General features: G+C 39.1%; 2 protein-coding genes across 2 annotated transcripts; one reads left to right on the top strand and one right to left on the bottom strand.

Annotated features, from left to right (window-relative positions):
• Window positions 1–4,231: 4,231 nt before the first annotated feature.
• LOC139726995 (F-box only protein 6-like) lies at window positions 4,232–10,087 on the bottom strand. Its single transcript, XM_071637979.1, has 6 exons — window positions 9,844–10,087; window positions 9,457–9,547; window positions 8,397–8,830; window positions 7,560–7,812; window positions 6,918–7,137; window positions 4,232–4,390 (listed from the first exon to the last, which is right to left on the bottom strand). Exons 3-6 carry the CDS (start codon window positions 8,767–8,769, stop codon window positions 4,232–4,234), a joined length of 1,005 nt encoding a protein of 334 aa, XP_071494080.1. The 5' UTR covers window positions 8,770–8,830; window positions 9,457–9,547; window positions 9,844–10,087.
• Window positions 10,088–17,439: 7,352 nt separating this feature from the next.
• LOC139726994 (ubiquitin conjugation factor E4 B-like) lies at window positions 17,440–64,326 on the top strand. Its single transcript, XM_071637978.1, is given in 27 exon segments — window positions 17,440–17,463; window positions 22,857–23,031; window positions 23,977–24,175; window positions 24,865–24,952; window positions 26,316–26,454; window positions 27,506–27,632; window positions 28,196–28,322; window positions 30,995–31,098; window positions 33,161–33,275; window positions 34,236–34,319; window positions 36,802–36,858; window positions 37,524–37,640; window positions 38,915–39,004; window positions 41,295–41,408; window positions 43,439–43,634; window positions 47,133–47,365; window positions 49,216–49,343; window positions 51,281–51,377; window positions 52,767–52,883; window positions 53,694–53,811; window positions 54,807–54,933; window positions 56,688–56,835; window positions 58,179–58,313; window positions 58,911–59,102; window positions 60,933–61,107; window positions 62,947–63,093; window positions 64,271–64,326. Coding segments are annotated over 27 exon segments (3,429 nt in total).
• The last annotated feature ends 7,763 nt before the right edge of the window (window positions 64,327–72,089 follow it).

The raw sequence follows: 72,089 nt of genomic DNA, 5'->3' as shown, positions 1-72,089 counted from the left end.
TGCGAGCATTTTAATGTCGCAAATTTGGCAAGAGCCAAGATTCATGAAATTACAATGCACATGAGAGTTCTTGTCTGCACTTAACACACTGAATGCCAGTGGCAAGTCACATAAATTTCATGCCGCGAAAAATGCCGTCGGCTCCAATTCGCAAAAATTTCATGCTGCTAAAATACTGTGTTTTAGTGCAGTACTAGCTGGGATGACAATGTCATGTCACAGGTGTCAATATAATTTGTGCACAAAAAAAAAAAATCTGAATCTTCGATGACCCCTAACATTCTCATGCACTCAGCTTAAAGGTGCATGGTCCCAGTGTTTTAGTCGAATGCGTACGCGGGCGCACGGCGCAAGTTTCCTATAGAGACTTACGCTATCGACTTTTCTTTGGCGCTTACGCTTTGGCCCACTTTCCCGAGTCCGAAGAAGTCCGATTCACTGTAGTCAGTGGTCCAATCATAGTTCGGCTCGTGATTCGGCTGAGGGGGACGACAGCTTTAGCAAACTTCTTTGTGATGTCATAATAACAAGCACATATTCACGCATCCTAGCATTACTACAGACTGCGCGATGCGCAAAGAAGACAACGAAGGCAACGTTACTTAGCAACACCTACGCACTTTACTTTTGATGACAGCTCAACTTCGGTAATCTTTGTATCAATGCTAACAGTGATCGGCAGTTTTATCAACAGCGCCATCTACACTACCGCGACTATGCCCCTTTAACATGCCATGCTTTTTCATCACAATTTAGTAATCCATCTATTATGAACTTGTTGTTAAGTTAGTAAGCCAACTTATGAGTGACAGTGTGCCTTGCAAGTCCAACTGGAAGGCCAGGGTGACACAACAGGAATTTGGGGGGTTGGAAAACTGCTTTTCCTTGACAAGTAGTTCCCAGACACATGTGCCAATTGGCAAAGAAAACATTCCAATAGCCGAACAAAGCACAGCAAGGCTTAAACCAGTTTCAGGATGACTGCACGACACTACCAAAAGTAAGAAGAAAAAAAATGTCATTAGAACACTTTGATTCTGATCAATAAATCTGCCAATTCCATCCCCATCCAGCTAAAATATTGTTCAGTTATTGCAACATTCTAAAAGTTTGATGTGCAGGATACAAATTTTTCTCTTCCTTTCTTGTTTTCATTTCAAAAAGGAAATTACAGTGTACAGAGGAATTTGCATCATAACCTTATTTTCTTTTCATAAATGTCTAGTGCTACAGTCAATACCTTCTCAAAACATTAGAAAATGTAAAATTCTACCACTTCCTCATTGTGACACTCAATTTCTAATGAAGCCTCTACCATATTGTTTGTTCTATCTTACTCATTATCACAACTATCAAAACTTGCTGGAACAGGGTGTGGAATAATCCTTTGAAATTTGTGATTGGTCAAACTTTTATTTCTTTATTATAAGGGAGCTATAGATTTGCGTCACTGACGTTTGAAACAACTGCATTGGCCACTCTCCTTTCTTCCTGCATCGTGTTGCAAAGGAGCTTCAGAGTATGTGAGAAAGCAACCTATAAAAAACAAAATAGCCCCTCCATACGATCAGTGCATCAAATAGCTCTCTGCCTCTTGAATTGAGTGGATGCAAAAATAAACCAGAATGGACAGTGAAAACTCAGACAACGCGAGATATAAATAGATTGACTTGAATAAACGATTTTGCGCATGAGCAGAACAGGGTTTTTCCTCTGAACATCAACATCGCAAAATTCTAAAGCTCCCTGTTGCCCGACTATAAAGTCAGTATAAACACAGGATTGTTTACTTACCACCTTAGCTCTTTCATGAAGCAAGTTTTAAACCATGAAATCTATTCTCTTCGTCATATTGTCACATGAACAAATATTCTTTCCTCGACAAAATGTCATGAACAATATAATGTGGTCTATTCCTATACAAGTAAAGAGAATTTTCCCTGCAATTAAAGGGATGGTATTGTTTTGGTTAAGACGGAGGATTCAGATTTTAACTCACTGCGAGAAAATTCGAAACTACTTATGAAATATTACAGATCCCACAATTCTAGGAGGTATTCAAGGTTTAGTTGAGGAAAATCAGCTTTGAAATAGCTGAGATATCCCACCGTATATTAGAACTTCTTTGTTTCTGAATATCTCAGCCATTTCTACACCAGTTTTCATTAAATAAACTTTGAATTCCTCTTAGAGTTGTATGTTCTTTCATCTTTCATAAGAGTTTTTCCATTATCTCACAAAAAGTTGGAAACCTGAAAACCTGAATCCCCATCTAAACCAAAACTATACCAGCATTTTAATGTCAAAGTCACATGAAAGACAAAGTAATATCTGGTAAATTCTTTAATATTGGAATAAAAAGTCAGTTGGTATTTCAACAACATCAGCAACAATAATGATAATAATGATAATACAAATAAATAACAGTTATATAGCATTTCATTTGAGAGTCTCTAAGCCCATTGATACAGAACAAAAAGTTTAATTTAATGTACAGAATATAATTTGAGCATTGTGGTCAATTCCACGGAAAAGGTTGCATTTTATAACAATCAAACTATTGAGTATAGATGATTAATGAAGCTTAATTAGATGATCTGGTATTGTTTACTCAAAGCAGCCTTTCACAACGGATATTTTGATACCTCATTTGTGAACATCGGTGAACGTGGAGTGGAGTTATGTCTGAAAAACCTTCATTTTTCATGAAAATTGCTAATTTTTGCAGAATTTATGTATCATTTCTGATACACTATTATGAACATAATACAGCTTGTGTAATTCTCAGATGGCTTATTTTCTGAATGTTCTTTTGTCATAGATTGGTTTTATGATGTTCTAAAACTTGTTCCGGCATCAGTAAATATTATTCTCTCAATCTCAAAATGTGGTAGTTGATAGCGTCCCATAAGTCACGTTTTTGTGTCCCATCAGTCACACTGGTTTTCCCTATCCTGCTACTGTACCAATGAGTAGATACTCATACCACTTGGCTCAGGGTAAGCACCAACCCTTTGCTACATTCAGGAAAGAAAATATCTTTCCAAAGACTCTGTGTGTAAGAATATTTCAGAACTTACTTTCCCATGTGAAAAACGGTGGTCCTCAAATGTCCCATAAGTCACGACAGCAATTTTTCGTTGCTGTACGTAATGCAATGATACTTTCAAACAAAGTATGGTGTTTTCATAAACTGTGATATGATGGATCTAACCATGAACTGAGAAAAATGCATTTGACGCAACTATTTTCTCATAATACTGCTTTGAAATTGCCGAAAATTGTCACTTTGTCCCATAAGTCACAATGGAATTGACCTTGTGATATTTACGTAGCAAATATTAAAAAAAAAAGAAAGATTGATTGAAAAAGTTAAGAGCATTGATTTAGAATAGTCTACACTTTGAGTGTTTTGAACATGAAAGGGGAGTTTGTTCAAAAGAATTAAAGTAATGACAGAAATGTTCCATCACCATAATGGAACTAGTGTAAAGACCATAAATTCAGCAGAGAGGAAGAGCAGAGAGACCAGGTTGAAGTAGAGGAGCAGAGAAAGAATTCTAGTCTTTGATGGGACATTGTTGTTTTATACCCCATGTCTTATAAACCACAAGAATAGCTTTAAGGTGACACGTTGATGTATGGGGAGGCAATGGATGGATTGGAGCAGTGGAGCAATGTGGTCAGATCTTTTAGTACTTAGGCTCACAAGCCCAGCATCTGTATTTCAAATTCTTTGTACAGCAGACTCCCATTATAACGAAATCCTTGGGACCGGCAGTTTTCTTTCGCTATATCAAAATTTCGTTATAACCGAACAAATAGACAATAAAAATACATAAAGTGGATAATGTTACCGCCCAAATTTTTACTTCGTTATAACCGGAATTTCGTTACAACCATGCTCGTTATAATGGGAGTGCACTGTAGTGGTGCAATCTTTGAAGAAGGGAGATCAGTGAGAAGGGAATTACAATAATTGACAGCACACAAATGCTGAAATGAAATGACATGTACAGTGAAAGACTGATCGAATGATTTGCAGAGAGTCCACGGACGCTAAATAGATGTACTGGCAAGTTGCCATCACCATCATACAAAACATGTTTTTCTCAGAGATGAACTCATACTCGGCATCATTTTACAACCTGCCAGGAAAAGATACTAAGTAGAGGAGACTGTATAAACAGACGTTCCATGTATGTTAACGCCGAAGTTGATCCACTATATTTCATGATGTCTGCTCTTCTGGTTCAGTCGTCATGAACCGCACCTCTGCTCCTGCCATTTTGCTTCCATAGTGGCCCGCCCAGAACTGAGTATCCTGGCTGTAGTCCCAAAATTGTATGAAGCGTACACCTGGCCCATAATCTTTGAACCAGTGGCAAGTCTGTGGGGGTGATAAGACACTCATTGCAGTTTTGTGTGAACTGGAATTCCAATAATCCCCAAAGAACACAAATTTTGCTTTGGAGTGTGAAAGGAACCTCATATGATGCACATGATTGAAGAAAAAGTTGTAGATAAAGGTGTTAAAATGTGAAGATATAGATGTTGGATGATGATGAATGCTCTCACGACTTTCTACATGTAGCTTTTAAAATCTTGAGGTTAAAGGGACGATACAGTTTTGGTGGAGATAAGGATTGGGCTTTTAACCTTCTGTAAGATATCAAGTAGCCATTTATGAAATATTACAGAGCATACCATTCTAAGAGGGATTCAAAGTTTACTTGATGAACATTAGTTTTGGAATGGCTGAGACATCCAAAAACAAAGTGATCGTAATAAAAGTTGGGTCCCACCTTTTATTAGGATTGCTCTCTTTTAGATATCTCAGTGATATCAAAAATAATACTCATCAAATAAATGTTGAATTCCTTTTGGAATTACATGCTCTTTCCCATTTGAAGTTAGGTCTCACCCAAAACTATACAATCCCCCTAAATCTTGTGGTATTAGAGAGGAAAACAGGGTGACATAAATATTTAACTGCTTATTAGTGGGAGCATAACACATGGCCCATGCAAAAGTGGTTAATTCATTTGTATCTGTATCTCATATGGAACATGATGTTTAACACTGAAAGACTTGGAAAAGAATAACAGAACAGATAAACCAACCCCAAAATACAATCATAAAAATTAAACAAAGCCAGTCATGAATACATAGAAAAAAAAAGGAAATCAATCTGCAGTCTGTGGATATGCCTGTATTGTGTGCGCCGTGTGTGAGGAACAGATCAACAGAGTTATCACAACGCTAGCCTTCTATCTAACTTTGCATGACATTAAAATTGGTGCAAGCATTAGCCACTTGCTTTCAAGATGCTTTCATAAATAACAATTTTGGAAAAACACATAATGTAGTATGTGAAAAAAAAAACCTGAAGAGTAGTTCTACATTCAATCAATCAACATTCTACGGTCACAGCTACTCATAAAAATTGGCAGCCTATAATGGTTCTTATAACAGTGTTGTGACCTACCATAACATGGAAAAAATATAAATAAAGTACATGTATATCGAAAATTTATCAAAATTTAATTTTTTTTTATGGAGGGTGTTCATTCCCTCAATTTTTTACTGATACATACAGTGTATAAGGGGATTTTCATTCCCCCTGCTTTTTGAAAGAAACAAGTCCAATGCTCTTTCTTGTGCTAGAAAAGTGAAAGTTATGTTTATTGTTCTTCTCCACACCATTATTGTTTTCCATATGTCACATCAAGAACTGTAGTACAGTAGGTGGTTTCTTTCACGGTGGTTTTATTTGCGCGCTTTTCGTGCTTTGAGGTTGAACCGCGAATTTAATATCACGCGAAAATGCTTTGAAAAGTCATGTGAAATTGACCACGCAAGGAAATATTTTGATCTCGCCGCTTGTTACTATGCTATTGCGCACATGCACATGCGAACATTCCACGCATTGAGTGTATTGATGGTCAACACATATCGTGCAATGTAGGTCATCTAGGCAACAATAGTTTTACAAGAATGTTATAAAGTACTCGAGAGATGGGATTTCAGGTAAGCCTGCATCTAATTTGAATTTCTATTTAATAAATAAAAGAATACTTGGATTACAGTTTTGGTTTACATGTGCAAAATAAAACACTTTTTGCCGACTGTGAATTCACAGATTTTACTGACCGCGAATTTAAACACACACGAAAAAGTCGGCATTGATGGAATCTGTGAAAGTATCTTTACGCAAAAGAAACCACTTTTACAGTAATCTTTTCATCCAGCAATGGTGGCACAAATACTTTACATGTTCATAACTTTTGAACACATAGTTCGATTTTCCTCAAACTTTCACTGGTGTCTTCTATTTATCTTTATTTGAGTTTCATTCCTCTTTTGGTAACAACTTCTGTGAAATTTATATCTGTTATGCACCGACATCTCTAAGCAACTGCAGTCAGCTAAATAACAATTGTGCTTTGATGCCTTAGCGCAGTTCGAGTTAAGGTACTTTTGACTGAGTTAGAAACTTGTGCTCAATAAAATGCTGTTTTGTTTTGTTTTTTTGGTGGCGGTGGTGGTGGGACAGGTATGTTTGCATTTTTTTTTTTAGTATTAGTATTAGTTTGTGTTTATTCTTCAGGGACAAGCTCGGAAAAAAATAAATATCAAAACAAAACAAAACAACATCAATAATTGTACACTTAGAGCAACTTGAATTTTAAATATTATTTGCTAGGTTCACTAGGATGCTTCTGCCTGTTGACGTGATTACTTTTTAAATCCCAAAATAGCTGTGGAACGGCTGTTGTTTTTGGCCAACTTTCATACTGACTGTCACACTATGTTAGAGCCTCAGCGGTATACAAACATTATTGCCTACTTATTTCTATCCTTGCTAGAGATGAACCTTGTTCTACAGTTTCGGACATAATTACATAATATCTAACCTGTTTCCATGAATTATCTGCCCATTGCTCTGTGCGCAGGGGACCAAAGGTGAAGCAGTCGACTTCGTTATCTGACTTGTCTTGTTCCACGAGTTCATCTCGTCTCTGCCTGCGTGGATGCCTTCTATCCCTCGGGGTAACCTCATGGACCTTAGGTCTGTCTCTCAGGAGCCTTACCTTGATCTCAAGCGTGTTGCCGCAGTCAAATCTGGCAGCATACCTGGATGGTTGCATACAGGGATGAGGAAAAAAGTAAAAACTGTGGCTGTCACAATTCATTTTTTTTCCTTTCCCTACACTGCCTCCTAGATGGAGAAAAATATATACCGGTATACTCATACAAAAATCTTCAATTCATATGTTATGACTATACATACCTTAGATAAAAGTTGATCTCTATCCTAACATATATACCCCCTTAAACAAGGTCATTTTGCAGTTCCCAACTAAAAAATTTATTGGTGTTTGTATCCTAATGTAGTGAGAAATGTGATACGATATGGTAATTGCCATGGTTCTTAGGTCCTTGTCTTCTTTAATTGACGGTTTGGACTTGTAACATGGCATAAAACCAATATCTAAGCCGGAGGTGAATGTGAAATCTTACATTACATCAAATTCATCCAAAATTTTATTTCTCACCATTCTGACACAAATATCGGAGGCTGAAGTTCATCCAACATCTTCTCTGTGAAACCCTCTGCCAGAAGGTCAATGACCTGCTCCCTGGCGCACTGGCCAAAGGATGTTGCAAAGCTCTTTGGGTCGCCATTACTAAGGCTCAGGAGCTCCTCTGGCATTGCACCAGATCCCGGACACTTGGTTTCAATGAGCCAATGATCTCCACCATCGCTCAACACTGTCCAACTTGCCATGTCTCTGTCATTTCCACTATCTGTGATGAAAATAAACATGAGTCACACAAAACCATTTCAGTCTACAAACTAAAAAGGTGTTGTTTATACAGTACACTGTGCACGAGTTGAAAATCTCTCGACTAGAGATAGTGCTTCGACACAGGTGATAGTCAACCCTCTTTTCAATTCTACTTTTCAACAAATGTTTAGGTAAGTTGCTGCAATGTTCACTTCACCTGCATTTAGTCCATGAATTGTCTACATAATAAAGTTGAAGGCAAGAGACTATAAAGCAGAGGGGTGAAGATACGAGGTATGAGTTTTCATCAATGGTCTGCCCTCTGTACAAATAAAATTTTTAAGATCGCAACTGCTGATTTACATTTTCAACAAACATGTCAGAAAAAGGTACCAGTGGGAATTGAACCTTTCATCTATTGCTTTCCAGGCAGTGGCACTACCACCAGGCTATCCCTAAGTACTGGTGGTGACACATTTGGAAATGTGCGATCAATGTTAGTAGATCACTCTTACAAAATGTCTAACACGGTAACCAATTAAAAACTGGGATGCGGAGGATCCTGTTAATTCTCTTCAATGCCTAAAATTTGAAAAGTTTTACCTTGGCCACTGCAGTTTTTGATGAGGTTTCTCCCAAATGGCCGTTTGAAGTAAAATTCACGCCAGTCATCAGGTGGGTAGGGTGCCACGTACTCCACGACGTACGGGTCCAGATAAAGGCACTTCGTCTTCCAGAAGGTGGGCTCAGTGATGGCTTTACACCACACAGACGAGACTGTCAAGCATTCCATCAGGTCGCATTCGGGCACAAACAGCAGGATTCTCTGCAAGACCTCAAAGGGTAGGGCATCGATCCATCCTTCCATTGTCCCCTCTCGGTCAGTGTCCACTCCGTGACTCTTCACAGCCTCGTCCACTTGCGATCCCGGAGCACTGCCCTCCTGTCTCCCATCTTGATTCTTAGTCCGAAACATTTTACGGATTGCTGCACGCAACGCTGCCACTTTCTTTATTTTTCCCCGTCCAGCAACAGGCCTGTGCAGAGTAAGGAAGTAAGGAAGTATGATTTCACAAGTTGCAAATGGATCATCATGCTGCTATCGTGCTGTTATCTCCAAAACTCCATAATTAGATCAAAGTGCCAGCAAGTTTAGTGCCCTGGACGTCTAAACACAGCTTAAATTCATCTCCACATCATCTCCACACAACGTCTATGGATTTATTGGAAGGAGTTTGGGCTCTATGTGATGGGGGTTGTGCAGCTAGACTTTTCAGTGGAACATCCTATGCAGGAACAGGCCAAAGCCTTTGGACTGGCCCATAACTGTTGCCCTTCCCCCTTTTTGTGCACCATACAAAGGAATACATAAGGTGTCATCAGAATTTGGGCCCCCCACTTTTTTTAACCCGCAAGTACATGCGTGGCACAAAGATGAGTTGAAGACCTTTTTTTTTTCTTTTTCTTATGCTTGTCTATTGAAGAAACCCGGAAGTGGCTAGGAGAAAGATCAGCTGAAGACTTTTTTTTTTTGCTTGTCTATGAAACCCGGAAGTGCCCCCCTTCTTCCCCCCCCCCCCCCCCCCCCCCCCAATTTTGAAAAGTAGGTCCGCCGGCCCCGAGTGGTATATAATATAGTACAAAACTACAACCCTATACTTACCAGCTAAAAAAAGTCAAAAGTTCCTTTTCGAAACTTCTCTCCCCTGACGTGACGTGACCGGCCCCGGCCCGGCTGACTCCGAGCTGTGTGACTGTATAAGTGTATGTAGTGTGGACAGACGTCAAACGTTACGTCAACTTTTTGTCGTTGTAACTAGAGGTCTAAACGGTTGTGTAGGTTCACATTCACAAATTCCGCTTCCGTGGTTGTTCCGCTGGGCCAGGCCGTGTAACGTTAGATCCCCTACACATCATGACCATATATATAGACAGTAATTAACCAGTTACTCAACAGTCTAATCATTGTTTACAGGTTGCTAAATAAATGTAACGACGACGTACCGCGCCTGCTAGTATTAAATGCTAAATGATGATAGGGGATTTTCACCAGCGTCAGATCAGATTGGTGGTGCAGTAGCTCGATGACCGGCCTTCACTTTACCCGGACCCTCGCCCAGCTCCCTAGCCGCTAGCCCGCCCCCGGCTCCCGTGACTGTGATCGGAGGGATCGGGAGGGCGTGACGGATTGCCTGACTGAAGTAGCTGGGACTGCGTCCCGGCGCGGCTCTCCTTGCCCTTGAACACAGTTCGGGCTGGTCGCAATTAGGACTGTGTAAGGTTGAAAACTAACGGTGCTAACGTTACAGTGCCCTAGTTAAGTAGTACTACTAACATTATTAAATACTAAATATTGTACTCCTGCATTGGTCATGATACAGACAGTTTCAATTCTTTATCGTGTATTTCCGAATATATAGAAAAGAGACGTTGAGGGCACTCTTCACGGAATCCCCTCCTGATCCTACTCTCGTGTTCACCGAATCTCATTCCTCCGGACATGCGTGGGGTTGGGGTGCATGCTCACAGCTTCAGAGCCCTCCCTCCCCCTCTCTCAGCCTTTCTCTTTTGCTTTGTTCTCTCTCCCCTTTGCCCTTCTCCTACAGCCCAGAGGATAGTCCATCATTCATATTTTGGAGTCGTCTGCTGTTTTTGTTGGTTTTATTCACAATGTACAGTCTCATAATAATTTTCCCTAGCAACCAACAGTTTCAGTTTCACTTTCAGTAAGTTTTATTTCTCCACTTGTAGGCCTATATGAAAGAAAAATAAGTATGACAATACCAAACATTATTCACAAGTCATGAAAATATAATCAATAATTCACATTTCAAGTATATAATCATGAGAAATGATACATATACCTCATGGCAAATCTTAAAATACAGGTGGAGGAGATGGTTATCAATAAGCAAATACTTTGACTTGGACAACGGCCTCTAAACTTTAAAAAACCAGTCCAAATATAAATTGTGGGAATAACAAAGAGTACAATATTACGACTTCGACAGTAAAATTTTGATTGAAATCGGATGAAAAATAAGGAAGTTATGACATTTTGAAGTTTTGCTAATTTTTGAGGAAACAGTTCTTGAACAGTCATTACGGATATGCAAATGGAAAAATGAGCATGTCATCTCCTCTCAACCTGCATGCATACAGTTTGTAGGCCCTACATAAAGTTTTGAAATTTGAGTCCAGTTTTTCATTCAAACGCAATTATGCCCGAGGCTAATATCCTGATATATCTAACTGATCACTATTCTGAAGTTATTCAGCCAGGAATAACATTTGTTCAGACTTCAGTGACAAAAAAAATGCATTTTCGCCATTTTTGGTACATGATCAATGGAAAATTGCGAGGTTATGACATGGTCAGCTCACTCATTTCGATATTCATATCCATGGACTGTACAAGAACTGTTTTGCAGAAATTAGCAAAAACTTCAAAATGTATTGTTATAATATTTTTATTTTTCATCTGATTTCAGTCAAAGTTTTACCGTTGAACTCATAAGATTTTACTCCTTTTTATCAGGAGACTACTAATATATAACTTATATTTGGACTGGATTTTCCCTTTAAGCCTTGAAACAATTTTTCTTTTGACTGAAGGAACAGAACACACACGCATATAAAACAAATAACATAAAACTTTTAAGGTATTTTAAAAGTCATTTCACCATGAAGGACAACACATGGTGGAATATGAAAGGACCAAAAAAAAAAAAACAAAACCATAATTAAGGGACAAGATTAACAAAGGGGGTACCCGAATAGGAAGAGCAGAGAGAAGAGAGGGGAAGGGAAGAAAAGCGATAGCAAAGCAGAAATCATTGTAGGTGACAATAACTATTATTATTACTTTTTTTTTTAATCTTATTTTTTTCGGGGGGGGGGGGGGGGGGGGGGGCACTGCCGGGAATGTATAACTCTTGATCCGCGTGAGTCTTATCATAAACGTGGAATTCTATAGCTGCAAAATGAAGTCAAAATTATGCGTTTTTGCACAATGTATACCACAAAAAAGAAATATATATATATATATATATATATATATATATATATATATATATATAATTATATATATATATATATATATATTATATATATATACATATATATATAATTATATATATATATATTTTTTTTTTTTTTTTGAAACAAGGAAGTTTGCGCTATATATAATGTGGGACTACACAGACGTTGATGATGACTCACAATATTATGCAGATATCTCAGCAGTGAATAAAAATAGATTTCTGATTTTTTTTTTTTATTGGCTTCATAAAATATCAATTTACAAAACTGGGTAGAAATTTGGAAAACCATCAAAGAGAGTTTGATAAATATTATAGATTTTCAGATATTTACAAAAATTTTATTTTTCAATATGAAAATTTGTGTTTGGCGAAGAATATGAAATTGATATTTGAAATTCATCGAAAGAAATGTTTTCGTTAAAATGTTCAAGCTTTACTTTTTAAATGAGGTTTAACATTACATAAACACAAGAAATGTAATGTTTTTAAATAAAATATTTGTGTCGTCCAAAATCTAGGAATGCTGAAAATACCCTCAGCAGTTAACGGGATTGATTAAAACGGAGGAAATGAAAGGAGGTAGAATTTACTCCGACAGATCACGTAATGCCCTTGATAAACCAGCTGTTTGCTTCCTAAAATGGCCACTGTTGCGCTTCTAATCTTTGGTACCGTGGACCCTTTATACTAGGGTCCATGTGTTATATACAGGCTCCATACATGAGATTTGTGGACACCATAGAGTAACGCTGAGTTGGTGACTATGAAGCACATCGATCCGTTTCCGATCAGAATGTTTCTTAGTATAGTCAAGATACTATGCCAGTGTCTGATCAAGAGGCGCATGGTATATTAAATAAGCTATGAATTGTATCGATATTAGCCTCAATTCAATGTATATGTCTACACTGTCAAGTGACGGCAGTGTTTAATATTTACCCTTCAAAAGGGAGGTCAGTGGACTGCGGCATCCCTGAGGGACACCACTTGGCGATTTCCCAAAGGAAAAAAAAATGAACTCCTCAGAAAACCGTTACCTCCTGGGATATAGCTATACTCCTAAGATTTGTTCATGTACCTTTTTCTTCGAGGCTGGGAGATTGTTATGACTCGCAATTCAAGACATGTTTCAAAACAAAGTTCAAGCAATCTAAAGTTTAATTCATCATGCTGATTTTAAGTCATTTAAACTGATCTCAGCCTTTACGTGTGTAGCTATATACTCTGCAGGTCCACCGGGAAAGTGAAGGTCAACTTCTAGGTACGTTGAAAAGTCTCGTTCCTGTAGATATTCTCCTTATAGATCCACACTCTATAAAAGTAAATAATAAGATTATCAAAACATGTCTAACATTCATAGTCTTTTGTACTCACAGTGTATCAATAACAAAGTAGACAACTTACTTCTCTCCAATCCTGAAATTGCGAGGGGAATTAAGAGGTATCTTCTCGAAGGCAGCTCAGATGTTTTACCGCTCAACAAAATGATTTAATGGTGTGATGTTTTCGTTGACACTATATACATCGAAACAAAATGTAGTCTATGTAAAAGAAGCCACAATCCAAATAAGGTGTATTTCGTAAATAGATTCACCCTTATCTGTTTTCATACCTAATTGATTTGTAATGGGTTCGTACTTCGTATGACTTGTATCGTCTATTCTTTTTCCATATTTATTTTAGTATCTAAGTTGGTAAGAAAAGTGATGAGGTTTGGGCTGGTATGAATAATCAACCATGTGTATTTCTTGAATTTTTCCCCTTTTTATCTTCTCTTCATTTTCTTTTTATTTCTTATTTGCGTTGCGTCCAAGTCTATATAGTCAGTTTCATCATTCCCCATAATAATGCAGTCATTTTTTTTTTTGTTCTTCCCTTATTATGTTAGTTAGGTAACCTAATTCTTTGTTTTCTTTCATCTTCTCTCTCGTTTTCTACGAGTCTCTAATTTTGCTTCTATCATCTCGTCCTTAAGGGATTTCTAGTACTGATCAATGTGAATCAGTGGGAATATTAGTGCACTTTACTTGAATATGAGACCATTTTAAAGCAAACAATATTATTTTCACACAACAATAGATATAATGTACTCTTAAATGAATCCCACAAGGATTGCAACAATCATCCCCCAGCATTCCCGCTGATTCACACTGATCAGTTACTAGCCATCCCCTTTAAGTAACCTAATTCTTTGTTTCTTTCATCTTCTCTCTCGTTTTCTACGAGTCTCTAATTTTGCTTCGATCATCTCTTCCTTAATGTGTTTGTTCATGTTTAATTCTTTCACATTCCATTTTTATTCTAACGAACTGGTTATCATTTTCCCAATCTTTCCTTTTATTGTTCATATCTTTATCCTATCATTATCATGCCTTCTCTACGTTAACACAAGGATGGGGACGCTGTGGCATAGTGGATACGACTCCTGACTCCCAATTGGAGATGTTTTACCCACCAGCGCTCCCCGATCAGGAAGATCCGAATATTCGGTTGTGCATGAGCCTTTCTGGTTCCCTCCTCCCCAAACTTTCCGCCGTTAATGTCTTGAACGAATACTGACGTTACACAATTTGGAAACATGATTATAGAAACTCATCTACATCTTTCAGAGTATAAGGAACCATGCAATAATCACTGCTGGTGTGACATTATGCTGTTGAGCTGATGTGACGATATATGCGCGAGAAATCTGCTGTGACATTATGCATCATGAGATGCTTTGCGTGCATGTTGGATAATACGGATAGTCAACGCATAATATTTGCAGCAATTTAGAAGAAACGTATGGAGAGGGTATGATGATTTTGAGGTTGATGCAAGACATGCTTCTTGTGCAGGATGTTTGTCGGGGAAGGCGTTGGCATGGTAACCACAATTTTACCAAAACATTGTGGAGCGAACTACTTCCACAGTACGTATCTATTTCAAGTTTGGTATGTATAATGATCTAAGGTATAGTTATGCAAGACACTCTTTGTGTTTGTACCTGACAAGGCGTTGCCATGGCAACTGAATATTTTCTTGAAAATCTTGTGGAGTGAATTACTTCCACAATTGTGACGCAAATTGAAATCAAATTTAGTGGAAATTATGGCATTGTGGTATAAATTTGGGGACTTGATTTTTTGTGTTTGCCAGACAAATCGTTGCCATGGTAACCACAAGTTTACAAACACCTTGTAACATTTTGGGATCCCTACATAAACTTGGGATGTACAAGAAAGAGCACGGCTGATCAAACTCACAAGGTACTCACAAGGTACCACACACACAAACACACACACTGACACACACATACATACACACACACATACACACACACACACGCTCACACACACACACACACACACACACACACACAATAACCTTTTATCAAACCCTAGTTCAAGTTTTTTTCATAGGACTCTGGGCTCAACTGCTGAAGCGGGGTTATTAATCACCTTCATTGATAGTTCTGGTTAAAATAGATGTTTCGTTTCGTTTATTTCATTTTCAACAAAGAGTGACAATGTACAAACATATCACGAGAAAATAACATTAATATGGAAATAAAAATACATATTCTAAATACGTCAAAATATCATATAGGCCTACCCGATGAATTAAGGAAGAAATAAAAAAACGCGTATAATGATTAATTAGGCTTACTGTGTAATGTTGTGTGGAGAAAATGCTAAAAAACAGAGCTTGTAAAATATGCTTTTCCCTCAAAACCAATGTTAACAAAGTACGAAAATGTAACCGTGTATGGGTAGACACTAGACAGAAGTCAAAAGTGACTAAAACACATCGAACACTAACAGCAGAACTAAACCCTCGCAAAGCCCTTCACAAGGTCTCCTTCTTGCAGCAAAGAATGGGGTTGGGAAGGAATCACAGTGAACTACTTCAAAACAGATCGTTTTGAAGTATTACACGACAAGAAATTGGAGATGAGAGGTAACACATTCTCTCAAAAGAAAAAAGACGAAACCCACTAAAAATTCAGAGAGAGCCAGAATGAACCCATTGCATAGCGTCAGAATTTTATACTTTAAACGAATTATATATAACAAATTAATAACAAAACAAATGATAGGTGTAGCCCTGGAGTGTTGAACCAATCATTCATTGATTAAAGGGGATGGCTAGTAACCGATCAGTGGGAATCAGTGGGAATGCTGAGGGATGATTGTTCCAATCCTTGTGGGATTCATTTAAGAGTACATTATATATCTACTGTTGTGTGAAAACTATTTGCTTCAGAACGGTCTCAAATTCAAGTAATGTGCAGATTAATGTCCCGTCACTGACCAGGGACGCTTACATAAAAGATGTTAGGATGTCTCTTGCTGGAATGACAACTTCCTATAGCAACAGGACTGCATTCATGTCGTTACCATGACAATTGACATTCCAGCAAGAGTTGTTATCATATCAACTTTTTATGAAACAAACATTAAACTGCACATTACTTGAATATGAGACCATTCTGAAGCAAATAATTTTCACACAAGAATAGATATATAATGTACTCTTAAATGAATCCCACAAGGATTGGAACAATCATCCCTCAGCATTCCCACTGATTCCCACTGATCAGTTACTAGCCATCCCCTTTAATGTAAGCAACCGATGAATTATCGAATAACAATTTGATGTGATATAACCAGGGCCCCATTTCATAAAAAGTTGATATGATAGCAACTTTTGCTGGAATGGCAATTGTCATACTAACGACAAAAATCCAGCTTCCTGATTGGCTGTTGCCATTGGAAGTTGTCATTCCAGCAAGAGTTGCCATCGTAACATCTTTTATGAAATGGGGCCCAGATGTAATGATTAATTGTATACATACATATCATTTACGACAATATAGTGAATGATGGTCATTGACCTCGAGAAGCACAACTTTGGTTTCATTAACACATGTCACTTAAATTCATAAAAAAGACGAACAACACAAACACTGAGGAGGCAATAGAATGTAGGCACTGGGTCTATTCTTTTGGTAATCAAAGAAATGAGATTCCCAAAAGTTTATAGCAGATTTGCCTACTAAAAAATCCCTTTTGGAAGACTTTTTACACTTTGATAATGCAAGTTCCACAAGACTTCGGTGAAGTAGGCCCTAGTATAGTTGTTGTCTTATCAAGAACCAGACTTTTTAGACTTTTACCCAGATCACAAACATTATCATTTTTTTATGTTTGTTGTGTATTTTCCCTTTTGTTCGAAGTGCCAAGACTATCATTCATTAGTTATACTGTGAGTAAAATACTTCAATGAGTTTTTGCGCCTGAAAGCAAGAAAGACAAGTTGCTTGTAATACTGAGTGTATGATACACGTCATTAAAACCAAAACAACAACAATTTACCTCTATGTCCGTAGAACTACCAGTACACTGTATGTACAATGTACCAGCTGTTATATGCCTGCATTGTTCGATTGCGCGTGCGCAAAGTAGGTCGTCCGGCTTCGTCTCACGAAAATAATAAAGATGGCTGAAAAGTGGTAACGTACGAAGGAATGAATGGAGTGATTCTTTAACATTTCATCGTTTCTACTTGCTCTCTTCAAAGCATTCTCCAGTGCAAATCCTTTCCAAATTCTGCAATCTACAATGAGTGAACTCACGCCCGATGAGGTATGATGACTTGCTCCTTATTTCTCATAAACTTTTTGTTTACTTTTTGTGCCGTCATCATGGATTCATAGGTGACGGCGCTTTTTTGAAGGACCGAACAATAACGAAGTCCCACTGCTTAATAACCGCGTATGGTGAACAGCTCATAGTGAATGAGTATGAAGGATTCGTCGCTTTGTCTTGATCGGCTTGGTAATTGGCATGTGATAGTGTAATTACAGAATTTCTAGAGACTCCCACATTTTACGTCACCAGATTTTCGGTAATTTACCTAAATAGAGGTCTAAATCTTTTTTAAAGGCCCACGCCCAGACAGTACACACGCACAACTCATTCACACTTAACTATACACAGCCCAGTCGCTGTACAAAAGTGTACATCAGTTCGGGAAACCCACTCACAAGGGGGGCCCCTCCTTATAAGTAACCCGTCCCCCTTATAAGTAACCCCGTCCCCCTTATAAGTAACCCCTGGGGCACCCCTTATAAGGAGTCTCCACGCTTTTTTGCAATGCAACGCGAAAATGAAAGGACTGTGGCAATTCGCTTGATTATGTCCATAAAGCTTCACAAGTTTCCTAGTTACTCACGAAATTTGAGCAAAATCGGTTTGAAGCATCATATCTAAAATCATGGATTTAAATGCTTGAGTGCAGACGTGGCGACTGAGTACGAGAGAGTCTCCGTACTCAGTCGCCACGTCTGCACTCAAGCATTGCCGCGCCGCCGCGCCTGGCGACACTCACGCCAGTAATCGCTCGCATTTCAGCATTCGCATGGGTCTTTGGACATCGCATTTAAATCCATGATTTTAGATATGATGCCTCAAACCGATTTTGCTCAAATTTCGTGAGTAACTAGGAAACTTGTGAAGCTTTATGGACATAATCAAGCGAATTGCCGCAGTCCTTTCATTTTCGCGTTGCATTGCAAAAAAGCGTGGAGACTCCTTATAAGGGGTGCCCCGGGGGTTACTTATAAGGGGGACGGGGTTACTTATAAGGGGGACGGGTTACTTATAAGGAGGGGCCCCCCTTGTGAGTGGGTTTCCCGAACTGACATGGTACGTCGCGACAGGGCTGTACGAGCGCGACCACCAACCACTAGGAGAGCGACATAATCGTATCACGATAGCTTTGACTTTTGATACTTACGTTCATTTTTGTCACCTCAAACTCATCGAGTATACTCTTCAATATTTACTCTACATCTGATGCTATCAGTATTCAAATGTACGTAATGAAACTTACCGAAATTGATCATCATATCCAGCAAGTCCACACCGTACACAATCTTTCACGCCAGGCCAAATTCAGATATCGGGTGGTCACGTGATGTGAATGCCCTTTCAAAAGGTCGCGCTGTCGACCGTGCTGCTACACTCAAGCAGCGTACGCACTGTTACTAGTATACAACTATAAACTGTACTGGGCTTATGGCGGCGGCTGGCGTCTGGTCGGGCGAGGAGCATTGAGCTCCATACCACGGTTATTGTGTAGCAGACGCCAAGGTTTGTTCGACACTTTCAACGCACACGCGCTCGCTCTGGAGCACATCCGGTCACGCATGCGCATAAGTCAAGGCGCCATTTTGAATCCTGCAACGACGAAGCCCGACGGTCAGGAATTGCGCCAGAAAGTGTCATTTTATTTGTTCCACGGACTTATCGCAAGTGGTCTCCATGGACCCAGTGTGGCGAACTATTCTTCTGTAATAGAAACATGCATTTAACGTGAGTAAAGTATTCTGTTTAAATGAGGAAAGTATACATTTTCCTAAGTTTTGTAGTTGTGTTGAGGTTCCTCACTTTGAGGCTGCATGCCGCGCTCGTCAAACGCTGTTTTCGAATAGCGTATTCAACAGCGTCTGGTCGGGCTAATTCACACTGTGCCTGTGGCACTGGAGCTTCACTAATCCTATGTTATGATGCTACAAATGTGCACTGAAGACTGTAAGAATGATGAGGCCTGCACTCTGCAGCCTGACAGTCTGAGCTGCGTCTGCATGCGTGCTGAGGCGAGTAGGCCGGAGCGGATATGTAAAAATCGGTGTTGTCAATCAAAATCATGCGTATTAGATCCTCTCCTGACCTTGTCAATGGGTCTCTGCCTGGTGGTGCTACATGTATTTACTATAATTTAGTGTACTTTTGCTTTCACACTATAATTTAGTGTACACACTACAGCACTAGCGGCAGCGCTTGGGTCTCTAGTCATTGCTACACTACAGGCCTACATAATTGTAGTTGAGACACCCAAACATAATGAATTTACTTTTATGCTTTAGGACCTACTGTACTCTACATCCTCTATAAAACTAAAAGTGGATATTTTCGTGCAACTAATTTTTCGCGTTTGGGCGAGTAATAAAAGTTTTGCATGTTTTTAATTCCGCGGAATCAAGACATCACTCACAGGAACATATGGCAAGCAAAAATAATCTTGGATTTTTATTTGAGCGCTAGTTTCTGGTTATGCGGAATGTGTGAAAGTTTCAACGCCGTGAAAAATTTCCACTTTACAGTACTCTCTAGGCTACACACCAGGGCTCACCACTGGACACTGCTTGTCAGGTTAATTACAATTGTAAATTTAGGGCCTAACCTCTTGCAGTTTTGACGGTACTGTCGGGGCATTCTCAACTTTGTACTTGCTCAAGTTTAGTGTTAATGTTACAACAAGCCCTAAAACTAAAGCCTACTAAAGTACAATGTACATGTAACCTAATTCTAGGATTTAAGGATTTATGCTTGTTGTGCAAATACATTGTATGTACTGTATGTGTAACATTGATAATTTACATGCATGTTAGTTTTTTAGCTGCACAAAGAAAATTATAGAGGATTTTTACCTGCACACTGTACACCCAGCACTTGACAAGCACAAGGTAACGCCAGCGGCGAACTGCATCAGACTGGAAGAAGAAGCATGCAGTATGGTGTTTGTTTGCTACAGTAGTGGCATACTGTAAAATGGTAAATGTTTGCATGCATTTTAATTTCGCGAATTTCACGAGCACCAAGATTTGCAAAATTAAAATGCACGCAGAAGTTCTAGTCTGCACTATATGCATTGAATGACAGTGGCAGTATGCGAAATTTTTTTTTGAAAAAGGCCATCGGCTCCAATTTGCAAAAATTTCATGCCGCGAATACAAATGTATAGCATGTTTTACAGTAGACCTGTGTTGAACACACCTGTGGTGAGCATCCTGTCCCAAATGAATATTTATGAGTATGATTCATTGCAGTGGTTTGTACAAAATGCAGTAGAACCAGGTTTATTTCAATGTTCATTTTTTTTTTTTTTAATTCATTGCTGGAAGTTGGGGAATGACAGCCAGCTTATGCATTTGGTATAAATGGTTTTTAACCAATTGCGGTACACCTGTATGCCATATATTTAGTGATTCAAATTTTTTGTGATTCTAATTTTTTGTGAATCAGGACTTCACAACAATTTTGCGAGTGGTTAACTTTGCAATTGCGGAGTCCAGCATTGAACGGAGAAATGTAGCACCTAATTTGCAAAATTCATAAATACAGTAAACCTCGGATAAGTCGACGTCGAGTGAGTCGAAAATCACTTAACTCGAAGCAAAATAAAAAGTCCCGATTTTTCCCTATGTATTTTCTCTAAGAAATATTTGGATAAGCCGAAGTACGAGAGTCGAATTTCGGCTGTGTCGAAGTAAAAGATTAAGTCCCTTTTGTACAAAATACACGTAGTATACATCAGTTGAGCCGAAGAAGATTTGTCTGGCATTCTCATGAGAAAAAAAAAATCGGCATGTCGCAGAACCCCGTCCCTGCCCTGCTGCAGGTAAGCATGCACACTCACTGTACCGCTCCGCACGCATGTCGAATACATACACATGTATACATGTATACACACAGCACATCGATCCATACTTTATCCATAAACACAGCACATCCATACTTCATCCATGTCAAGCCAGAACTCCTTGGTCAACCAATCGCTGCTTTGATATTTTAGTGACAGGCCAAGTGGGCGGAGCTTGTTTGTGCGTGCCCGGCTGGCTGTATAGTTTTGTTCAATGGAGATGGGATGGGCCTGGGAGAGTGTTTGTCTCAGGGTAGGTTGACAGAGATGGCTACCTATGTTGCACCATAGACATAGCACATGCACATTGCCACGTTAGCGCAGACATTCTCAGAACTACGTTTAACTACTAGTATTGATACAAATTCCATGTTCAATTTAGAACAAAATAAGAACGTTATCTTCAAGAACAGACAAATTTGAATTCAAACACACACACGGATGCACAAACACACACACACACACACACACACACACATGCATGCAAATGTACTGTAATACATGTACATAACTGTGAGTCGAAAAAAAATCGACTCTCGCGAGAGTCGAAGTTCACTTAAGTCGACGCATTTTTGTCAGTCCCGAGAGCTTCGACTCATGCGAGGTTTACTGTATACAAAACCTTGTGAATACAATGATGTACAGTAAGTGTAAACTTCTTCAAGAGTCATCAACCTTTATACTTATTGTGTTTTGATGAAATTGCAATTTGTGAATGTCCAAGTGTGTTTGTGTGTTAGATATTGTGGTGCTACTTGTATTGTTCTACACAATTAAATTGCACAAAGATCTTAGGATAGTATACTCTGTAGCTTTATTTCTGATCATTGTAAATTTGACCCAAATCAGTCATCCACAAGCATTAACATAGACATTGACTTTCATGTTATTGCTCAAAGCAACTTGCTGTACGCTAACAATTGTGGTGTACACTGCCTACACTTGTGCATGATCTGAAGCTGAAGTTGGCCATCTACTCTGAACACTATGCAACGACTCTTTCAAGTAACTGGAGCAAAAAATGATGTTCAATGTACATGATGATCTCTAATCATTTAAGGGAAGTTGAATGAAGTCTGATGAGACATGCAGTTCCTACATTGCACAAGACGGCACAATCAGACACTCTCTGAATTGTCAGAGAGTGCGTGCACCGAAGACGTTGCCCCTCGTTTCGAGCTGTGTTAAATTGTACGATTTAGGGGAGTCACTTGGTTAGATTGATAAATGTATGATTTCATGTATAATTTCTCAATATGTTTATTGTAAACACCTTATTATTTGTGAAGTACTGTAATTTTTATCTATATACTGTACAGCTGTACATGTACTTTGTAAACTAAATGTACTTCAGCCTCTGGGCTGCCAATTTCAGGAACAATAAACCTCATCAATTCAAAAAAACACAGACACACTGACACCGACGCATGACCCAGGTCTTCAATGTAGATTCGTAGTGTCTTTCTACCTCAATCTTTCCATCTCTTTCTGCTTTGAAAATTGGAGATATTGAAAAATGTTAATAATTCAAATTCTCTTCATGTACATGTAGATCCGCCGCCGCCGTCTGGTGCGACTAGACAGAAACCCTGGGCTCAGCCCACTGACTTCACCGGGCCAAGAGTCCAGAACATCTAAATCAAGCACACCTGCCTCTCCCACTTCACCCAGTGGGAGTTTGAGCCCCAGCCACACTGCCAGGACTACACCGAGTAGAGATTTTTCAGGTGAGAAACACAATGCATGGCAAATAAGACTGTACAGGTAGATCTATTTGTCAATAATACACATGTAGTATGTACACCATGTACGGTTGTATCATGTGGCATGTTTGTGCTATGAGTACCATGTACAAAATTGGTTTGTAAAAGATTTTTTGTTTAGGCTGGAAGAAGTGGCATGCCAAGTCAGCCAGATTCTTTCAGAAACATTTCATTGTTTTCTTTTCTGATTTCTAGTTGTCATTTAAAAGCAATACCACATTATTACAATGTATAACAAAAATTTCCTTAATGAAAATTCGGTGTTCGTGGAGTATCACAAATAATTAGATTATTCACTTTGGCGTACACTACATGTATAAATATATTTTGTACAAGGTTACAATTTAAGATGATTGTTTGAATACTGCAATGCCATTCTTGAAATCTGATAAACTTACACAGGTGTGTAACAAACCTTGCTGTGAAGTAATCTTTTATCCACGGATGATTCATGGTTATTGATTGCATGATTGATACATTCAAGTGCATAATGGTATTATACACCATATGGCAATGTTTCTTTTGAAAGAACAAGCAAAATGTGATAGGCAGGCAAATAAGTGAACTAAAAAGTTGGAACCTGTCCCAAGTTTCTGGAAATATATACAGTACATACATGTATTGTATGCAATGGTCAGTAGAGACATACATACAACGTAGGAACTTGCTGTCAGGTACAGTGTAAGTGATATACAGTGTACGTACAGTAGGAGGGCACTGGGCATTTGCTCGTTTGCCAATTTGGGGAAGTTGTAAACAGACTATTTCACTTAAATCTCCTGTCATGCCCATAAGTGATGTACAATGTGCATTTCTGTGTATGTGTACAAGTGTACATGTGTGTGTGTGAGAGAATGAGAGAACGGAAACAGCACTATGGCTGTACTCCTTTTTGAAATGCCTGCCCAGATTCTGCTGGTACGTCATCCCGGGATCTAGGCAGGGCTACCTCAGCGGAAGGAGGAGAGCATGGCCCCACTGCCCACTGTCAGTCCCCAGTGACTGAAGAGCCCGGTATGCCCAGTCAGGCCAGTAGCGGTGTGGGAAGCTTGGACTCTGAGGCCCCGCAGAGCATGGAGGTGGACTTCCAGTCCACCTGTGACTCAGGGTAAGTGCATGGGATCAGTGGGAGTGTACATGTGTGTGTTTGTGTGTGTGTGTGTGTGTGTGTGTGTGTGTGTGTGTGTGTGTTTTTATCCTATAGGGATTTTTGGTGTTGTTGTTGTTGGGGTTTTTTTTCTAAGAGATATCATTCATATATGTTTGCTTGTGCATGTGTATACAGTGGACTCCCCTTATAATGAAGTCCTTGGGAGTGGCAGTTTTCTTTCGTTATATCAAAATTTTGTTAAAACCGAACAATTTAACAATAAAAATACATAACAGTGGATAACGTTGTGGCCAGAATTTCTACTTCCTTGTTACTGTACTGTGTTCGTTATAATGGGTGTGCACTGTATGTGTCAAATTTGTGTAGCACTCTGACCGAGGACATATCTTACTGAAAGAGAAATTCTGGTGACTCTGACTAGAGTTGGTGTGTCTGTGTGTATGTGTGTGTGTGTGTGTGTAATTGCGACCAGGGACAAACATATGTACTTAAAAAACAACAATTAGCTAACCTTAGTTAATCTTATTTTCACTCTTGGCCATAAATACCAAAATGCCTTCCCTGAGAGTAATTGAAAAGGCACAGTTTGACTCTGAATGGTATGAAATACAATATGTACATCAGTTGTTGTATCGATGTGAAACTGTATTTTCCTAAGACCTTTCAAAATGTTCTGACATCTGCAGATCACTGTCACAGATGGACGTTGATTCTGGAATTGAGACCACAGAAGTAGAAGAGGTTCCAGCCAACAAGAAAAAGTCACCTCCTCGCGTGAGTTTATGACACATTGTCATTAAGAATTAATGTCCATATTTGTTTATTAATTCATTTAATTATTCATAATATTTTTTTCTTCTTGTTCATTTTTTTTTTTGGGGGGGGGGGGGGGGTAGCAGAGTCCCAACTACATGTATATATTGGTGCCAGACTAGATTTATGTAGCATGATCTGGGTTTAAATCTGTGCATGCATCATAATTTCTCATTTCCATTGTAACTGAAGCACTTGAAAAGCCCACTCAAACATGTGAGTGGCATGCAATGGCTTTGGTTTTGTTTTAAGATACAATTGCATTTGTAGCCTACCACTTACTTCATAATTGATGGTCATCTCAGCATTATTAGTAACAATTTAGAATCCATCTTAGATAAAGGTCATGAGGGTGAGGTGCAGGGATACATAAGGTCTAATGCTGCAATTACCATTTCACAAAATACAAATATGTATTCAGGAATCATCATGTTGGGAAGCACTGTACACTGACTCTAAAACTTCAAACAAGTACAATGTATGAAGCGCATGCCTGACTTGTCATGCATTTCTGTCTAACTTTCATTGAAAAACATATGACTGCAGTGATATACTACCCAGTACAGTGACCTACTGCAGTTCCTACACTAGAAGTTCACAAGGGTATTTAAATGGGCATTTATGTTGCTCATTGCTGCGCTGCAAGTTAAGAATCCTCTCTCATATGACTCGATAAAGAGTAGGCAGACAAAAAAGTGGTGTCAGCTCTGAACACTCGACATATTCCCACATAAAGTACATTGTATGTGATGCTCTTTCTTCGTTGGTGAGATATTCTTCCTCGTTTTGTCTTTCCTACACATCTGTGTCATGGCATTACCACAAATCAATACTCAGACCAGTCTTGACAAAAGGCTGCCTTTAAATGTTGCATGTTGACCAAACTATAGACAAAAGGCTGCCTTTAGATATTGTACACCAACCAAAATATTAACATGGAAAAGTGGATACTGGTGAATTGTCATTATCATTGAAAACCAGAGTAGGGCAAATGCTTTCCAATGTCTTTAAGAGATAACACTTGTTTTAGTTCGTAGTGTGTGACATGGATTATGATTAGTATTTAAAGAAGAAGAAAGAAGAAGAGTGTTTATAGGAGGGCAGTACTTTTAAAAGGAAATTGCAATGTTGTTTATGTTGTGCAACTTTGACCTTTTACACTGAATAGATGTGTGGAAGCACATTCAATCAATGATTCAGCATTAGATGATATACATTATGTGCAAACCAGTCAAGACCTAGTAATGTACATGTAGCAGTGATATTAAAGTAGCATGTAATTTAGTACACTCTCTTTCTGCTGAACTATGTTTGTTTGTTACAGCTGCTGCTATGTGGTGTTAGTGAGCACACCCTACTTACAGTTATATCCAAAGTTTTTCATGTGTCATGGAAGGAACAAGGTCCTAATGTCGTCTACCTCAAAGAACTCGCCACTGAATTCGCAGAGGATCCAAGCAAAGGTATGATCATATCTCTAATACACTACCCCTTTCATGCCTGAGGAAATTTCATGGGAGATTTCCTGGAAACTCGTGGGTGATGTTGTAGCTTGAAAGACATTGTGGGTAAACTCTCGGGTGAAAACCAAAGGTCAGCATACCAACAACATCTTTCAGGTTGTTTTGCGGTTATGCCATAACATGTACTTGCACTGCAGATGAGCAGGCAAGAGAAATTCAACAGGGAGCTCATTCGCTAGTATGACAGAAATTTCTTGTGAGTGTTCCCAGTTTGATTCCCATCGCATCTCCCAGGTGATGACCCGAGTGATAAGCTAAAGGGTGTACTGTATAGGCTGTTATTTTTGCGTACAGATATTTTCGTGAATGAGAAAGTCACGGCTGTTTTCGTGAGATGTTGTTTTCGCGATTTGACACCAAGACTATTGTAAAGTGAACTATCGCCGTAGCATATGACATTTTTGCGTGTTGTTAAATTCATGGCCCAACCGTGATTTGTGAAATATGTGAAAATGTAAACCTCACAAAAGTAACAGCGTATGCAGTAGTGTTAACTCTGTAAAGAAAGTTGTTTCGAGTGATGAAATTGAACAAGGGATACGACCTAGTGTGACTCCAGAAAGATTGAGAATATACTGACCAGTAGGAGGTTTATAGTAAGTTAACTTTATTGTGCTTATAAGAGTAGCTGCTGTAGTTACTAAAGGCATTAAGTTTGTGGTACTTTTCACTTGTAAGGTACTGTACCTTCAATCTAAACTGGTATTTCTGCATAGCATGTCTTAAAATAGATTTCATTTCATAAGTACCAACAGTCATAGAATTCTGTTTAAGGGCAGATTAATGACTGAAGGAACCACAAAGACTGAAAGATTAAGATTTACTCTTTCTTCTTTTGCCGTATTTCATAGGACTGATTGTTTCTGTTTGTGAATTCATTCATGACTGCATTTTGTACAGGGAACTGTACATACTGTTATTTTGTCCTTTCCCCACCATCAAGTTATTGTATGTGTCATCTCTTACAATATCTCTTTGTCTGTTGCCATAGTGTTTGGGAGTATGGAGGACCTGGTGTGCCTGATTCTCATGGAAATTTTATCACTGCATGCATCAAGTGGCAACCCATACTCCAATCTCTCTGGGTCTCAGCAACAAGGCACGTCAAGCGGTGCAAGGTAACAGTCAACGCCCTTTCCCTGTTTCGTAGTGTGGTTACATTCTGTAAGAATGAGAATCATAGGACATCAGACAATAAAAAAAGGGAATTGCAGACAGGTGGTCTTTACACATAGGTCCAGCTTCATATAATGTCATAAGAAGGCAATAGGCTTATGATGTTGTGGTCTTTCTACCCAGATGGTCCCTGTTTGCAGGTTGGCTGTTAAATGTTAAATTGAATGCTTCCTTGTCACTGCATTTGGCTTAATGCACTGTGTAACACACTAGATTAATTTCCTCTCTACCCAAGTTTACCAGTGATGCATAATATACATGCTTACTCAGATGTAGCAATAGTCCCACAGGAAGGTCATTGCGTTATTTTGGGGATTAAAGAGATTGCATAACGGCTATTCACTGAAGCTGAGTTTAGGGATAGTCTGTGTTGAAGAAAGCTGTCAAGTGGATGGAAGGATTAACGAACAAAGCCAAGGGAAGAGTAATTTGAAGTCAGTACCTAAAGGACAAGCCGATGTTTGGTACGACCGATAATCTCACAGTTCCCTCTCTCCTTGCACAGCCCTGCCACGGTAGCGGCACCAGCAGCCAGCTCACAGCAGTCTAACAGCCAGCTGGAATCCGAGATGCTGGCCTACGTCGTGCAGTGCTTTCAACGAGTCACTGCTGAGGAGAGGTCATCGTCCGAGGTGTGTTCACATTTGTGTTTACAAAAACCAACATAAAGTCGCCAGACATGGATCTTTTTTTAGCTAAGAGCAGATTCGGAAAGAGTAAACTTTAAGCTTTGATATGATGTTTAACTGTCAAATAGACTCTCCTTGTCTATCTAGCTATTCTATTAAAAGAAAACACACAAACTGGAAAAGTGGGTACTGAGAAAAGAGGCTTTGAAGTACAGGGTCTGACCAAGTTCTTTATAATCTTACTGAGCCATACTCTGTGCAGTGAATGCTATGCAAGGATCATCTATCTACATGATAAAGTACATTTGGGAATCCATGATCTGCATGCAGGGGCGGATTGTGGGATCAATATCTAAATGACTCACATCTTTTGCAGCGCACGTAGTAGCTGGCTAGCTAGCTAGCATCACGTAAAAGCGGTGCTGGTGCGAAGCACATAAATCTGTGTTGCAATGGCGTGTGTGGTATGATGATAGGTGCATGATCAATGCAGTTCAGCTCAGTAGACAAAATAGCTGCTTCAAATAATGGAGGAAATTTGTAAACTACAGCAGAGGTTTAGGGATCATTTCAGGAGGTTTAGGTATCATTCAGGAAACTAAACCGATTTGATGATGATCTGGATAACGAAACCCTTTTTAGGCCTACCAGTCCTAGGTCTACCAGTCCTACGTAGACCACCTTCTCTTGAAGTTTTACAGCTACATGCTGGAGCTTGGAGACATGGTGAATTGCGTGTACGATGTTAACTACAGAGGCCTGTTACATTCATACACAGCCCTGTCGCCTGCTTCATGCGCTGCGTTGGCACGGCCGAGAACTAATGTTCCACGTTTCCAAGAAAGACCCTTGTTCTCAATTCATTCCTCTACTCATGTTTCTTTAAATAGTAAAATGCTTGTGGGGGGATATACAAATACAATATAAACAAATACAATCTTCTATTTTCTTTAAGGTCACAGATGAAACTGTGTGCCCTCAGTGATTTTTCAACAGTACCATGCCCCTTGTCTTCGTCTCAGGGCATAGGACTGTAGAAAGTTCCATTCAACTTGTTTAAATGGACACAGAGAAATGTGGATCGCTAAAAAAAAGCGTGTCATGAGTCCGTTTCTTCAAAGTTCAGCACTTGGCTGCTCTTGGAACTGTGAACACAATGGACAAAACTTGGAGTGAAGGGATTCCTGTCATGCTCTACAAGATCCTCATTTCTCTTTGACCACTGAAGCAAATCAGACAATGTTTTCTGTAAGATGTAGGTAATAGATAACATTTTTGTCCCCGCCGAACGAGTTCGAGCAGGGGACTATGAAACGGGCTCCGTACGTGTGTGTGTCCGTGTGTCCGTCCGTCTGTCCGTCCGTGTGTCCGTGTGTCCGTGTGTGCGTCCGTGTGTGATCAAAATCTTCAATTTGCTACTTCTCTGTCATTTATGAGCCAATTTTGATTCTGTTTGCTTTATATGATAGCACTACATGGGAGCTTTGAAACTTCTACACAGAATTTCAGTCGTGACCTTTGACCTTGACCTTTGACCTATATTGTACATTTTGCTACAAAATGCTACTCCTTCGCCATTTCTAACCCGATTTCGATTCCGTTTGCTTTATGTGATGGCACTAGGTGAGGGCTTCAAAACTTCTACACAGAATTTTGACCTTTGACTTCTTTGACCTTTGACCTTGATTTTTTGACCTATATTGTACATTTTGCTACAAAATGCTACTCCTTCGCCATTTCTAACCCGATTTCGATTCCGTTTGCTTTATGTGATGGCACTAGGTGAGGGCTTCAAAACTTCTACACAGAATTTTGACCTTTGACTTCTTTGACCTTTGACCTTGATTTTTGACCTATATTGTACATTTTGCTACAAAATGCTACTCCTTCGCCATTTCTAACCCGATTTCGATTCCGTTTGCTTTATGTGATGGCACTAGGTGAGGGCTTCAAAACTTCTACACAGAATTTTGACCTTTGACTTCTTTGACCTTTGACCTTGATTTTTGACCTATATTGTACATTTTGCTACGAAATGCTACTCCTTCGCCATTTTTAACCCGATTTCGATTCCGTTTGCTTTATATGATGGCACTAGTTGAGGGCTTCAAAACTTCTACACAGAATTTTGACCTTTGACTTCTTTGACCTTTGACCTTGATTTTTGACCTATATTGTGCATTTTGCTACAGAATGCTACTCCTTCGCCATTTCTGACCCGATTTCGATTCTGTTTGCTTTATGTGATAGCACTAGGTGAGGGCTTCAAAACTTCTACACAGAATTTTGACCTTTGTCTTCTTTGACCTTTGACCTTGATTTTTGACCTATATTGTACATTGGCTACAAAATGCTACTCCTTCGCCATTTCTAACCCAATTTCGATTCCATTTGCTTTATGTGATGGCACTAGGTGAGGGCTTCAAAACTTCTACACAGAATTTTGACCTTTGACTTCTTTGACCTTTGACCTTGATTTTTTACCTATATTGCACATTTTGTTACAAAATGCTACTTCCGGCGGGGACATATGTTACGCACCGCGTAATTTCTACTTTTCCTTGTTTATTCCTTGAAATGGCATTTAGATTGATTCTCTATTTTTAAAGTTATTGTTGCAAAAGGTCTGATTATAATTTTGTTGGGGGACTTTTGGTATCTGTGTTGCGTTTCAGATGTACCGCCAGCATCCGGCCCTACGGGAACTCCTTCAGGCGGCGCGTCACCAGTGTGTCTGCCATGCTGCTCTCATCTTAGAGGGTCTCTTTACACGACCCAGGTGAGTATCCCCAGCAGTGTTGGCCACTTTGCCGCAAAGCCGTGGCCAAGTCTAGTGTAAGCGCTGAATTTTCCAGGTGATTTTGTTTTCTTAAATTTCGCAAATAGACTTCCAGTTGTGAAAATGACAGTGCTCAAACATAATATTAACAAAATGAAAACAGAGATTTGCCCCACACATGACACTTGCCATGGCAAGTTTAGTAATACTCTGGCATACTCAGTATTACATGTATGTGCATGCTACTAATGTTTCTGCTTTCACTCAATCCACACTGCTCTTTGGGTTTCGGTTTCCTTTAATGTTGGCAGCCTTGAGTGTGTTGTATTTCCAGATCATATCTTGCAAGTATTCTACCAGAGGCACTTACTAATGATTAGAGGTCATTTCATTTCGTATTCATGGACCCTCTATTTGAAGATTGCAAGATGCTACTCATTCTCCACACAGCGCGCTACTCACTAGCTGGCAGGGCAAAGACAAATCATTATCCGCGTTGTTGCATCGCATTAATTGCATTTAACTGGTTCTATGCCTACACACTGGTTACATTGGTCAAGAACAAAAAACACTTAAATGTGTTCAGGTGGGATTGTGCAATATTGATTGTGTCCACATACCTTTTTTTTTTTGTATGGCTTTCATCACCTGTAAATGCACAAAAATATCCTTTCCGTAAGACTTCATATGTGACCCTGCACCTCAAAACAAACAAAAAGTCGCCAGACATGAATTTTTAGTTAAGACCATATTCTGAAAGAGCAGACTTTAAGCTTTAAAATGATGTATAACTCAAATCATATGGACTCTCCTAACCTATCTAAATATTGGAAAGAAAGCACAAACTCAGGAAAAGTGTGAACTGAGAAAAGAGGCTCTGAAGTACTAGTACAGTGTCTATTCAAACGCTTAATCTTTACCAAACCGTGCTGGCTGTGCGATGAATGGGACAAAAAACAGGAAGTAAACCACTGGAGTAACAACAATGAAGGGATTATCAGATTAAACTGAAATTAAGCTGCCTCATTAACACATTCTGTCCATAATTAATGCCAACTTTCAATGCAGTAGCACTATCCTTTCAAAAGTCATTAGAGTTGAAAGTGAAGAGTGTGGACAAGGTTTTTCAGAAATGAAAAAGGAATTCTAAAGACACACCTAATCACACTATTCTACCAAAAATGGTCGAGATAAACTACTAAAAAAACACACTTTCCTGCCCGTTTTATGATACCAAATTTTAGCATAATGTAAAAGAAGACCTGCTCTTTCAGATAATATGAAAAAGTCCAGTTCGGCTAGGTTGACCCATTTCACTTATTTTCAGTCCTCACGCAAAATCAGTGTGTGCGACTTTATGTTCGTTTTGAGGTGCACGGTCACATATATGAAAAGTCAGATGCTGCAGCGCTTCTTGTTGCACCAAAGTAGTACATTGTAAATGCATTGTCTGAGTGCATGGGCAATATTGACCATATCAATTTTCTGTGTTTCTTTTTAAAGTGAGTATAGCATCTACCCAAATTCTTGCTTGCAAATTTTCAAGAGTTGATGGCAAGTGATATTTTAAAAACATTCATGAATCGATTTTAGATTTAAAACTGCAATGCAGAATGATAGTGGAAAAATTGGAAATGTTCCCTGACGTTCTGTCATTTTCTATGAAACATTTGGGATATGTTCCCTTTTCTGGCAGTGTGGTTGAGTCTGCCCCGTAACTCAAGTCACCTCAAATCTTTTTTCCAATTCAAATTCAAATGGGTATATTAGGAATTTTCTACATCGAATATATATTACAAATGAAATACAGTTATATCTTTTTGTTTACAAGACAATGGAACATACAGTGTGTACATCCGAATCTAAAACCGAGATATACGTGTACAGATCAAAGAAATGAATAAGAGAACACGTCAATTGGGAACCACCCGGGATAAAGTGAATCAAATGATATGACTGAATTATGGCACATGTATTGGGAGTGTGAATGCAGAAGACTGTCGTCAAATATAAGGCTTATAGCTTGAAGATACAACAGCCTTGATTGGTCTTCTTTTCACAGCAATCAAACGGATCCCTCAGCCCTTCTTCCCATGATCAGAGAACTCAGCTTACCCCCAAGCTTCCTCCAGGATCTGGTCATCCAGAGTCGCCACAACCCAGCTGGTTTCAAAGCTGTGAGTAGCCAAACAGTTTTGATCAAATCCTAGTACAGTGCTGTATACGGCATACATTTCACGAGGTTTTCATTGTCACAAATTTGTGAGTCAAGTGCTATTCACAAATTAAACAACACCAAAAATTATTAACTCTGATCTCAACATGAATGCGACGGTGCACTTTCATTTTTCTCTTCATTACCATGCTCCATGATCACGAATTTGTCCACTCTTGAATTTGTCCGGAAATCCTGACTCGCAAAAAATCACTCACTAAAAAGATATGGCATACACAGTAGCCTCTGCATAATCAGGTACCTCTTTATTGAGTATCCCACATGATTGCCAAACATTATTATTACCTCCGCCAAGGGAGGAGGTTATGTTTTCATTACCGTTGGTTTGTTTGTTTGTTTGTTTGTTCGTCCCTGTGCAAAATAACTCAAAAAGTAGTTCACGGATTGGAATGAAACTTGCAGGAAAGGTTTAGAATGACACAAGTAACAAACGATTAACTTTTGGTAGTGATTCCAGAATTTTGGGGGAATTTATGAAGGATTTTTGATATTTTGGCAGGTAGGGTCAATGAACTTGGGAACTCAGGCTGCGCGTTTTTGAGGTTTGCATGCGCGCACTAAAGTGCATGCTCTAGTTTCTGCTAGGGCAAGGTGCGCCGTGCAGCTGAGGGTTTATGACGTAACAAAGGCTTCATATTGGGAAATCGGGCAACTTTCAGCACACAATGCTATATAAGTACATATGGGTTGAAATCACTGATATCTCTATGGAAGAACAAAATCAGTGGTGGAAATGAGCTGCATGCTTGGCGGAGGTATGCGCTTTCAGAGTGCTTTTCTAGTTATTATTATTATTATTAGTCGTAGTAGTAGTGGTAGTAGTAGTGGTATTGTTGTTGTTATTTAATACTACCATTATTGTTGTCATGAATATTTTTGAATGTTTCCCCTCCTAATCCAGATATTTCTCCCAGTGATCATGGGTCTAGTGCAAAGCCTCCAACGATGCTCCCTATCAACGGATGACTTCAGGACTCCACTGGTGGTGAGAGATTAGTGATACAAATATTCATAGAAGTGGTGGCAGTGGTATTAAAAGGTAGTAATAAATGTATTAATGATGGCAGGACTAATAGGGATGGCAGCACTTTAATTTCAGTAATAGTAAAATGTATAGTAGTAATAGTAGTAGTAGTAGTAGTAGTAGTAGTAGTAGTAGTAGTAGTAGTAGTAGTAGAAGTAGTAGTAATAGTAGTAGTAGTAGTTGTAGTAGTAGTAGTAGGGCTTATACTAGTAATGATGTAAAGAATACTAATAACAGTAAACATAGTTATTCAAGTGTAATAATGATAGCAACAGTGTAACTTTTTAGGAATTACACATTTATCTCATTGTCATTATTACTATTTTCATTCTGTTTATTATTAGTATTTGGTGTAGAAGTACTGGCAATAGCAATATTAACAGTAGTGGGTACAAACTGTTGCAGTAGAAGTGGTAGTATTTGCAGCAGTAGTAAAATTCATAGAAGTAGCAGTGAGTGATGTAGTTGCATTTTTAGCTCACCTGAGCCAAAGGCTCAAGTGAGCTATTGCGATCGCCCTTCGTCCGGCGTCCGTCGTGCGTCGTCCGTCGTCCGTCGTCCGTCGTGCGTCGTGCGTAAACTTTTTGCATTTTCATCTTCTTCTTGAAAACCCCAAGACCGATTTTCATCAAACTTGGCAGGTAGCATCCCTAGGGGGTTAGGAACTAAATTTGTTAAAATGGGCACCATGCCCCACCCAGGGGGCCCCCAGAGGGGCCCAAACCCCCCAAAATTAAGGAATCTGTAAAAATCTTCTTCTCTAGAACCAGATGTGATAGAGCTAAGTTAATACTATGAGTTAGTACATTGATGACTGTAGTTTCAAGTTTGTTCATGGCAGAATCAGGGGTGCTCCCCTTGGGACCCAGGGGAGGGGGGTGGGGAGGGGTTCTAATGGGGCCTTAATTGTACATTTTCATCTTCTTCTTTAGAACCCCATAACCCATTTTCACCAAACTTGGCGGGTAGCATCCCTAGGGGGTTAGGAACTCAATTTGTTAAAATGGGCACCATGCCCCACCCAGGGGGCCCCCAGGGGGCCCAAACGCCCCAAAATTAAGGAATCTGTAAAAATCTTCTTCTCTAGAACCTGAAGTGATAGAGCAAAGTTAATACTATGAGTTTGTACATTGATGACTGTAGTTTCAAGTTTGTTCATGGCAGAATCAGGGGTGCCCCCCTTGGGGCCCAGGGGAGAGGGATGAGGAGGGGTCCTAATGGGGCCTAATTGTACATTTTTATCTTCTTCTTGAGAACCCCATAACCCATTTTCACCAAACTTGGCAGGTAGCATTCCTATGGGGTTAGGATCTCAATTTGTTAAAATGGGCACCATGCCCCACCCAGGGGGCCCCCGGGGGGGGGGGGGGGGGGGGCCCAAACCCCCAAAATGAAGGAATCTTTAAAAATCTTCTCTAGAATCAGAAGTGATAGAGCTAAGATAATACTATGAGTGAGTACATTGATGACTGTAGTTTCAAGTTTATTCATATAGGAGATCCAGGGGTGCCCCTCTTGGGGGTGGGGGGGGGGGGGGAGGGTTGGTTGGGAAGGTCCAAATGGGGGCCTGAATTGTACATTTTCATCTTCTTCCTGAAAACCTCATGATGTATTTTCGTCAAACTTGGCAGGTAGCATCCCTAGGGGGTCAGGATCTCAATTTATAAAAATGGGCACCATGCCCCACCCAGAGGGCCCCAGGGGGACCCAATCCCCCCAAATTAAGGAATCTTAAAAAATTTTGGCCCTTAATGTACATTTTCATCTTCTACTTGAGAATGCCTGGTCAAATTGTGGTAGAGCTGTGAATAATTTAGATCAGTGACTGCGTGAAAGGTGAACTTGCGATACTCAGGTGAGCGCTAGACCCGCGGGTCTCTTGTTGATAGTAGTACTACTTTTGCTACTAGTGGTGATAAGAGAAATTAGTAGTAATGGTAATAATCACATTAATTTTAATAAAAATATAACTTACATAAGTCAAATCAACATTGTAGGAATAGCTGTAGTAGTTCCCAGTACTAATAGCAGCAATAGCAGAAACTAGTAAATGGTGCATTAGGAATTGTAGTAACAGTTGGTATGTTACACTCATTGTGGGTTTACCTTATCACAAGAGAGAATAGGAATGATTTTGGTTGTCTTTGTACTGCAAGAAGTGTGCAGTTTGAGATTAGAATGCCCGTAAGTTTAGTTATATCATTAGTGATTGTATTATTTTGAGTTAAACCGGTAATGGAAATGGTAATACTAGTATATGTCAGCAAGTATTTTCAATTTTTTTTTTTTTTTACTCATGAAGCTGTAGCTGATAATATCAACAATGCTCATATAACCACAGGTCAAAATACCAATAGGTTTATCTGTTTCACATTCTGGTAACCTGCAGATTTCCAGATTCATTAAGATTATGTGATTTCTCTTTTACATCTTGTCCTGGCAGATTTTGAGTGAGCTCTGTAGGATTAAGGATGGCTCATCAAGACCTATATGCAATCTGGTAAGTGTCCTTTCAGGTCTTAAGTCTTCAGATGCACTTTTGAATAGGAACAAAAAAAGTACTTGAATTGATGTTATTTCGTCAAAATTGGATGTTCCAACCTATATACACGTATGACAGAAAATCAAATTATGCATACTGTAATAGTGGAAATTTAAGGATTTTTTTTTTTTTTTCAGCATTTCTTGAGACAAACTAGTGCGAAATATGGCACATGAATTTCTTTGCACATTACATGTAACACTGCTGTCTAGTTTTGATTCTGTGGAACTAAAGATTATTTGTACAAAAAATTCCTCTTTTACAGTACTTATTAGGGTATATGCTGTGCATGATTACTTCACAGTAACAATGCTCCTGCTGACTGATTTTAGATGTTTTCTCAGACCTGTCGTGTGCACTTTAAAGTGTATCTGTACACAGCAATTTACTTTTCTGACATTGTAGGTTATTGTACTTGTAATATCCCTATGAAATATAAGAGTGCAACGTTACTTTACATACAGAGATATGGCAATATATAAAGAGACATCTCAAGCAATCTCTAAAATGCCAAAAATTGCATGCCCCTTGATCTAAGAGTAGTCGTCTGGCGTTATCGACTGCATTCGATTGCGCAGTTCGATAATATTCTCTATCTCATTGCTGCCCCTACCCACCCCCAGCTTTCCAAGTCCCCTCTGTGGCTACCAGAGCAAGTCAGCAGTGCAGCGGGCCGGGAACTGGAACAACTCTCACTCCTGGGGGCTTGCCTCAGACTATCAGTCTTTGCTGAAGATGATGTGAGTATTACATGTTTTATGTATCAAAATCGATTATCTCTCTGCGAAAATCAAGAGCAAATTCATCTCACCTGTGCAGATGGTACTTTAAAGGGACTGTAGTACTGGTTGAGGTGGGGATTCAGGTTTATAACATTCCTAAGTGTGCTAATGAGAAACCTCTTATGGAATATGAAAGAGTGTGTAATTTTAAGAAGGATTCAACATTAATTTGATGAAAATTGGTTTCCATATGGCTGAGATATCCCAAAAAGTGATAATGATAAAAGGCGACAGGCCACGCCTTTTATTAGGATCTCTTTGTTTCACCTTGTTTTTGGATATCTCAGCCATTTTAAAACCAATTTTCATTAAATAAACTTTTGATACTCCTTAGAATCGCATGCTCTTTGACATCTCATAGAGTGGTTTTCTGAATATCTCGTACAACATTAAAAGCTAAATCCTCACCTCAACCAGAGCTGTACACTTAATAGATCTTTACTACATTTCAACTGAGATTTGAAGCCAATGACAGTGAGGGATTTTCCCTGGACTTTTTTTTTTTTGGTTGTCAAGAATAGAGTTATGTGCACTTCATGTTGTTGCCTTGTGTAGTCATGTGTATATATGCTATAATTCTTGTAGTTGTTTTTGTTTTGTTTTGCTTAATCAGCAATGGAAAAAAAAAGATAACATGAGGAATATTGGGGTTTAAATAGAGAGCATCAGTTCTCCAAGTAAATATTGATGATTTTAGTGTACAAGTTATAAAAGACAATATTTGCTTGAGTATTGCAGTTTTGGAATATATCTCGCACCGCTTGCTTGATTTCAATTTGTAATATTTCATGACAGTTTGATATATAATATTTGATTAGATAGTTTCTGAAGACTTCAAGCCGCCTGACAGTTGAGGACAAAACCCATCTGTGAAAAAAAAAAAATATATATATATATTTGATGAAATTAGTTGTACCATGCCTGTTTCAGAAGCTTGAGATGAAGTGCAGTTTTGTATTCTAACCAATGTTCAATGCATTGTCTGCATTTACTTTTCCTCTCTTGGGAAGTTGCACTTCTAATTATATGCTTGTAAACAGCCAACAACTATAAAAGATAGAATAAGAACCCCCCCCCCCCAAAAAAAAAAAAAAAAGGAGACCAACACTCACTTCAATGTGGTATTTCATGATAGATGAATGGCATTCTTTTAAAAAAAAAATGTCAGGACATGTAGCGATATTGATCAGAGAAGAATTTTATCCACTTGTTTGATCATATTCCTACCTTAGCAAAGAGTTGCTGATAAATACTTTGGCGCGTCAGTAGAAAACCCGAGGCTAGCAATCGAGAATCTCCAGAGAATGCTGGATCAAGTCCAGGTGAGTTTATCACTGATCTGTCTGTCTGTGTGCGTGTCTATTGTCTGTCTTTTTCTCACTTTGTCTCTAGGCATGTTAACCCTGTAATTGCTAGAGTTGTACTTTCCTGTAGAGTTACATGTATACACAGTGCACCCAGATCCTATAGCAGGACTCCACTCTGACCCATTTTTTTCTACTGGTCCAACCTTTTCCTGTCGGATCAGTAGATACAAAGTTTTACTATACATTTTACTAGTGTGAACCTAAAATTTACTGGTCCTGTCTTTTTTTTTCTTTACGATTGGCCCAGACAATGTTATTTTCTTTTCACAGATCATGTTGCACCAATAAAATTGTTGCCATTCTTGAAAAGTTACTGGCCCAGCAGTGATTTTTACCGTCTGGGAATGCGGACCGGTGCCAGTGATAAACGTTTCATAGAGACAAAGAGATAATTATACCCCCGCCAAACGAAATTTGAAGGGGGTATATAGGAATCAGCGGACGGTCGGGCGGTCGGGCGGTCGGTCCGTTGCAAATCTTGCGTGCGAACTACTTCCTCAGTTTTCAACCAATTCCCATAAAACTCGGCACAGATGTGTGCCTTGGGTTGTAGATGTGCAAGACATATTTTTTGACAGTACCCAAAAGTACGTTGCCATGGTAACGGCATATTATGGGCAAAAATGGGTACAAATCTTGCGTCGCGAACTCCTCCCACAGTTTTTGATCAATTTTTATGAAATTAGGTACAGATGTTCATCTGAATATGTTAATGTGCAAGACACATATTTCCGCAGTGGCAAAAAGTGCGTTGCCATGGTAACGGCATGTTATTGGTAAAATATAGGGCAAAATGCTTCATGGCAAAACTGCTTCATCAGTGTTCTTCCAATTCTCATGGAATTCATATTGAATGTTTGTCTTAGGATATAGGTCAGCATGACACATTTCTTGACAGTGACAAAAAGTATGTTGCCATGGTAACAGCTCACATATTATGAGCCAAAATGATGGAAAATTTTGTGTTGCAAACTACTTCCTCAGTTTTTGCCCAATTTCCATGAAACTTGGTACAGATGTGTGCCTTTGGTTGTAGATGTGCAAGATGCATTTTTTGACTGTACCCGAAAGTACGTTGCCATGGTAACGGCATATTAATGGCAGAAGATCAAGGAAAGATCTTGCGGATTTAACTACTTCCTCAGTTTTTTGACCAAAGCTTATGAAATGTGGCACACACCTTGATCTTGGTGGGAAGATGTAGAAGACATATTTTTCGGACGTGTCGGAAGCTGCGTTGCCATGGTAACGGCATATAAATGGCAGAAGATCAAGGAAAGATCTTGCGGATTGAACTACTTCCTCTGTATTCGACTGAAGCTCATGAAATGTGGCACACACATTGGTCTTGGTGGGAAGATGTGCAAGACATATTTTTTGGACGTGTCGGAAGCTGCGTTGCCATGGTAACGGCATATTAATGGCGGAAGATTAAGGAAAGATCTTGTGGATTGAACTACTTCCTCAGTTTTTGACAAAAGCTTATGAAATGTGGCACACACAATAGTCTTGGTGGGAAGATGTGCAAGACATATTTTTCGGACGTGTCGGAAGCTGCGTTGCCATGGTAACGGCATTTAAATGGCAGAAGATCAAGGAAAGATCATTCCTTGGGTAAGACTGTCGTCACGGGGCGGGGGTATTAATCACCTTAAGTGATATTTCTAGTTGTTTCTGTCATTTTTAAAGTTTCTATAGTGTTGGGTAGTTTTATCGTTTAGGAGCTGCCCTGTATGACAGTGTGATGGTGATATGTCTGCCACATATCCTGACTATCTTGCAGATTCCATAGTTGCACAATACTGTCGAACCAGAAATATTCGCAGCATGACATTTGTGCAGATTGGAACCGACAACTTTTGTTATGGCATGAAATCTTCGCTAATTGCCGTGACATTCAATGTATTGTGTAGGCGGGAACTTTTGTGTGCATTTTAATTTCGTGAGCCTTGGCTCCTTGCAAAATTCGCGAAAATTTGTGCACAATCAGGATTCAGAACAGGGGTGACTTCATCTGTATGAACAAAGTGAATTAGGTAAACAATCAAGTCTTCGAATTGTTGGCAAAAAAAAACTTTATATGCATTTTGTGTTTAAACTTTGTTTTAATGGGAAGTCGCCTGCATGTTCTAATAAATAAGAAGTATCATTTAGAAATGCTCATTACTAATGTTTCTAAGGGCTAAGTGTCTCGTAATGAAGAAATGATGATAAATTGTGTTTTTTGTGACCATACTCTTTACAGGCACACCAGCATCATATAATTCACAGTGTGCTGGTGAATAGTGACACACGAGAGGCTATGATGTCATTCCTTGCCAGTGTGCTCTCCAGGAACAACAAGCGTGCCCAAATTCAGGCAAGTCCAGCTCACAGAGACTAGCTCTGTTCTGAACCATGGGGTTTGCTACTCAAAGAATTTAAATTGATTTTGAAAGTTAAAGTGAACAGTCAAAAGAAAATTACCGTTTGAAACAAATTTGTATGCTCTGTTTCTACTAGGATCTTGGAAAGGGCAAAATGTATGTAAGACTTTTCCTCATTGCCCAATGGGAAATGCAACAAAAGCAAAGAGAAAATTCATACGATGTCTGTGGAAATACAAGCACTTTGGATGAATTCAGGAAAATTTGGTGAAAGTTTTACAGACATCTAACAATGGACTAATCTAACAGCAGGAGTAGATGTGTCACAGCTAAAACACAAATCATAAGAGCATTCATTGCTACTGAAGAAGAGGTTAAATTCCATCGAATTGCGCTAATCGTGATATTCTTCAACAGAAAACCAATGTGTTGGCTCAGTGAGTAGAGCGGCTGCCCTCACAATCGGTAGGTCGTGGGTTCAAACCCCGGCCGCGTCATACCAAAAGACGTTAAAAGATGGGAGTTGCTGCTACCTTGTTTGCCGTTCAACAGTTGAAAAGGTTAGAGCAACGTCGATCTGGTGCTGCTCAGTGGCTGCCGGGCCCACGGTCAATTGGGCAAAAAGAATTTCCATTCTTGGACAATAAAATTTGGAGTTTATATCAAAAACAATTATTATTATTATTATTATAAAAGGTGACACACAATGCTACTATAGAAGCCATCACTAGAAAGGCATATTAAAGATTTTATAATGCAAGGGCCATCACATTTTTGAGTTTGAAAGCCTATCTTACAATGGTGAATGTAAATGAACAGCAAACCACCTGGCACGGCAGTGTGGCCCAATGCATGACTCACAGTAGCAAGGCCAAGCGAATGCTGACATTGACTTTTGCCAAAGTGTTTGGGGCGGGCAAGTGCATGGGAGACATGGAATTTTACCTTCTATTTGAAAGATTATTATTCTTGTAGATATTTTTAAAGCAGATCTTTCAAATGACACAGAAAAGCAAATGGAATATGATTCAGATGTAACAAAATAACTTTAATATGCCATTGTTGACTAACAGTGATTACAGTGTATATTGAATCAAGGAGTCAAATACAACAACATTTTGAGATTCAGTGAGTGGATAGGCATTGAATTGAATTGAAGTGACTCAGAGCCAATTAATTGGTTTAGGGGAACCTTGTTGTAATGAACTGCAAAGGACCTCTGAAATTTTCTCGCTAGATCAGGTATCTGGCAATAGCCGACTTGGTTATAATGAGGTTAGCTCAGTCGGTAGCGCATCTGCCTTACGATCTAAATGACTCTGGTTCGATTCCCGGGTCCCAATGAGAACTGTTGTGTGTAATCATACTGTCCCCTCCAGTAAGACGTAAAACATTCTGTCCCACGGATAGGACATAAATGGTGGCCCCGTGTGTGAATGAGTCACAACTCATGCACGTAAAATATCCGGCTTCATTTATTCATCGCAAGGAGCAGGGTGTTTAACCCGACGGAGTAGTCCCACTTTACATCCAACTGGACCCCATGGAAGACCAGCTATTGCAACTGAATTCTATGGGCTATACAGCCAACTTCTCAGATGGAGATAAACCAACCAAACAAACAAAAACAAACAGGGCCCTGTTTCATAAAGCTGTTTGTAAAAGTTACAAACAGCTTACGAGTGACTGATAATCAGTTCTGATGTGCTATACTTATCAGAATTTCAATAATTCAACACAAGAACTGATCACCAGTGGCTCGTAAGTTGTTCGTAACTTTACGAACAGCTTTATGAAACTTTACGAACAACTTAAGAATGACTGGTGATCAGTTCTTGTGCTGAGTCATGGAAATTTTGATAAGTATAGCACATCAGAACTAATCACAAGTCGTTCTTAAGTTGTTCGTAACTTTACAAACAGCTTTATGAAGCAGAGCCCTCTGGTTTCATGGAAATTTGCATTGAATGTTAGAGGGACCACTGTATCATCTTGCCTCCCCGACCCTCCTTCTGCCCAACAGGTTGACGAGAGTCAGGTGGCCGGGGACGGCTTCATGCTCAACCTGCTGGTGGTCTTCCACCGCCTCAGCCAGAAGATCCAGCTGGCCAAGGTGGACGTCCTGTACCCACACCACTCCAAGGCCAGGGTGGACGTCTCGCAGGAGACCCGCATGAACATGACGGAGCACGAGGCCCAGGAGTGGCTGAAAAGTCTCAGTAAGTGGTACCTGTTAAAGGGGACCTTCGGAGGATTTCCAGACGCTTACATTTGAACAACTATTAAGATTAGTTATACAGAGTACAAAGTTTCAGAATTTAAAGTTCCAGTTTACCTTTGGGAGCATTTATTTTAAAAGCATTCAAGATATCTCATTTAATGCAAATTGTAGGTCTGTAGTTGTATCACAAAACACCCTACCCTGTAAGATTTTGAAAATAAAGCCTAAAATATAAGGAGATATCAGTATTTTTCTCAATAAACCATAAGTATAGATGATTTAATCTGGATGCATTCTTATTAAAACTATTGTTCACATTCTGTGTATTTAACAATATTTAGCATGGATTATATGGATTCAAATTTTTACAGTGGTTGTTTCTATCCCTAACTCACATTCTAGAAGTCTTTTAAAGCACTAATGCTGGAGTTTTGTTTCATCTGCAAATGGTAAATTATGCTTTTAAAGTGATTGGGATGAGGAATAAGAATGTTTTCAAAATTTATAAAGAATTGCAATGAACAAGGATGATGACATTGCAGCCTCACTATAAAGGCCACCGCACACTACACGATCAGACTGGTCTTAAAGTCTTAAGCCAAGCTGGGTCTTAAAACCAGTCGTACGACCGGACACCGCACACTATACGACCTGACTGTAAAGCGCGCGCAGTTCGCACTGCGTGCGTTTGCATTTTGCTGCATTGTGAATGGCTGAAAGCTCACGACTGGTCGTAGAGATTCAACATGTCAAATCTCTACGACTGGCGCTAAGACCCAGTCGTACGACTAGAAAATGGCAAGACTGTGACGTCACACTTCTAGTCTTAAGGTCTTAAGACCGGTGAATCGGGGCAAAATCGTGTAGTGTGCGGCGGGCTTAAGAATGCATGAGTTTGGGCTCAAGGAAGCAGAACAAAAGAAGAAGGCATGCATAGATTCTACACAGGTGAGCAAGTGGTATTGTAATGGAATTACACTGCTACATTTCTGAAATATGTGAGACTCCTACGTCATCAACACCGTTCAGTGTAATTTGTTTACAATTTTCAGATTATTGGTTTCTCTGCTCAAGGACCACAATGCATTCCACAAATCTTTACATCTATTTTTGTCCCCGCCGAACGAGTTCGAGCAGGGGACTATGAAACGGGCTCCGTACGTGTGTGTGTCCGTGTGTCCGTCCGTCCGTCCGTCCGTGTGTCCGTCCGTCCGTCCGTCCGTCCGTGTGTCCGTGTGTGCGTCCGTGTGTGATCAAAATCTTCAATTTGCTACTTCTCTGTCATTTATGAGCCAATTTTGATTCTGTTTGCTTTATATGATAGCACTACATGGGAGCTTTGAAACTTCTACACAGAATTTCAGTCGTGACCTTTGACCTTGACCTTTGACCTATATTGTACATTTTGCTACAAAATGCTACTCCTTCGCCATTTCTAACCCGATTTCGATTCCGTTTGCTTTATGTGATGGCACTAGGTGAGGGCTTCAAAACTTCTACACAGAATTTTGACCTTTGACTTCTTTGACCTTTGACCTTGATTTTTTTACCTATATTGTACATTTTGCTACAAAATGCTACTCCTTCGCCATTTCTAACCCGATTTCGATTCCGTTTGCTTTATGTGATGGCACTAGGTGAGGGCTTCAAAACTTCTACACAGAATTTTGACCTTTGACTTCTTTGACCTTTGACCTTGATTTTTTGACCTATATTGTACATTTTGCTACAAAATGCTACTCCTTCGCCATTTCTAACCCGATTTCGATTCCGTTTGCTTTATGTGATGGCACTAGGTGAGGGCTTCAAAACTTCTACACAGAATTTTGACCTTTGACTTCTTTGACCTTTGACCTTGATTTTTGACCTATATTGTACATTTTGCTACGAAATGCTACTCCTTCGCCATTTTTAACCCGATTTCGATTCCGTTTGCTTTATATGATGGCACTAGTTGAGGGCTTCAAAACTTATACACAGAATTTTGACCTTTGACTTCTTTGACCTTTGACCTTGATTTTTGACCTATATTGTGCATTTTGCTACAGAATGCTACTCCTTCGCCATTTCTAACCCGATTTCGATTCCGTTTGCTTTATGTGATAGCACTAGGTGAGGGCTTCAAAACTTCTACACAGAATTTTGACCTTTGTCTTCTTTGACCTTTGACCTTGATTTTTGACCTATATTGTACATTGGCTACAAAATGCTACTCCTTCGCCATTTCTAACCCTATTTCGATTCCATTTGCTTTATGTGATGGCACTAGGTGAGGGCTTCAAAACTTCTACACAGAATTTTGACCTTTGACTTCTTTGACCTTTGACCTTGATTTTTTACCTATATTGCACATTTTGTTACAAAATGCTACTTCCGGCGGGGACATATGTTACGCACCGCGTAATTTCTACTTTTCCTTGTTTTTTTTTTGTACTACATGATGTGAAAGTGTAAAAATCGTCTGGAATGCTCCTTAAACCAATTGCAGACTAGTCCCGAGTATGCTTGGATAGGTGTATATTGGAAATGCATGTTAAAGCAAAATCAGCTCCTCCTCAGCAGGTTAAACCTGCCCATAAAGACCAGTCAAGGTCACACAAGAAGTGGCCTTTACATACAGGGATAATCAATGCACATATCCCATCACATGCTAATGGCAGTAGGATGGAGTTGGCTACAATCTTTTCAATTTTATGAGTCATTATTCCTAGGTTATTACAACAACCTAGAAAAAGATTGTTGCAATGGACAGAAATTATCCCTTTCATTTCAAACAAACATAAAAGAATAGATATCTAATGAAGATTTGTGTTTGAGTAAATGGGAGGCTTGTTAAGCTACAACATTTTGTATCCTAATCTAAATTGCATGTGTGGTTTGCTGCAAATATTATTCATGGAAACATTTGAGTTGAAATGATATCATTATTTATGGATACGTTTTGAGTTGAATTCCAGGACTGTCTTGTTTTACATCCAATTTTAATGAAAATATTGACTAATTCTGTCTGTTGGATTTTATTACATTTGCTGTTAAAGTAAACTTTAATATATAGTGTGGCACTGCCCCTTTAAAGGTCCCATTTACCTTTGGGAACAGTGATTTAAAAATTTTTCAAGATATGACATTTAATGCATATGTGTAGGTCTGTTGTACCACAAAACATCCTATCATGTAAAATTTTTGCGATAAAGCCTAAAATATAAGGAGATATCTGTATTTTTCTCAATAAACTGTAACTGAAGAGGGTTTAATCTGGAAACATTTTTGTAGTAACTATTGTTCTTATTTTGTATATTTAACAATACTTAACATTGATTTTACCAATTCAAATTCCTACAGCGGTTGTTTCTATCCCCAACTCACATTTTATAACTATTCTAAAGCACTAATGCTGGGTTTTGGTTCATCTGTGTATGGTAAATTATGCCTTTAAGCTCAGATAAAAAGTATGGACATTCATCGTCTTGTCGCCCTTCCGCTTCCCCTCCACCAGAGTCCAGCACGTGGGTGGAGCCCAAGTTCCCCACGGAGTGCTACTTCATGACCCTCCACTGCCAGCACCTGGCCCTGCTACCGGCCTGCCGGCACTACTCCCAGCGGATCCGCACCCTGCGGGAGCTGGCACGGCTGACTGAGGACCTCCAGGGCCAGGAGTCCCAGTGGAAAGGCACGCCCCTGGAGCGCCGCAACCGCCAGCTCATCGAGAGGTGGAAATCACAGAGCAAGGTCAGTAGCATCCTATTTTTCCATTAGCTTTAACCCTAAAAAGGCCCCTCGACATTTTTCGCGACTACTCCGCCACGCGAAATTTTTTGACCGCGCCGTTCGCTGACTTTTTACTTTCAAGTCTCGCGCATCTTTTGACACCATTTTCGCGAAAATCGCACATACCGTTACGACGCTGCATGACGTTTTATACGTGCCTGTCAGGCCAAAAATGGCTCAAAAACATGATTTTGTGTATAAAGTCTATGCAAATGGAGTTTTCTCTTCTTATTCATAAAGATATGATTATTTTCACTTTCATAGGCTGAAACTAATTGATTTTAGCATAATTATGCTTGAAATAGGTTCTGTCATAAATTTTGCGGAAAATATATGATAAAACAAAAGGTCGAAAAAACGAAGAAATACATAAGAAATTCATAAAACAATAAAATACATAAGAAATTGATTTTGATACCAAATTTTTTTTTCAAGTACATTGTTAAGAATGCTACAAAGAATGTTTTCACCAAAAATCAGGATTCTAGGAGCTTTAATTTCTGATTTAGAGCAAAATGTATGATTTTATGCATATATTAGCATAATTAATTATTGTGACGAAAATTTCCATTTCTTTTTGAATCAACCCCTCCCCGGCCACAGAACACCCAAAAAAGCCCGGCCTGGTTAGGGTTTTAAAAAAAAAAGACATGGTTGTCATTTCGTGAGGAGAGATCAAGTACTTGAAAGAAATTTGAAATGAAAGATACAGTCAGCTACACACAAGTCAATCTTGACGGGACTGAGAAAAATGCATTGACTAATATTCAACTTCTGCATTAGTCAAAGAAAAATTTATCTTTGAGTATTGTCCCTGTGATAACAGGAGTGCTGGGGCTCCATCTAAGTCAGCTGTGCAAGATTATGGATTGCCCCAGGATTACAATGGTGCACTTTGATAGTGATGGACTACACTTTACGGTGTAGTTCAACTTTTTACAGTGCGAAATTAATAATTTTTCTATGTACAGTAACTGTCATTGGAAATTGATCGAATTAAGCAATAAGTCAACTAACAAAACTTTGCTTTGTACAGAGGAATAAGACACAAGACTATGAATGTCAATTGGAACTATTTGATTAGCCAATTATTTGATACATGCATTGTTGAATCAGTTGTACAGAATTGTTACTTCTAAATGTCTATGAATGGCCATAATGACACTGACCCCAAAGTCTTGTGAAGAGACTAGCAGCATGGCTAATCACAAACACAGCTCATCCATTTTACGATGTTTTTACTTTGTTTATTTGTGATGTACTTACGAATTGCTTGCATGTGATGATAAGCAGTGCCAAGTTGTGGTAGTGATAATACAACAGTTCTTCTCTGTATTCATGGTGACCAGCCAACCCCCAAAGAATTGATGTGGTTTTGTTTCTAGCCAGGTTATGCAACATCTGAATGTATTCATTGATTCATAGCTTTTGGTCAAATCCATTGTCAAGTACTGTAAAACATGATATATTTGCGGCATAAATTTTTGCGAATTGGGGCCGATGGCCCTTTTTCGCGTCATGAAATTTACCCGAATTGCCACTGGCATTCAATGCATATATACAGCTGTAGTGTGGACAAGAACTTTCGTGTGCATTTTAATTTCGTGAATCTTGGCTCGTGAAATTCGTGAAATCAAAATGCATGCGAACATTCCTCGTTTTACTGTATTCAGATATTTGTTTGTGTACTTCTCCATGTACACCATATCTTCCCAATTCAGACTTCATGAAAATTATTTAAATTAATTGCAGATTGAAGCATTAGTTTCTCTGAGTGTAATTGTAAGATTGATCTTCATCGCTGTGGACAGAAAATCGAGAAGGCCAAGGTGTGTGCAGATGCAGGCCTTCTACACGAAAGCCTTCTGCGAGGCTGCTTCCAGTTCTACGGCACGGTCATGTCTCTCCTAGTGGAGCTGGTCAGTCCCAAGGGAGCAGCGTAAGTTACAGCAAACATACTGCCAATTTTACCACATGTCATCTTATATTATCTCTCTGTCTTATTTTGCCTTATGGATTTAGAAAGAGAAATACGAAGAACAACAGCATAAGGGAATGCAGCAAACCTGCAATACTAGCTGCAGTATTGTAGAAGTAGTACCGAACATGATTTTGTTATTCATAAAACTAATAGATGCATTATCAGTGAGTAATTATAACCATCGTTAGGAAGCAGTCTTATTTACTTGAGATAGAACTGTATAAGTGTTAGAATTGTTAGTTAAAGTACAAACATGGTGGTAATAGAAACACTTGTACTGTTACAAATAGAAGTGCTGTCATTATAGCATCGGTTTGTGCTTTGCCAGCAGCTAAGAATACCTGTAAGATATTCAAACTGGTGAAATTCTTGGGTCAAGTTGTTTTTATTGCAACTGATTGACAAATTGCCCTACATCAACGTACCCCCCACTGAATTGATCAGTGTTTTAGTGGTAGCCATGACAAAAGAAATCATAGGCATACATACTTGAGCAGGATACGAACCTACACGGCCGTCAATTGGTAAAATGGTCTAACTCGAAAATTTGACTTTTTGAGGTAAATTCACTTTCCGGGACATGTGAGGATGCTCTTTCCAATGGTGCTATCGAGAAAATCCCATCATGTCTTGTTTTAGAGATAATTTCCGCTATCTTGGTACTTTTTTGTATTTTTCCTTCAGAGGGGGGGGCCTCCGAGGCCCCCCCCTCGACGTTTCGCGCGATGTATCGCTATCGCAAAAAGCTATCGCCGCTAGGTTTCATGACTTTTTTCTTTCAAGTCTCCCGCATCTTTTGACACCAAATTTACGACGCCCGGGTGTGCGGTTACGAAGTTACGCATAAATATGTACATGCATGTCAGACCAAAAATTGCTCAAAAACGTGAATTTGTGTACAATTTCAATACAAACTGTGCTTACAGGCAAATTTCATAAAAGCATGATTATTTTGGTGTTTTATGGATTAAAATCAATGAATAACATATTTTCTTTTTCGGAGCGATGTCGCGCACAAATTTCAGCGAAAAAACAATGAAAAACATAAAGTCGAAAAAACAAAGAAATACATAAGAAATTCAAAAAAATAATGAAATACTTAAGAATTTTTTCTGATATCACAATTTTTTTTATTACATTTGCTAAGGACACTAAAAAGAATATTTACACAAAAAATGTGCCTGTTTTGAGCTTTATTTTGTGATTTATACCAAATAGTCTGATTTCATGCATCATTATGCATAAATTAGCTTAATTTAGCATAAATGATAATTTTTTTTAAATTTAACTTCAAGGTATTTTAGATTACATCATAGGCAACGTGTGTGCCAATTTTCGTCGCGATCGCGCGGTCGATGGCCGAGATCTGGAGGGGGGGCCTGGAAGGCCCCCCCCCCCCCCCCCCCCCCCCCCCCCCCCCGGCTCTTCTATCAACTACCTAAATAGCCCGGCCTAGTTAGGGTTAAGGTTTATAACATTTTTTGGTGAGATAATGAGAAACCTCTCATGAAATATAAAAGAGCATGTAATTTCAAGGATTCAACATGTCATTCATTTGATGAAAATTGACCTTGAAATGGCAGAGATATCCAAAAAAGCGAGATATTAAAATGACATATTAATAGAATTGACAGGCCCCAACTTTTATTAGGATCTCTTTGTTTTTCCATGTTTTTAATAGATATCTCAGTCATTTCAAAACTGATTTTCATCAAATGAACTTTTGATTCCTCTTAGAATTGTAATGTATGCTCTTTAACATTTCATAGAATTGTTTCTAAATATCTTGCAAACATGACAAGCTGAATCCTCACCTAAACCAGTGTTGTACAGTCCCTTAAAAGCACTGAATAGTTTGATGTTAGTCTTTCCTTCTCTCTATCTCTCCTTCCCAGACTTCCTCTTCCTCCAGACATTCCACCAGCCTTTGCTGCTCTCCCAGAGTATTACATTGAAGACATCGCAGAGTTCCTCTTATTCGTCATCCAGTGAGTGTTTCCAAACAGCTTTTTTTGTGTGTGTTTGCAGGAAAACCCATTTTCTTAACCCGTTGAAGACTAGTCCCAAGGATACTCAGGCAGGTGTCTATGGGACATGCTTGTTGTAGCGAAATCAGCTCGTCCTCAACGGATTAAGTCATTAAAGGACAAGTTCACCTTCATAAACATAAGGATTGAGAGAATGTAGCAATATTAGTAGAACACATCATTGAAAGTTTGAGGAAAATCAGACAATCCGTTCAAAAATTATGAATTTTTGAAGTTTTTGTGCAGTCACCGCTGGATGAGAAGACTACTGCAGCGTATGATGTCACATGAGTACAACAATAAAATAAGGAAAATATAAAGAGAATTTCACAAAATTTCATCGTTTGAAAAAAGTGTACATTCCCTTGACTCGTTACTAACATATATTATGGGTAATATTATTCCCCCTGCCTTTAGAAAGAGGCAAGTCAAGTGCTCTTTTATTATGCGAAAAAAGTGAAAATATGTTGAATTTTTAAAAATATTTTCTTTATACTGTTGTACGCATATGACATCACAAGCTGTAGTAGTCTCCTCATCCAGCAGTTCCAAGACAAAAATTTTAAAAATTCATAACTTTTGCATCGATTGTCTAATTTTCCTCAAACTTTCACTGATGAGTTCTACTAATATTGCTGCATTCTCTCAATCCTTATGTTTTTGAAGGTGAACTTGTCCTTTAAGTCAAGTTGACTGTGTTGAGCTGTAGTAACACGAAATGGCTTGGTGAAAGTTTTCTTTGAATCAAGTAAGAAATTTGGGGAATTTTATTGTATAAGGTTTTTTCAATGATATCGTTGATACTGTTCACAATTTCTTTGGGTGTGTTTGAGCACTCTATTAGAGGAAACTGAACCGTACCTTGTTGTACCGTACCATACCCATTCTGTGTCAGACCGGTTTGCACTGGGAGTGTTCGAGCGCTCTGTAGAGATAGTGTACTTGGAGTACTCAAACTCATCCTTATTCGTCGTCCAATGAGTGCTTCAAAAACTGTCTTTTATGATTATGGGGAAACCCTAAATTCAGAAAATGAGTCAATTGAAACAAAAAGAATTATGGCAGCTTTACTTGAAATGAACAAGAAGAAAGAAACCTAGAACATATCATTGTTTCAAATTTTTAATGATAATGTTGATATTCTTATTGATCATGCCGATCATCATGTTTCTAATCTTGATTTTTCCTCTTCCGATTTTTTAGTGATAATATTGATATTCTTTACTATCATGCCAGTCATCACCTTCTGATCTGGAGTTATCCTCTTTCGATTTTTAATGATAATGTGGATATTCTCTGCGATCATGCCGATCATGATGTTTCTGGTCTTAATTTTTCCTCTTCTGCCCCCTAGACACACCCCCAGATCCTGGAGGACACAGCACAGCACGACATGATTCCCTTCCTCCTCATCTTTATGTGCTCCAGCCAGTATCTCAAGAATCCCTACCTGGTGGCTAAGCTCGTGGAGGTATAAAGCTATGAATGTATTCACCAATCTCTCTGTCTATTAATCAGTCTATCTATCTCTCTATTTATCTATCCATCTATCCATCTGTCCATTTGTTCATCTATTCATTTATCTATCTATCCACCCATCTATCTATCCATCCAGCTATTTATCTATCCATCTATCTTTCTATCTCTCTGACTATTTATTTATCTATTTTTCTATCTATCTATCTATCTATCTATCTATCTATCTATCTGTATATCTTTCTATCTATCTATATCTGTCTGTCTATCTATCTATCACACAGTGCTCATCTGATTTTATTACTTGCTTCTTCCCTAAATCATATTTTCATTTGTGCCACAAAATATTGTTTACTCATTTTGTAAGCATTATGGAATACATTTATTCTATCTATGGTGCTTAAAAAGTTTGTCGTTCTGTTGTTTGGTATCAAATGCCGCTTGTTAACACACACACACACACGCACAAATGTTTCCTCTTGGGAGAACATCTCAGAATGTTTTACTGTGGGCGAACATTACACAAGGTCCAATATCACATGATCCAGTCTATCCAATCATCGGCCAGTATCTGGTAAATTTGTAGATGTTTTGTTGTGATGTTTACATTCATGTTTAATAATAGTTATAGCTCTGTACCGAGAAACTAAATTTGTTTTCAAATTTAATTAATTTTAATTATATTCTAAATTGTTTTGTTCTTCATTCTCTTCCTGTTCAATCGTTAATTGTCACTCATATTTGATGCAGACTAACATACATGTACACACAACTGACCATTTCTCTGTGCTCTCTGTCCGGTCAGGTCTTCTTTGTCCTGAGCCCTGCTGTCCAGCCGAAGACTGCCAAGTTGTTTGAGGCCATTGAACTCCACTCCCTGGCCATTCCTCACCTTGTTCCTGCCCTCATGAAATTTTACACAGGTCAGTCGTAATCTTGCTTTCTGCTTTGTTACCTCGACCAAGGCAGGAGGTTATATTTTCTTCAGTGTTGATTTGTTTGTTTGTCTGTTTGCAAAATAACTCAAAAAGTTATGAACGGATTGGAATGAAACTTGCAGGAAAGGTTGAGAATGACACAAGGAACAGATGATTAAATTTTGGTAGTGAAATTTTTGTTTGGAATTTTTATGAATTTTTGAAGATTTTTAAATCTTTTGGCAGATAAGTTCAATGAATTTGTGATTTCATGCAGGGCATATTTGAGGTTTGCATACACATATTAAGTGCGTGCTCTTCTCTGGGCACCGCACAAAGGAAAGCTAATGAAGTAACAAAAGGCTTCTATATTAGGGTATTGGGCAATTTTCAGCATGAATGTATAAGTGGAAATCACTAATCTCTATGAAAAAACAAGATCAGTGGTGGAAATGAGCTGCTTGTGTTTTTCTCGTTTTGTTTTGTTTTGTTTTGTTTCGTTTGGTTTGTGTGTGTGTGTGTGTGTGTGTGTGTGTGTGTGTGTGTGTGTGTGTGTGTGTGTGTGTGTGTTGTGTGTGTGTGTGTGTAGGGGCTGGTTACCCAATGCCCATGGTATAGTGTGGAGCTGGATGGGGACTGCGTAGCTTAATGAGGGATCTCTTTGGAATGCATCTTTCAAGATATTTTCATGTTACAAAAGAAAGCCCTCAGAATTACAGCATAATCACACTTTGATCTTAGTTTTACTTCAGGTAATCTCAAATTACTCTTTTTAAATCAGTGGTTTGCTTTTTCTTGCCCCAAACCCCACCTGTCAAAAACAAACAAACAAACAGTCAAACTTTGAAGTGTCATCAGGGGCTTTTCTATTTTGAGTATTTGGCTCTGGAGTGATTGATTTGTTTTGCTTGTTGATGACATATTAGTGTACGTTCTGTTTTTTGGCACCATGACATTCAATCATTAAGCAAATTTAACCTTTGTTTTTGTTACATTTGCAGACATAGAGACGACTGGTGCCAGCAGCGAGTTTTACGACAAGTTCAGCATCCGTTATCACATCAGTATCATCTTCAAAGCCCTGTGGAAGATCCCTCTCCACCAAGATGTCTTTGTACAGACCAGCGAGTAAGTTTATCTGGGGGGCGTTTCATCAACGAGTTCATCGGAGGTTTTCACCGACAAATTTGCTATCAGCCAATGAGACGCAAGGATTTCAGTAGCTTTTAACGGTTGTCAGTGTAAATCACTGACAAAAAGTTTCATGAAACGGTCCCCAGGACTATTAGGCAAACAGAAACCCTGCCAATAATGTCATCTATGCCTTGGATAAATGCAGTGCACATCTGTTTTACATACCAAGTAAAATGAAGTGAAATTTTGTAGTAGTCAGTCTTGATCGCACTAGCCAGTCCAGACACCAAGTGCTGCCACAGATGTCTGCTTTGTAATCACATGAAATGGAAGCCAAGTATTTACAGTGCATTTAGTGTACATGTACAAATTGGTTACATACCAAATGAGGGCAGTTTAGTACTATGGGGCAGTTTGAGCACCATAGGACTGTAGGGAATTGTTGAATTTTAAACCCCCGATTTCAGCCTATCAGAATCGAGGATTCGTCGAATGAGGTATTTACATTATCTTTGATGGTATCACCTGGGCACATTGTGCCACACAAAAAATAAGTGGTAGTCACTGCCAAAATGCTATACATTTTGATTGTGGGGCAGTGTTTCTATTAAGTAAGTCTGTATACAACCTTTTCTCTGATGCTAACCCTGTCAGGCTAAATATAAGATAGGGTAATCAGAACTTATGAATGAAAAGAATGCCGACAGAATGTTTCATCTGCAATGTACTTGACTTCTTACAGTTGCAGTAAAGATGCATGTAGATCTATTTCGGGGTAATGTGGGCATTGTCAGCATTATTTTGGAGAGATTGAGTGCAGGTTATTACAGTTGTTTTAACCTCATGCATGCTCACAGAGCTTCATCGGAGTAGATTTTGCTTAACCCCTTGTGTGCTAGGGACTTTGTACAGTGTGTACAAAGCTGTGGGAGGCTTTCTGTGCTAATCTGCACTCAGAGCACACAGAGGGTTAAAGGCATAATTGACCATTTGCAGATGAAAAAAAAAAAAAAACAATAACCCAACATTAGTGCTTTAACCCTAAAAAGACTAGGGGAGGGGGTTTGGGCCCCCCCCCCCTCGACATTTTTCACGATAATTCTGTAATGTAATAATCTCGCGCCATGACGTTTCATGGCTTTTTTCTTTTAAGTCTTGCGCAACTTTTGAGGCCAAATTTGCGACGCCCGGTTACGCGGTTCTGAAGTTACGCAATATTTTGTAAGTGCATGTCAGACACGAAATTGCTCAAAAACGTGATTACATGTACAAATCCAATGCAAATTCTGTTTCTGACCCAAATCCATAAATGTATCATTATTTTTACTTTTACTGATTGAAATCAATTAATTTCATGTTGTTTATGATCAGAATAGTGTCACCAATGATTTCCATCGAAAAATTCTGAAATGTGAGTTAGGGATAGAAACAACCACTGTGAAAATTTGAATCAGTAAAATCGATGTTAAGTATTGTTGAATATACAAAATATGAACAATAGTTGTAATAAGAATGTTTCCTGACTAAACTGTCTACAGTTACGGTTTATTGAGAAAAATACTGACATCTTATATTTTAGGCTTTATTGCAAAAATTTTATATGGGAGGGTGTTTTGTGGTACAACAGACCTACACATATGCATGAAAGGTGATATCTTAAACGTTTTTCAAATCACTGCTCCCAAAGGTAAACTGGACCTTTAACAAAGATGACACTCCACTCTCTACCCCCTTCGTGTGTCTTGCAGATTACAGGATGCCAACTTTGTGCGCTTCATCAACATGCTGATGAACGACACCACGTTCCTGCTGGATGAGAGCATCGGATGCCTCAAGCGGATCCACGAGGTGCAGGAAAACATGAAGGACAAGGCGCGCTGGAGGGAGCTCTCCCAGGTAAGGGTCATTGTACTCTTTGTCGCCATTGTTCCTGGATCGCATAGAAATCATATCTTAAGGTGTCACCAGCAAAGGGGTGTAAAGGCTCAATCTGTATTGCGGTTGAGACCTTAAAACGAAGCATTTTTCTTTTTAATAGCCATTCAAGTGTATTGTTTTGGCGGTGTAATGCTGAGCAGTGAAAGAATTGGATAATGAGTGCCCGAATCGATGCAGCAAGCTAGTGTGCGTACACATCATGCGTACATGGCAGCAATACAGCAGCCCATGCGCTCACATTGGTGGCAAATTTATGTGATGATGGCTAAGCGGGGTGTAGTAATTATAACATTTTATTGGGCATTGTGGCACTGACAGAAATTTTGTGCAAACTACTAGTGTGCGTGTAATTTTCCTGTGTATTATGGCTTCTTTGTTTATGATGTTATGTTGACTCTGCCTGCTGTTACTACTGGTGGGAACTTTGCTGTGTATAGTGACAATGGCATTTCAAAATAATTGTGTCTGCAAGAGATTATTTCAAAATGCTCACAAAACATTGCAGATTTACTAGGTTGCTTTATTGCTCCCCGTAAATTGCATATTTTGTTCTGCATTTTTTAAAGATTTGTCATGAGAAAGTAAAGTATATTGTATTGAAATAGTTTGAAAGGATATTTAGCTAACATATATGATGGAATATCTAATTTTGAAGTCATATTTTTCTGTAATACTATGTAAATTGTATGCAAAAGATTTGCCATTGAGACGTGTGGAAAATGTGAAGATGAGAAGTGATGTTAGTTTACCTCATTATGTCCCTTTGCCTTGTTGTCAAACAGCAGTTCAACTATTTGAGATGTAGTCTTCACAGAATTGTCATCCCTCTTAATTTTGATCTCCAAAAACAACAGACGTGAAGTAGTGAAAAGAAGTGATTCAAATTGCCGGTCATTTTCACCCATGTATTAAAGTAATCGATCAGTTAAAGATGTATCTTTATGAGGGTTAGTCTTGATACAACAGCAATATTCTTCTATCCTATTCCTGGTATAGAAAAAAAAGAACAGAGAGGAAAACAAAAAAGAACCAAACTGAAATCGTAAAGATAAGTGATATGAATAATTACATTGTTTTATTTTGGGTGTAAATCCTCTCAGTAATATTGAGATTGGTTTACGTGGGATGCAATCATAATATGTATGATATCTGAATCATCTCCCCCCCCCCCCCCCCCCCCGACCCTCCTAAAAAAAGAAATACCCAGAAAACAAGCCAAAAAAGAAATTAACGGGTACAATTTGTAAGATAAGGTATGGAGGAGTAATATCCAACGAGTGCTAACCTTGTGTCCCCTACAGGAAGAGCAGCAGTCGCGGTCCCGCCAGCTGTCCTCTGACCAGCGCCAGTGCCGATCCTACCTCACTCTGGCCAACGAAACGCTGGAGATGTTCAACTACCTGACCGTTCACATCAAGAAACCATTCCTCAGACCCGTGAGTGGACGAATCTCATTTATTCACGTTCACATCTCTACCTCCCACCCCCCCCCCACCCACTCAGACAATGAGTATGATGATTACATGAATTCAACATGCTGTGCTACATTAAATATATAGCCGGAATATGGGTTCTTATTGTCATTTCTTTGTTTGTTGTTGTTATGGAAGCAGTTGCAGCACAAAACTTTCCTTTAAGCCTAAAAAATGGGGTTCAGGATTTTTTTTTTGAAATGCAAAAAGATCATGTGATGCCCCTTATAGTCTTTTCTCTTTAGAGTCCATTACAACCTTTTGTACCAAATTTTTGTGATGACAGATTACATTGAAAATTCACATATCACTACAATTTTGCATATTTTCTGTTTATTTTTGTACAAAAGATATTGGTGAATTGGAAGAACTTGATATATTGCTTTTGAAAATTGCAAAATTTTTCTTCTCCACTAAGATGAGCCAAAATATGATAGAAGTGACTTATATAAATCATATACCCTATAATGAAATTACTTAAATTAAGTTAGAGCTGAATTGGCTGATTAAAAGAGTACAGTGAGATTTAATGGCACTTTTTTTTGGTTAATCCCCATCCAGGAGCTGTGCAGCCGTCTTGCCGTCATGCTGAACTCCAACCTCCAGCAGCTGTGCGGGCCGCGCTGCAATGACCTGCGGGTGGAGAATCGGGAGAAGTACGGCTTTGAGCCACGCAAGATGCTTGACCAGCTGACCACCATATACCTCAATCTGGACAGCCAGGAGCTGGCTGAGGGGATAGCCTCGGATGAGGTGAGAACGTAGAAATTTCTACTTTCAGGTTGTAGTGATGGCTCTGATGATGATGATGAGGATGATGGTGATGACGACGACAATGATAATGATAGTAACAATGATAACTATAGCGATAGGGATCACAATAACAGTGATATCAACAAAAGTAGTAGTAATGGTAATAGTGTATATAGTGATTACATATCGTCGCTGGGGTGACAAGACCTCGTATCTCAAAAATGACAAATGTTCAGGAGAGCAAAAAAACATGGCGGCCAAAGCACTGTAGTGAATGGGAAAGGCTTTTTTTTTTTGACATGTCATTGTGGCTTCATTTTTGGAGTAAGACAGTTGGGATTTGGCCAAGACATCACTTGACCCATTATTTGACCATTAAGCCAAAAAATTTTTTTTGACATTTTTGAGATATGAGGTCTTGTCACCCCATCGACGATATAGTAATAGTGATAAGAATCACAATGACAATGACATCAATAATAGTAGTAGTAATGGTAATAGTATATAGTGATTACATGTAGTAATTGTGATTATGCAAATAATAATGATGATAATAACAATCATAACTATAGCGAGAAGAATCACAATAACAATGATATCAATGATAATAGAAGTAATGGTAATAGTATCTCGTCAGTGGAGTTACAAGACAGTGTATCTCAGATTTTGGTAAAAATGACTTTTTTGGATTAATGGTCGATAATCAGCTGTCTTACCCCAAAAGTGAAGCCACCATGGCATGTCAAAGGAACGGCTGTCCCATTTAATATAGTTCTTTGACTGCTATGTTTATTTGCTCTCATGAACATTTGACATTTTGTAGATACAAGGTCTTGTCACCCCAGCGACAATATAGTGATTACGTATAGTGATAGTGATAATGCAAACAATAATGATAGCAATAACAATCATAATTATAGTGATAAGAATCACAATAACAATGATCGATAATGATAATAGTAATGGTATTGGTATATAGTGATTACATATAGTAATAGTGATAATGCAAACAACAATGATAATAATAACAATAACAAGAAGAGCAGTGATAGTGATAATGATAAGTAGCTACTAAATGACTGGTCATTGCTCATGGGATGACAGGATTTTTGTTTGGTTATTTATTCATTCATTTTTTTTCCCATCACAATAACAAATAAGTGATGACTAGGGACCTTCTTCTCATTTGTAACTTATGAGTAACTGTCCACTATCTTGTCAATTTGCCAATTGATTTTTACTGTCCTATTGTGTCACCTCACCTTGCTTTCGACTCTTTATGTGCCATGTTCACGTGCCCGACTCAGTCGACGGCGTGCCAACTTCGCATATTCTGCTCAAACGCACAAATCCGTCCAAATCAATCGATAAATCACCAAATGCCACAGCACAATGAAAGCATTTCTCGCCATTCCGTTCCCCTCACATTTAGCTTGCATTTTATGTGGCGAATTACTTGCAATCGGTGTTCCCTACTGGATTGGCATGTAAATTCTAAGTTTCTGCCACTGTTGTGTGTGCAAAAGTCATGCCTTTACAGTAATGTAGCTACTGGTCATTTGAAGGAAAAACAATCATACATTTGACATACAATTTACATCAAAGGAAAGCTTGGCATTTTCTCTACAACTTTGCTCACTATACATGTTCAGCTCAACAGAAATCTGTAAAAGTTACATAGATTTGAAAAACAGAATGTTTTCTCAAAGTATGACTACGTTGGTGTCTCTGAATAATGTGGCACACAGGGGTTTCCACCATGGCACATAAAGAGTTAATGGGAAAGTGTTCTTTGATCAAGAAGTGCGAAATTTGTGCTTGCCTACGCAGCGATCGTTCTGCCAGGACATCTTTGCGGAGGCGATCCGCATCATGAACCGCAGCAAGATCAAGAGCTCCAGCCAGATCCAGCAATTCGCCAATCTCTCCCAGAGGGCGCAGAAGATTTCAGAGCTCAACCGGCAAAAGGACATTGACCTCGAGGATGCCCCGGATGAGTTCAAAGGTCAGTGCTCTATTTCCTGCCATTCAATATCCACAAGTATATATACAGTAGATAACAGAAACGTAACATGCAAACGCACAACAAGGAAGTCTAATACGAAAGCCCCTTCGATACTTAATGCTGCCAGAAACCATTTCATGTGTTGAAACATTTGCAGGTGCTTTTGTGCTTCAGATAATTCAATTTGATGCAATTCTTTTCTGAAACCTACATCACCACTAAGAAATATAATTGTGCAGGGTTCACACTGACAAGATAACATTACACAATGGTGTTTCTTTCTTCAATATAATATTTCTCAAATTGGGAATGCACTAAGTTTTGTAAATGGTTGAATTTGCAATGCAGACCCGCATTGTGTGAATTAAAACGGAGTATGATCAGTATTTGAGACAGAAGTTATCACTGTTATGAAACTCCACATAGATAATAAATAATGCATTTATGTGAATACAGGAGGCAGTATATTTTGCTAGTTGTAAATTTCCCAAATATCCAGCAACTTGCAAAATTCTCCACATTAAAAACATCACGAAATATAGTGTGAATGTAGTACAGAGTGTATTGGAAGAAAATTCCACCTACTCTACAGCAACCGTGAAATATTAAAGTGATGATGATATTTGTTGGGGTTTGTCTTAAAGGTCCTGTTTACTTTTAGGAGCAGTGATTTAAAAAAATTTCGAGATATCACATTTGATACATATGTGTAGGTCTGTTGTATCACAAAACATCCTACCGTATGATATTTTTGCAAGAAAGCCTTAAATATTATACAAATGATGCACAGGATAGAGTGTGTTAGTGTAGGCGTGGTGCACTCGAGGGTATTTACAATTGTGAAACATGCACGAGGCGAAGCCGAGTGCATGTTGCACTACATTGTAAATACCCGAGAGTGAGCTACGCCTCCACTAACGCCACGAAATAATCCTGTGCATCATTTGTTTTATAAAATGGGTCGAAAATTCGAAAACTAACATCATTTTTCAGCGTTTTTCACGTACCTTTGTGGGTCAAGACGTCCGAAGATGTTCGTCCCAAACATTTACGCACGTCACACTCGCGGAAGTCCCGCACATACAGTATAAGTATAATGGGGGGGTTGGGTTTCCGGACACTTAAGTTCCCGCATGAAAACTTACTTATTTTACATAGAATATGCACCCTTTACCTTAAAGACTTCTATAGACTCCTCATATAGGCCTACTAGACAACATACTCTGAAAACGGCGTGAGAATTAACCTGCTAAATCGTTGGATTTGCTCTTCAAAGTGACTCCATGTACGCGTCCGGTCCCATAACGCTTGGTCTACTGTACTGTACACGTATAGTAGAGTTATACGTACGTACGCCACACATGTTATGCACAAGGGAAGACAGGCCGGCCGGCCGGCAGCCCGAACTAGAAGTTGTTTACAGGATTGACAGCGCGTATGCATGCAATTCATCAAAGGAGCCGCCGCGCGCACAGACGATCGGCAATCTACCATAGGATTACAGGCAGTGCAATTGTACTGAAGTAAAGGAAGGAGGTGTGTGTCATTTCAGCGCTTCCTATTGGCTACATTCTTGAACCCATTTTATAAAAGGAGATATCAGTATTTTCTAATAAACCATAACCGTCGATGGTTTAGTCAGGAAACACTTTTATTATACCTATTGTTCATATTTTGTGTATTTAACAATACTCAGATTGATTATACGGATTCAAATTTTTACATTGGTTGTTTCTATCCCTAATTCTCAGTTTAGAACTATTTTAAAGCACTAATGCTGGGTTTTTTATTTCATCTGCAAATGGTAAATTATGCCTTAATCGTGTCTTCACTTCCAAGATCCCCTCATGGCCACGCTGATGTCAGATCCGGTGATGCTGCCCTCAGGCAACGTGATGGACCGTGCCATCATAGAGCGCCACCTCCTCAACTCCCAGACGGACCCCTTCAATCGGCGGCCGCTCAGCAGTGATATGCTGCAGCCAGGTACTCCACCCAAATCTCTTCTTTCACATCTCATTCATTGACTCTCTCTCTCTCCGTCCTTCTTTCATCTTGTTATTGCTCTCCTTTGTTTCTCCATTCAATTTTCAGTGTACATGATCACGTAAATGCAAATCAGAACACTGGGCCGTCATAGTCTTCTCTATGTTTGTCCTGTGTTGCTGAGGTGTTTTTGAATTTGTGTGCAATGCTCAAATGCCTAATCTCTTACTTGCTTGGCTGCATCGAAAACTCAAAAGCTGATTTTCTCAGAAGTCGGTGCTGTATTGTGACTGCCTTTCCTGCAGATTGCTTACTTTGAAAGTAGTTTTGGACAGGCTGTATACATACTGTCACCTGAAAGCTAAAAATCCTTAAAATTCCAACATACCATTCTAAGGTTTTATCTGACTTTGTAGGTGACAGTCGCATATGGCACTAGTTAATTGCCCTCCCGGCCCTCTGCCTATACCTGTGAACAGTGTATGAGAGGTTGTTTTCGTCTGTGTAAAGCAGTCAAAGTGTTAGTCATGTTGTCGCCCCTGACGACCAGAGTAGAGTCTCGGATTTCTTCTGAAGTTGAAGTTGAAGTTTATTGACTCAACGACCCTCATGGGGTATGGGAGTACAATGCCAATTGCAAATTGTTACGTACAAAATAGAATAATTTCAAATAGAATTTAACATATACATGTATAACAAAAATTTATACAAGATATCAGCATATCAAATACAATTTGCATGAAAGTGTCTAATGAATAATCTACATACAAATGTAAATCTACTGTATCTCTATAAAATTACGAACAATGCAGCCACTGCCTGATGCAAATAATCATACAAAAGATACATAGAATATACTAAAACACAAAAAAAATAATAAAGTGTACAGTAACTAATGAAAAAAGGGAATTATTTCTTTACGAAACCTTGAGATATTCCACAAAGTCTTTTTCTTAGTGGAATTAAACACTTGATCGTATTTAAATGTGCTGGGATATTTCCTATAATACTTCTTGAGAAATGTTTTTCGCTTTGTCTTTAAGAAGGGACGTACATGTACAAACAAATAATGGAATTCATTGCCAATATCGTTTTTAGAGCAGTGAGTACACAGAAGTTCAATTCAGTTCTCATAATTTGTTGAATTTTTTCTCCGTCTTCTCCGTCTCTCACACAGCCACAGAGCTGAAGAAGAGGATAGAGGACTGGATTCTATCCAAGAAGCAGAAATGATGGCACCGTGGGGCGGGGCCCGGGTCTCGACGACACTTCCGCCATCTTTGGAAGCCGCAGCCTTGGGCGCCAGTCTTCATTTCAGACCCGTTCAATTTTTGAAAGTGCTGGAGACATGGCCATCTCTATGCAGTAGTGCAATTTGACTTGTCGCCAAAACCGTGCAGAGTAGTTATCGAGAGCTGTAGGTAGACACAATGTACTTGTAACCTGCTTTTAAATGCAAAGCGACATAATATGATCTGAATTTATATCTACTAGTATATATCTACAATGTGTGTTCCTTATATCCTGTATGTATTTAAAAAGAGAGAGCGGAGACTTTCTGGAGTTGCTGAAAGAAAGCTGCATTTTTATGACCTGCCATGGCTATCAATCAAGCTTAGAAGAGAATTCGAGATGCTGTGGTTTTCAGCTCTCCTCTGGGCTTGACTGTAAAGAAATAGATGGAAAAAGTAGATAAAGTTGTCTGTGGTTTCATTCACATGCATGGTACTGTGTAATCACTAAAGGCACTGTCTTGTTGTTGAGTAACTCTGTGTGGGGTATTAAGGATTTCCATTAATTCAGTCAGCCACATGTGAGTCAAAAACTTTGCTGTTGAGAAGAGTGCATCACCCAACAGGAAATTGGAGTCTTTTACTATCCACTTGTCGTCGGTTTGTAGAATTTTTGTCTGCATTTCAGGGAAAGAGTGGGACATGTATTTACTGAAACTATCCATATCATTAATTTTACACCACCAAATATTCCCCTTCTGAGTGAAGTAGTGTAATGTGAGAACAAGTAACTATCCTTATTACAACTGTAACAGTGGAAATTTTCATGCAGGTGATTTTTTGGCACTCAGCTGGGTAAGATAGATTTTGCATGTTTGCAATTCGGCTCAAAAAGTATTACATACAAAGAGCAAAAAATTTTTATGTCTTTTTTTTTTCATGATGCGCAAAATGAGCAAAAGCTTACATCTCTACAGCTTTGCCCAGGAAAAGGAATCAAATAGATAAACAAAGAAATTCTTTGCTGGATATTCTTTTAGGATTGAAACTGTCTGATAATATACCAGGCTCATGGCTCTGTATGACAAGCCAGTGTTCTCTCCAATTTCGTTTGATAGTTATACCCTTCCATGTTCAAATTAGACTTTAGGTCAGCATGTCCTTGGGTTCTGTCTGTTAAAGTAGGCGAATGTACCTCACAACTTCTCTCTCAGCTGAGAAGTAGAATTCATATGTGTTGCCGCTGCAAGTTTTTTAGTAGTTCTGGCTCAGAATGAAAAGACCAGAAGACACAAATGAGATAACGACTGTCCGTCAGAGTTTTCACAGTGATCAGATAATGATGATGAGAGTTGTGAGGAATGTCCCTTGCAAATAAAACCCTTGGCAGTGATTGTTACTGCCTTTTAAGCACAGACTTGTCCTACTGCACCACTTAATACCCATCCCTTACTACCCTCGCCTGTTCCCATTGTACTCCCCTCCTGCTCCCCCTCCCTCCATGTGACACACACACAGAGTGGATTGCTTTTATGTATACTACAGAAACTCACCTGTAATGAAGGTGATTATGAAGGAGGTGTGATGACCAACTTTGGTGTCTGTTTATGATCCGTACATGTTTCATCAACCACTGCCTACGTGTTGAATGAGGAGGATGTTTCGCTGAAGATGTGATGGTTGCAGTCTAGATGTACCGTAGGAAGGTAGCATGCTCAAAAGCACAGGCAAACAAGCAAAGCTGCAACAAGAAGGCATTTATCATGAAGTCGGAACAGTATTTTGATATTTATTTGTATAATTCTATAATGACGCATTGCCCAGGTTGCTCATGTTTTGTACAGATGTTTATTCGTACATAGAGTACGAGAATTTCTTGCTAGTGGTCCAAGTTCTTTTGTTGTCTGAGGAGGGTGAAATTGCCCCTCTGCAAAGACTAGCAGTGTTTCTCACTCTATACTGAGCTGAGAATCGAGTTCTGCTGCCATGCAGCACTCTTCCAACCCCAGATTGTGGAACATTCAAACGATGGTGAGTAAGATACAGACGCACTTGCTCAAGTCTGCAGCCATTCTTTGCTTTTTGGACGACACCGGGCTCTTCAGACATAGACTGTATGCCACCAAGACGACACGATTCCAGCCGTGAGGATCCTAGACGGAGCAAGCATGCGTTGCAGACAAAATTATGTTAATGAGAGTAATGTAATTTCTCCTGGGATGACCTGTAATCAACTATCCACATCAGGATTGTTGTTGGACCTCCTCAAACAACCAATAACAAACGAACAAACTTTGTAGAATCCTGCAAATCTATTAACCAGGTGTTAGTTGTTGATAATCTCTTAGATGGCATTTGTCAGATCAAAAATGACTGACGTTGTGTGTTGTACAGTTATTAAAGAATATGGTTGTCTTGCGTTACAATATGCAATAGTGTATTTGTCGATGTTTATATGATACACAACTGTTTAGTTTGAACAGCAGAGCTAAACTATTCTTTGTGAAGATATGGTGCAAAAGCGGATCATCATTATAGTATTTATAGTGTCGCCACTTTGTTCAGTGTGTGTCGCTTGTGGCCAGCCTTGATGTAGTTCAGCAAAGAGCATGTTTTGCCCGAATGAGCAGCGATAATGATATAATGTTGATATTTCTTAGCGGTGGCCGTCTGGCTGCCACATATTGTGCACCTGCTTCAGAGTTGATCCTTGCATGACTTAAGCAGATGGGAGCAACTCTACAAATTTTGATTTATCCATTTGTTTAATATTTGGATCATAAGCATGCAAGCAAGTATTGTGAACTGCCATGGGAAGTTTATAAGGCTTTATTAGCCTTGTCATTGTTTTCAAAATTGGATCATTATTGACATCTTTCCTGTGCATACCCTGCAATGTAGAATTTTGCATCCAGATGGAAGTGTTCGGGCAAAGGGAGATTATGACGTAGCCGATTGCAATATTCACACACATGCACACACACACACAAAAAAAAAAAAGTTTGATAAAAGTGCATGGATGTGTTTAATGAAGACTTTGTTCATGCACTGCACCTGGAATTAACAGACTCGTGTTCTTGGTGTAATATTAAATGAAGGGCAGTGCTCTGATCTAAGTCTTCTTTGCCAGCTGGCCAGTTACAGTGTGCAGGTACCATCTGTGCAAAGTGTTCCCCAATAAGCCTCAAGTTTGTTTATTTGTTGTTGTTTTTTTTTTTTGTCATGGATACCCCTCTCTCATTTTGTCAATGGGATGGGGGGATCCCCACTTGCAAGGTACACCAGAAATATTGGACACATGTTTTGGATTTTTTTTTGCAAGTATTAAAAGCTGTATAGGGGCATTCTGGTATGCCGGTGAGATTCAAAAACATATTATCCTTCAGATAATATGTATTCTTGTTGTGGATGAACAGATACATGTATCATGGTGCAACAGGGTTGGAACCAAATGACGGTATAGATTACTGCGATTGTAGAAATTGATTTTAATGTTTTGTTGTAAGTAATTTGCATGTTTTTAGCCTTTTGGATCAGCTTTAATATGCCTCTGTTGCCTAGATAGATTAATATTTCTAACCTTACTCTCATGAAGTAATGTTTTATGGTCTTGAGGAATATGAGCCACGTTCACAGGACAAATGTGTTGATAGTGTGAGTTTGTTTATGAGTACATCCATGCCAGTGAAAGTGGGCATCTGTGAAGCTACACCCTCACACTGACTGCAGACACACCCCAATTCTGGACGCTGTCTGGTCAGCTGAGAGTCAGAAGGGCACTAATACCCAGACCAGAGAGTTACTGTCCTTCTGGTACTCAACCAACACAATGTCCTTGAGTCAGTTTTGGGTAATGCGAACCATGCCAACATGCGCTGAATTCTAAGCCCTGGCTGGAAGAAAGGGAAGTGGTGTGTGGTGGGGGTTGGGGGTTGGAGTTCACAGTCTGGCAGGAATAATTGTATTTTGTGCTTAAAGTCTCATGTGCCATTATAACATTTCTGGCTGTTCGTGCATCCTGAGTTGAGCATCAAAATTTGTATGCTAAGGTAAAGTCCACATTTGAAGACCCTTTTAAGTGTAGTTAGTTTGTGTGTTTGCATGTGTGTGTGTGTGTGTGTGTGTGTTTGCTTGCATGTTGATGGTGTTATATGGGGGAAGGGGGGGGGGGGGCAGAAGTACAGACTTGATGCCTGTACAGAAGTTAAGTAACGGAAGTCACCCAGACAATTCCAGATTACCAGCTGATGGTGAATTTTAAGCAGAAAGAGACTACGAATGTACCTTTGATTTCCAACCAAGAATTGATCCAAACTGATCCAAATGGACAGACCTACTGGCCGCTCCATAGGCTTGAGACAGCCATAATGCTCATGAGAAAAGATCATTTTTTTTAAATATATCATGTAGCTTGCTTTAAGTATGAGCTCCATGCCCATGCCAGTGGGGACAAAAATAATGAAATATTTCATAAATGAGGGCAAAGTTTTTATGATTATTGAGTTTGCAACTGAAATCCCAACACAATGAGGTTTGTTGTTAACTGCATTCTTAAAGTTTGGGAAAACTTATCCTGGAGTGGTGGATATACATGGGGTTTTATTTAATGGCAAAGTAATTTGATACTGTATAATTCATGTCTATATTTTATATATTACTCCAAACACACAACATATTACAGAGCATGAGCCAGTTCTGCCAGTGATATATTTGAATAGACTACCGAGGCTTTTTCGTGTCTTGTGTTTGAAGTCCAAAGTAAAGATCGTGTATTCTGCCAATGGGATAAAAGCATAGGACCTTGTTCAGATATTACATCTATTTGTTTATGTAAGTGTTTTTTTATTTATTTGTGGGGGATAGCTTCATCTGTTACAGGATATTAGAGTAATAGCTAGTGGCTCCAAGGATGTTAACGTTGTTGAGAAGAAAATATGCTCCTTTGTTACTCAGAAAACGGCTCTCCTGTAATCAGTGTGCCGAGTTCCATACCCTTAATTTGCCATGAAGTACAGTATATGTAACAGTTTTATCTCACAAAAAGTCATTTGTAGTTAGATATGGAGATTACAATTAGCATTATTTTAGTGATTATGAAATCCCGATACCGTGACTGTATTGTGTAAATCTGTGTATATACGAAAGTAAACAAACGTGGGATGTGTGCGCGCATCAAGAGATTATCGACAACAGTGTATGCGTGTAAACGGAAGATAGAGGGGCGTTTTGAAGTGTAAAAATAAAACACTTCATGGAACATACATGGATGTGTCGAGGTCTTGTCATTGAAATGGGAAGTATGACATCAGTGGCAGATCCAGGGGGGGGGGGGGGCCACCAGGCGGTGCTGCCCTTTAATTTTTTTATTGTTTATGAAATCAAAAGGAAAAAAATGAAAGGGGGTGTGTGCGCCCCCCTTTAATTTTTTAAAGTAACCATCTTTGTTAGCCGATTGTAGTGACACCAGAAAATTGCTTTGAAGCCTTTTTTTGTGTGCTTGTCAGCTGATTAAACCCTTGAAGTGGTGCCAGAAATATTTTTACCCCCCTCCCCCCTTTACGGAATTCCTGGATCTGCCCCTGTGACATGCTTACTGTGTTTCTATAAATATAAGGTAAATGGATGCATATGATATGAATACAGAGTTATGTCACCTACCGACACATACACATAAAATATAAATATTACATCCATTCACTAGTCTGTATGTGTGTATATATGTATGTATGTGTGTATGTATGCATGTATGTATGTATGTATTTATGTATCTATCTATCTATCTATCTATCTATCTATCTATCTGTCTATCTATCTATCTATCTACAATCTGTCTGTCTGTGTAGAGAAGTCGAGGAGACTATTTTGCAATCGTATTAGTTCTGCTATCGTTGAGCTTCCCCATTGGGATTTTTCTTTTCTTTTCTCTTCCTTTCTCTTATGAGCTCCTCTATTGAGACATAATATATTATGAGCTCCCTCGTGGAGACATAATGAGCATAGGTTTAGTATATACAGTGTAGTATCGTTTGATCTGTATATTGATATCAGCCCCATCGATTTTTGTTTTGTTTGTTTTTCCGTAACAACAGCAACACAAATTTACTATCATGATTTATCAATCCATTTATCTATTAGCCTATCTATTCTATCTTTCGAGTCAGTCACTTTTTAATTCATTTCATTTTTATCGCCATGTAATATAAGCCTACATGTATGTAACAACTGATAAAATACACTTTCCACGTATTAGAGATTTGGACAGCAGTTATTGAAGATATGAAACATAATTATTGTTTTCTTTTGCTTTTACCAAACTTAACCTTCATAACGATACTTTTCAGCTTATCACCTGTTCGTTGTACATATCCGACTTTTGTAGAGTATCGTTACATCGGATCTGTGACTGTGTGTGCATGTGCGTGTGTGTGTGTGGGTATGGGTGTGTGTGTGTGGGTATGGGTGTGTGTGTGGGTGTGTGTGTGTGTGCGTGTGTGTGTGTGTGAGTGTGTGGGTGGACGTGTGTGTAGGTGTGTGTGCGCGTGTGACATGCTTTTATTTTCACAACACAATTGTCACTAATTACAAGCGACAAGAGAGGGGACAAGACGCAATCTTTGCTGCACTTGTAAACGCGCTCGAGCTATCACCCTCATCAAAGTGATACACTGTCTTTCCCATCAGAAGCGGCGACGTGAGATAACGAATCAAAGTTTTCGTGTCCGTACTTCCGATGTTTCTTTATTGTCATTAAAGGCGGGGGCGTCTCGCCCCTTGATTGGATAATTATTGGACTCTGTGGATGTTGCGCAACGTTAACAAGCGTATTTATGTCTGTGTGTCTGTCAGTTAAAGAATTATTTTGATGACGCACAAGGGTAGGAGAAATGGAGTCACGCGACAGAGTAAAATGTGAAGGAAGGAAGAAAAATAAGAGATAAAGAACGGGGAAAAAATAGATAATTTGTCTCTCCAGAGACGTACCACGCCGTCAGGACATACACGCTGTTTGCGTGTTCTGTCGTTGTTTAATTGATTCAATTTTAAACAGCCGATTGCGCTCGAGTAAGGAAACAAACAGAAAGAAAAGGGGGGGGGGATATAATTATACACGTGTATATAATCTATTAATCGTTATCTCAGTATAATGCCGAAAGGTTCTTGACCTATGGGATAGACAGACTTGAGATGTGTGATCTGATTTCGCCATTCGTTATCAAATCAATGTTTGTCCCCCTTCCATTACGCAAAGATGTCATAAACTCACGAAGTAGTTATACGCTAACAGCAGAAGGACAGAGGAACGAGTCTTATGTGTTTCTTCTATGTGCTTGCGTTTTAATGCTACAACATAGTATACATACTAAGACAAATTCGAAATTCATCATCCACCATTTGGAATTTGCTTTCAATAAACGTTGTATAGAAAGGGTCTACCAAGAAAGTTGTCTGGCTGACGCAGTTTGCCAGGCTGATGAAGTTGTTTTTGGAATACTTTGAGATCAAAAGTATGAAATAAGTAAATTGGTAGTTGCATGCACGACTCTTATTCCTGAACGCGGCCTCCCCGATGAGCAGTGGGCTGGGATAAAATGTTGCGACAATATCATAGTGATATACGTGATCATCGAATTGTGCCCTTGCAGTAGTTGTGAATCGCATGTAGCTAACAAGCTGCTGCATGCAATTTACTCTTGCGCAGTAGATACTGCTATGTCCGATATGTAATCGATGTGATCGATGTATACAACATCACGTATAGCAACC

The sequence above is a fragment of the Diadema antillarum genome, unplaced genomic scaffold (assembly GCF_040938485.1).
Source record: "Diadema antillarum isolate AM-2024a unplaced genomic scaffold, OU_Dant_1.0 seq00000108_RagTag, whole genome shotgun sequence".
Classification (NCBI taxonomy): Eukaryota; Metazoa; Echinodermata; class Echinoidea; order Diadematoida; family Diadematidae; genus Diadema; species Diadema antillarum.
The sequence above is the reverse complement of the archived record's forward strand: the minus strand, read 5'-3'. Positions and strand labels throughout refer to the sequence as shown.

Excerpts from the sequence above, each read along its gene's own strand:
- LOC139726995 (XM_071637979.1), bottom strand. The coding sequence starts at position 8,769 with ATGTTTCGGACTAAGAATCAAGATGGGAGACAGGAGGGCAGTGCTCCG. Across the intron at positions 7,138-7,559 it reads CCGATATTTGTGTCAGAATG|GTATGCTGCCAGATTTGACT; the intron begins GTGAGAAATAAA and ends GCAACCATCCAG. Across the intron at positions 4,391-6,917 it reads CAGATAATTCATGGAAACAG|ACTTGCCACTGGTTCAAAGA; the intron begins GTTAGATATTAT and ends TCACCCCCACAG.